Raw genomic sequence first — 72,089 nt, 5'->3', positions numbered from 1 at the left:
GATGAAATGGGAATCATATCCCCACTTTGAATTAATTTGAAGAAATCATCAGTTCACAACTTTTGTAATAATTTGTTTTTTGAAGATTGTCATAGATTTCTCCAGCATCTTTTTTATTATTGATTGGAGTCTTAACAGGTTAGTTAAGCTTAACTAATTCTTTCATCATATCTTGGGCTAAACAGGATACATATTTTGCAATAAGCTCCAGTGTTTAGAATAGAGTATGATAGCCATAACCATCTAGTAAAATAGATGTTTTGAAATTTTAACTTTCTATTAGTATATAAAGTTTGTGGATATATAGCGTTGCAGGGGCCATTAGGAACTTCGAATCTAAATATTCCTGCAATTGTGAGAGCAGCAATGATAGTATAATTCATTGTCTTTAACCCTTGAACATTTTTAATCTTTTTATTTATTTGTGAATATCCATATAACCACCTCATTGATATTGAAAACCCGCTCTCATCGATATATATTTTTCTTTCATAAAGGCTACTTCTACAAACCAATCGCGTATTCTTTGCAAATCTCGATATTTGATTTGATATTTTCTCTAACTGAACGTAGTGATACTCTTTTAAATCTAAATAATCCTGAGCGTAACCTTGAAACCGTATTTTTTGATATTTCCACATCATATCTTTCTTTAATCATTTCATATAACCTTTTTAAAGATAAAGTGCAATCCAAATTTATACAAATTACTATATATTCTTTATGTTCTTGATTTAATTTCTTGCATGCACGTGAACCTTCTTTGGGCAAACTATATTTAATTCTATTTTTGAGATTAGTATATAATATTTGTCACTGTCTTATAGCTTACTTTAAAACATGATGCCATATTTTTGATACTATCCTTTTTTAATGCGTCAATTATTAGAGCTTTTGTTTCACTATTAATGTGTTTTCCCCTTATTTTTACCATATATCCATAATTTTATTTTTTAAAACAAAAATAATTTCTTTTTAAAATAAATATTCAACAAATGGAAGGAATGACAAAAAAGACTAAAATCTTTTAGATTATAACATTTACCTCATTTTACGTTTAATTATTTATAATTCAAAGAATATAGTTTTATTAAAAAAAAAATTATTTACTTGCTCGAAAATATTGAATTCTTTTTGCATAAATATTAAAATTTAAAAAAAAAGAATTTATAAATGATTATGTTTTATTAATTTACATCTCGTTAGGTATTACAGTTCAAACTTATTTAATTTTATAAAAGTACATTATAATCAAACAATTAATTTAATTTAGCAATTTTAATTATATAATTTGATATGCAAAAAATTCTAATAAAAAAAATTGTCTGCTAAAATTTAGTGAAAATTAAATATAATTCCTAAGGCCACTTCCAAACACGACGTTTTTTCAAAGCGATAAATAACAAATTAAGCTTAATAGTGCGTACAAATTGTGCGTTGCAACGCTGTGTTTCAAAACGCAAGCAATGCATTTTAAATGTATTCGTTCAAATTGAACACATTTCCGTTTTTCATTTAAATTATTTTTTTCAAAACGTAAACCTGCTTGCGTTTTTAAATTTTTTTGAAGTGGAGAAATGAATTCACCAGCAAAAATGTAAGTATAATTATCTTTAAATCATCATATATTAATTATGTTAGATCATGGAATGACCAAATCACAATGAGGTTTGCAGAAATGTTGGAACCAGAAGAGATTATATGGAATCAGGCGCATCCTGATCACAAGAAGACATTCGTTGTGATGGAACATCTTTCCATCATAGGAATTAAGTTAAATAATATATTATATTATTAATAATTTTATTTTTAGATTATCAGAAGAATATCCTGATTATGACTGTAGTGTTAACTACTTAAAAAAGCGTTTAAGAAATTTCAAGTATCAACTGAGCAAAGAAAAATTAGACAGTCTATCCGGATCTAGAGGAGGGGTGCATGAATACAAGTATAAGAAATATATTAATTTCATGCAATCCACTGTTGCTGACATTACTGTCAGTAACTTCCAGGAATCCCCTCCTCCAACAAGGAAACCTGCCAAAAAATGATTTGCAAATTCTGATGAATGTATTGGGAAAAAAGTCATCTAGCATCCAGTAATTCTTATTTTTATCTATAATTTATTTATCTTTTATATAGACTTTTTTGGATAGCCTAGTTGATACAATGGAAGGCTACAATTCAGATGAAGATTTTTTTTTAAAACAGGTTTTAAAACTAATGCAAATAATCAAGATCAATAGAACACAACCAACAGAAACTTTTAATACTATTATATAATTTTTATATTTATATTTGTTATATTGTTAATTTTTGATATATTGTTATTAATAAAATTTTTATATAATTAGTAGTTTATGTGTTAATTTTTGATATATTGTTATTAATAAAATTTTTATATAATTAGTAGTGGATAATTATGTGTTAACTTCTTCCTAAAATGTAATTTTAAAAATATAAATAAGATTGCATAAATATATAGCAAAACATGATTAATATTTGTAATTATTTATACTGGCTAAAGTTTTTCACTCTTATGATTGAGGGCAATTTAAAATATTTGCATTGTTAAGTTTAATATATATATAAATCTAGTCTACAACCTTCATCCCCATTATTAATCCTCAACTTTGGATCCCACTTCATTTAATCTATTACAATTAACACTAAGCTTACAAATATATAACTAAACTTAAAATTATTTCATGATCAATACTTTATTCAAATTTTATTTAATATTAATAAATTTATTATAATAGTAATATAAATAAATTGATTATAATAGTAATATAAATAAAATTATTATAATAGTAATATAAATAAATTTATTATAATATAAATATAAATAAATTTATTATAATAGTAATATAAATAAATTTATTATAATAGTAATATAAATAAATTTATTATAATATAAAAATTTAAGAATTTATAAAATTTTTAAATTTATCCCTAATGATTTTAGATTCCTGTGAGCTTTAGTTGTTTTCCCTGCTTGCCAAAAATGGCCTTGTTGTAAGGTTAGCCAATGTAGGATCTGTATTGATGATAATATAATTTTAAAAATATATATAAATATGATTTTTATATATTTATTTAAATTTAAATATTAGTATTACCTATATCATCAATGGAAGCTGATCCTTCTTTGTATGATGTTATGTAGGATGCAAATAGCCTTTATCACTATCTCTATGCTAGGTAGTCCTATTTCTATTGGCTTACTTAGAATGTCAAATTTTTTGACTATTCCACCTGTCCTCGTATATGAGCTCCAGTATATAAGAAAATGTTGATCTTCTCATTCTTGTATAGTTATAAAATTGCGAATGTGTTAAATCGCCTTTAATATTAATATATTCTGAAAAAAGATTTCTTTTAACAAATATGTTGGATGTCTTGCTCTTCTTCCTTCCTTTATTTCTTTGTAGTAAATAGAAAGCAAGTAATTTTTTTTGTTTTAAATTTAAATGTTTCATATTGAAAAAATAAAAGTTAACGCATCAATTTATACATAGCTGCGTTTACGTTTTTTTATAAGCGTTTTAAAACGCTGCGTTGCAACGCACAATTTGTACGCACTATAATAGATGTGTTCTTCCAAACCAAACGATTTTTTCATGCTTACGATTTTGCGATTATTTTAATAACAAACTAGCTTGATTTTTTTTAACGATTAAATGGCGTCTGATACAATTGAAATGAATAAGTATTATTTTTTTAACGTTAATATTCAATAAATGAAATGATTTTAGAGGAAATTTTGTATCTGAATTGATAAATTTTGTAGAAGATCATGACGATTTATGGAACCAATCTAATGATAATTATTTTAATAGATTATTAGTAGATGAACTATGGACTTTATGTGCTAAAAAGTAGAACAAGACTTTATATTAAAAATATTGACTATTTTATAATAATACTTTTTAATTAACAGACTTTTTAATTAGATACTATTTATTAGTAAGCATGGAATATGAATTTTAAAAATTTATATCTTTATTTAAATAAAATTATTTTTTATCCTTTATTATTTACCAGGCTTGATTCATCGCCAAATGTCTGTAAATTAAAATGGAAGAATTTGAGGGATTCTTATTTAAAGGAAAAGAGAAAGAGAGAAGAAGTGCATTCAGGGGATGCTGCAAAAGCTAGCACTCAATGGAAATGGTATGATTCACTATCATTTCTTACTACTTCCACCACACCAAGAAAGACACTAAATAATATCACAGATAATATAGAGAATGTAAGACCTGTAAAAAGGGCTAGAGTAACAAAAGACCTAATGGAAAGATATTTTGACAAAATGTTAGAAATTGATAATGACCCAGATAGATTATGGTGCCTGTCTTTGGTTGATAATGTAATGAAGGTGCCAAATGAAGTTAAGGACACCATGAAAATTAATGTGCAAACTCTTATTTATAATTATATAAATAATATTATAGGAAAATGTTGATGTTTAAATAGTTATGTATTATATACACATACAAAAGTAATTTATTAATTTATATACACATACAAAAGTAATTTATTAATTTGTATACACATACAAAAGTAATTTATTTATTTAATATATAATGATAAAATGTTAAATTAAACATATATTTAAGAATTAAAATAGTCTTTAAATAATTCTCTAATTTCTCTTGAATTAGAACTTGAAGCATTTAAAGATCTACTGATCCCTAAATTTTCAGTAATAGGTAAAATATTAGGTGTATATTCTATTTTATCATAATCAATAATAATATTATGTAAAAGAGTAATTGTAGATATAATTTTATCAGCATTTTCAACTGAACACTATAGCTTTAGAAAGTAGGGCAAATTTAGCAGTAGCTATGCCAAATGTGCATTCAATGCACATTCTAGCACTACTTAATTTATAATTATAATATTTTTCTTCTGGGCTGGTATTCTTCGTAGGATAAGGTTTCATTAGATAATTTTTTAGTGGGAAGGCTAGATCAGCAATAATTACATGTGGAGCAATGATATTATTTGGCATAGGTTTAGGAGGAGGAATATAAAGTGTTTGACTTTCTAATTCTAAAATAATTAAAAATTATTTATTAACATTAAAAATTTACTTTGATATAAACTACTATTTCTGAAAGTGCCACCATCACTTTGTTTTCCATAAGATCCTACATCTATATATATAAATTTGCAATTACTATCTGCTAAACCAATTAACACTATAGATTTGAAAGATTTATAATTATAAAAAAGGGTTCCAGATTTTGCAGGACTTTTTATTCTTATGTGCTTACCATCCAATGAGCCAAGGCAGTTTGGAAATCCATGTTTTTCAAAATATTCTTGGGCAATCTAAATTTATAATACCTTCTCCCAATGTTCTCTATTTGGAATTGGCATATGAATATCTTTTAAAGTTTTCCATATAACATCACATACCTCTGGAATGATAGTAGCAATGCAACTTTTGCTTATTCTGCTACTATAAGATAGTTGTGAATAATTAAGGCCCGTTCTTAAGTATCTTAAATGGTTTGTATATATATTAATAACTAAATATATTACCTTAAAGTAACAAATAATCTCTTTTCAGGAGATATTGTTGTTTTTGCATTTGTTTGTTTATGTATAATTTTAGTTTCAATTTTGTTAAGTATATAATAGAAAACATTCCTAGATAATCCAAGATAGTGAAAGAATTGCGAATCATTTAAATTCTCATTTAAATTGATATAGATCATATACAGATCTCTTTCTTTATAAATTATACTTACTTTTCGTTTTTTTTTATAATGTCTCATATTAAAATATCTAGTTATAAGAATCATTTTTAAAAAATCAGCTGTAAAATATAAATCGTTGCTGTTTGGAAGTAAAAAATATTGCGAAAACGTGCCTCGGATTGAAAAAACGTCGTGTTTGGAAGTGGCCTTATATATTGAGTTGTAAATTAAGCCAATTTAAATATGGCTAATCAAGCAATAAATCATTCATTTTATATAATTGTATAATAGAAAATAAAAATATAGTTTTGACCTTTTCTTAATGCCTTTTAGCATAGACTCTATCAGTGGTTGGCAAAATTTTCTTGCATCGAAACAGATATCTAGTAGTAATTTTTTCTTCAAGATTAAAGTATTTTTTGAATTTTGGTAAAGGATAATCTATATTTTTCTCATTTTCCAGAGAAATTTCACTATCTTCAACAATCTCACACATTTTTAATAACTAGATTTATAATGCTAACTAGATTTATAATGTATATTTTTAAATATAAATTTAAATTTCATAATTAAATAAAATAAAATAAAAGGATTATAATTTTTGATTTAATAAAAAATATATTTTAATAATTTTTAGATGTATTTATTGTGTTAAATTGAAAGTAGCGAAGTAGCGCAAATTAGTAGCGAGTTACTGCTATCGCTATTTTCTAAAAAAAGTAGCCAGCTAAAGCTACCGCTACTGAAAAAAGTAGCGCGCTATAGTAGCGCGCTATTTTAACAACACTGATTACTTCCACAAAAGCCTTACCAACCTTTTTCAGAAGGTGATAGAAAAAAAAATATTTGTTAGATTTTTATCATGAAGATGTTAAAGTATCTTATGATGCTTTATTAGCTGAATAATTATGTTTATAAAATTAACTGTGGGTGATATAGTCCCAAAAAATGCTTTTGCATTTTAAACACATTTTAGATTATATTCCCAATGCCAATGTATTAAAAGGGTTTATATATATTAGCAACTCTTCCCATTAGTAAACTAATGAGAGAGCATTTTCTTTACAAAGCTGCAGAGGTACCATTTGCAGAGCACGGCTTGGATTTTCTTTTAGAATTTTTTACGGCCCGGTTCGGATTTTTTTAAAAAAAAATTAGGCCAGCCCCAGCTTTTTTAAAATAAAATTTAAGGCCCGGCCCGTATTTTTTAAAAATAAATTATATTTCTTTTTGATTTTTATAGCTAATAATAACTATTTCAAATATAGGCTATTTTAAAATATACAACCCGGCCCGGATATTTTTTTTAAATTTTCAGGCCTCGCCTGGGTGTTTTTGTAAAAAATTCAGGCCCGGCCCGGGTATATCTAAAAAATTAAAATACGGTCCGGCCCCCAGGTCTCTGAAAAACATACCAAGAAGTATAACTTCTGAAAGTAGATTGAAAGGTTTGGATCTTTTGAATATTCATAGGCATTTGACGACGAGCAAGGATGAGATAATTGAAAAATTAGCTCAATCCTAACGAAGATTGGATTTTACATGTAAATATATAACATAAAAAATACAATTATTCCTAAGAAACATTTTGTGTATTAATTTATATTTCGAACATTTAAATTTTTGATATATATAAATTTTAAAGGCTCAAAAAATTCATATTTCTATTTTGGGTCATTTAAGTGATTCATATAGTAATTATATTCATTTTATATTTTATAATTTACATTTATTTTTTATAATTCACATTTATTTTATAGTTTTTCTATACCGCCAGTTATATCCGTTTAATTTAATTCACATTTATTTTATAGTTTTTTATATAACGGTTTATACATATAATCTTTATAATTTACATTAATTTAAAATTGAGTATTAGAAATAGTTATTAGTTCTAATAAATTTATGCTTAATATTTAAAAAAAACAATAATATTTCTTTAAAAAATTTATTGTCCCCCCCCCTCCCCCCCCAGACCAAATTCCTGCATACGCGCCTGAGTTTTATGATTTGGATTGTATACTCTCTTCTTCAAGAATTGTTGATTTGGTTTAGGCCTATAAATTTTTCCTTATTAATCCATTCTATAAAACATTGTATAAAATGGTAACAGAGAGTTAATATTAGTTTGATAATCTTTGTCATTGTAAGTCGCTAAGATTTATATTATTGCATTATGTGGTTTTTAAAAACTATTGTCAATTGAGGCATATGTATGAATAAATAAATCTTTTTTATCACTTGTAATTATTTAGACGCAAAATTTTTTTATATATGCAATCGAAAATATTTTATAATGTAATAAATAGATTTTGTATTAAAAAAATATTATTTTTAGAAATGTCTTGTATTGTTTTAAATATTTATATGCCAGTTTATTTTGTGTGCATAATATAATAAATGACAAAATATGAAAATCAGAATAATTGTTCAGAGTTAACAAATTTTATAAAGTACAATATATTTATATAAAACCCGACCGAAGGCCGGGCAAAAGCGGGTTGAGGGACATGAGGGGCGAAGCCCCCCCCCATAAAATTTTTTTTAGTTGAGCCCCCTGAGATGTAAAGGCTAGCGACGCCCCTGTCTTCACCTAATATTAAATTAATCATAAAGATATATAATCATAATAAAACATATCTAATTAACGAATATACTAATTCATAATATACAAATAATATAATAAATCCTTACATATATTTCCATAATATCAATAATAACCATATATGTGTACTTTCCACATTACTACAATTTTATCTCCCGAAAATTTAGATTATTTTCTTACATTTAAAATCTTAAACACTATTGGATATAAGAAAATTTTATCAATTAAAAAAAACCTATTCAATTTATCTCTACTATATAATAACTATGATTGAAAAATTTCTAGATTGTATGAAATGTTCAGAAACAAATAAGACACATAACTTGCTGAATATAATTATTTCCTAGATTTCTTTTACTACAGGAAAATGGAAACTGCAAAATGCCTGAACAGAATGGGGTTTTCGACACTTGGATCTAGAACAGCCTAATTTGTATGCCCTTCATTTTATCTGAAACAGAAACATTAGTATATTTAATTTTACTGCCAATTTTTTCATTGGAATGTATTTATAAATTATTATTAAATAATTTTATTCAATATTTTTTAAAAAAAGGGATTTGGCTGAAATTATGCCCTAAATAGATTTATTCAGGAAATTTAACTTTAAAATATTTTTGAGGAAATGTAATAATTGTTTTTTAAAATAAAGGACATTCTAAAAAAAATAAGAATTATTTATATTATATCTTAGATGTGAAAAATATTATTATAACTTATATGTAGAAAATAATATTTGACATTGAATAAACTGTGAGAAAAAATGATTACTTAAACTACCACCATGTTTTATCAGTTTTCTATTTACTTGATACGTGATATATAGCGCATATGCCCTCTGACTTTGAATTAACAACAGAGCTATGCTAGGTTTTCCTCATTTCGATCTAATTGGAACATAAGTTAATTGGGGTGTAAAGTTAAAAAAATATGAAGAGCCCTCTACACGTTTGTGGGCAAGCAGCACGTACTTGTACGCGCAACATTTCGAAAAATGTTACAGACGTCCATAGGGTTTATTTAAGAAAAAGGGTGGGGCAGAAAAAAGGGCCTATGCCCAAGAACTGCAGTATAAGTTAATTACTGTAAAGGTGAGTTGTGGCTGATTTTAAATTTAAGTTTTTTAGTTAAAGCCGTGAATTTTTACTATGAAAAATTAAAATTTAAAGAACATACCAAGTGAATTACGGGTTGTCCTTAGTTATAGCAGCACATACTATGGTTTAGAAAATACTAGTTGAGATTAACGTTATAAATTTTAATCAAGCCCAGAGATTTTTCATTTAAAATATCTATCCTTAATCCTGAAAAGCTTTTTTATATAATTTTTACAGTTGTTTAATTTGATAAATTGTTTCATATTTAAGTTTAGTTCCATTACATCTTTTATAGTTTTATAATTAATACCATAAAGATTTATATTTTGTGTATTCTTTCTTATTATAAGTGTAGAGCCATGTAATGGCATCGTGAACTAGATTATGGTCCGAGTTCCTAATGATGTGAGATAGGAATTGGATACGACGTTTCTTTAAGATGATATGAATTCGGATATGTTATGATATTCTCCATAGATTATTATTTGATATCACTTTTGGGTAAAAGATTTCATTTATAGTTCGGAGTCAGTTATTTATGAATGATTGCAGTCTTCTATTCTCTGTTTTATTGATTTCCATAAGTCCCCTCCAAATAATAATATAGGAATTATAATAGAGTTGAAAATTCGGAGTCTGGTGTACACAGAAATCTCTTTGGTTTTACAATTTTCATATATTTATAAAATGTCCCTTTCGCTTTTTGTATTCTTATTTTCAACTCTTCTTTACAGCATCCCCTATTGTCGAACATAACGCCTAAATATTTTATTTTGTCTACTATCTTTATCACATTTCCTCCAATTGTAAAATTTAAATTTTGGGCTGCATTTGGAGAAGGAAGAATGAAAGTTTTATTAAAGTTAATTTTTAGACCCAATCTCAGACTTAAGGTTTCTAATAAGTATAGCAAATTTTTCGTTTCTTCAACACTCGTAGATACTATGGCGATATCATCAGCATATGATATTATCCGATTTTCCACACATATCGCAACATTGGAACCCATATTCATTAGATTTGCAGCTCCCAGGGCTTCTTTTATGATTTTATACATTATGATATTGAACAAGAAAGATGAAAGTGTGCATAGAGGGGGATACCTTATTGTTAATTTTAAAACAAGCGGATAAATTAGAATAGTGATTCTTTAGGATGTAGATAATATTAGGTTCAATCCCACATTTTGAAGGGCGTCATGATTTACGCTATCGAACCGACTAAAATGAAAGAGAAGAAAGCTGGAATTTTATATTTCCAACATTTTTGTATCATTATTACTATTTCTTAATTTTTCTAAGCACTATTTCATACATATTATCTTCAATTCATAAACAGCTGAAATATTTATATGTTTATGCTCTTGAATAATAAAGTAAGAGTTTATAATAAAAATGTATAATTATAGTCCCCCCCCCCTACCTGAAATTCAATTACACAATTGCATCAGTCCCCCTTCCAGTTCTAGATGAGGACCTGAATATATTTATTTTATAAAGAATGAGTAATCTCTGGTCATATGCATTCTTTTATTATTAATTTATATTGCTTTTTATATTTTGATTAATAAATAAAACAAAAATTTAATAAGCTTTTTCAATATTTTGATTTATATATTATATTATTAACATATCTTATTTAGGCATTATCCCTCAATTATTTAAATGTGTATATATATACAAACAACCTTAACACATTTGCAATATTCTATAATGCAGTAAAGGACAAGTTTATTGATAATTTAATTCCAAAAATTAATAAAAAATTAAAAATCAAAAGTGACGTTAAGTCATATACAGATATAAATTCTGATAACAATATAATTAATTTATCACTTAGTAAATTGACTAAAAATGAGAAGAAAATAGATGGTAAAATAATTGATCAAGAATTAAATGTAGATATAAATGATAAAGTGATATTTAACATAGATAATATTGTGTGTGAGCATAAAATTTATGATATAAAATTTAAAACTGAACCTAAAAATTATGAAATCAGTTCAGACATATCATGTAAAACATCTTTTCGTAGTAATGGCATATCACAAAATATTGATGATAAAAAGTTGATTAAGCTTGATTGCATTTCAAAATATTCAAATGCTGATCATATAACTAAATTAATTGATTCTATAAAGAAATTTCCTTTATACTATAAAAAATTAGAAAATAGAGATCTCTATGAACAAAATAATGATAATATTGATCAATTCAACCTATTTAATGATGTTGATAAGCTTCCTAGTGTTAAAACAATTTTAAGAGAAACTGCTAGTAAAGAGTCCTTAATGAAATTATTTATTTGGCGTAAAAAAATGATCAAACAAATGGGAACTAAACCTTTTGTTGAATATAATAGAAGTAAAACTTTTAAAGACATTGATTAAGTTCAATATATTTTTAAGGCTTAATAAAATATGGAAGCAATTTGCACTCCCTTTTGGAGAAGAGGTATAAAGGTCAGACTATCAATGAAAATTTAATACCTGATCAAAATAAAGGACATTGGAAAAGTTTACAAAACGTATTTGACATGATTCCCACACTAGATATACATGAAAAATCTGTCACCCATCCCTATCTAGGTTACACTGGGATTGTAGATGCTTTAGGGACATATGAGTAATTTTTAAAACATTCTTTATTATATTAATATCATATTTTTTGTTAATATCATTTTTAAAAATCTCATTATTATTTTATCTAAGAAACAGTATTTGTGCTATAGAATGGAAAACGTCAGTTAATTCAAAACCAAATTTAATAAAAACAATGGATACCCCATTACAAGTTGCTGCTTACATTGGTGCTTTAAATTTTGAACCTAACCTCCTTTATAATGTATATTTTTTACAATTTACAAAAATTTCTTACACTTTATTATATATTTTTATTTCTCACATTAATAAATTTCACAACTTTCTTTTTAAATAATAGTCTAAAATTAAACTTAAAAATATTTTAAATTTATTTATAAATTATAATTAAGCGTCCTATTAAAAATGCCGTGATTGTAATCGCTTACCAAAGTGGCGATCCTGCAGATTTATTCTATCTTCCTCACGAAATTACCGATTACTATTGGCAAGAATGGCTCTTTAGATTATCAACATTTTGGAGCCAGAAGTTAAATGCTCAATTTGGCAATACGTTATTATAATTTAAAAAAATATCCTTCCCTTCTTTATTATCCAAACTAACTATCAAAATATTACTTTATAGACTATAATGATATTCTCATATATAATTATAAAATTTCATTTATAGTGTTATAAAATGCGTGTTATATTAAAATTGCTAATGGTATTCATCAGAAGTCTGCAAAGCCTGCCCAAAAGAGTACAGACTGGCTTGGAAAAATTATTGATCCCATATCATTTACCTATTATAGGCCGAGCTGTGAGAATTTTGGACAGGTTTTGCAGTATCAAACTCATTCATATATATAAATAAGGTTGCCATAATTAAATTTGACTTATCAATATCTATTTGAATAAAGATCATGATTTAAATAATCTCTTTTAGTTTTGGTTTTAATAATTTATTAGTTTTTTTTCTATTTTCATGAAAAACCTTTTTTAATACCTTCTTTTACTATAATTTATTTTTCATGTGAGTTTTAATTGCAATATTTTATTATTGTAATGATTTTATATGTTGCGTTAATCCTTAAATGATTTTTATGTATAATATAATTCTATAAAAATGATTGTAATAATATTGTTAAAATTAAAGGAGACATTATAAATCTCTACTTATTCCTACTGCCTTGTTTAATAGTGATTTATTGTTAGATTTATTCAGTTGCCAGGCTCGTAACTAGAATTTTTGTTTAGAAAGACCTCACTTTTTTGTTTCATATTTTAATATGTTCTTTCTGTTATTTTTTTCTCATGCGCTAATAAAACTAGGTTGTCATTACTAAAATAGGATACGTGAATAAGTAGCTTAGAATATAAATTGCGTGCAGCATTATGCAATATATTATAGAAAAATAAAGGATTTGTAATAAATGACTGGATTAGGTTATAAGCCTAATTTATATTATATTTATTAAAAAATATTAAATACAAATCTTAAAAGACAATATATCAAAATTTGTCCCGTAGTTACGCTGATCTTTAAAATATGAATTATAGTTTGTCATTTTATTAAAATAATCTAAAAATTTTACATCAAAATTTAAATTTATTTATAAATAAAATCTGTGGGTCAGATACGATTATCATAAATAGGCAAATATTTAATATTGAAAACATGGAAATTAAAATAATTTTTGCTGAATCAATTAAACATTTCTAATTTAACAATGGATGTTTTCATAAATTTCACAGGAAAACAGATATAATGCAATAAAATTAATGCATGTTCATTTAACAACTTTGCCTCAGGAGATATTGTCGTCCAGGGCATATTTAAATATAAAAAAACATTAGCCATTAATCAAATAAATCGATAAAATCAGCTAATTCGGATCATCTACAGGCACATGCCGATGTAAATATGCCAGGCACTGAAGTGCTTTTACCTACAAAAATATGAATCGAATAATTTATTATTCGTATTCGTATGAATAATAAAATGATTATTCGATTCGATTCGAAAATTTTATTTACCATGAATTAAAAAAGATCTATTATAAAATTTATTTTATAAAATTTAACTAAGGATAAAGACAAACAAATTTTATTAGTGAGACAAAATAGAAGCATACATATATAATATATTTATATACAATGTGGAAAAATCAATATAATATTCATATCTATAATGTAGAAGATAAATCTGACAACAGCCAATTTTTCAAACATAAAGTTTTTCGGATTGTTTCCTCCTTTAACGACATTCTGTATTTTGTAACCATATGAGCTCCAACAGAAAAGAGTCGCTCACATGGGGTTGAAGATCCCTGTATCGACAATATGTCCCTCGCCATTTTAGATAACACGGCATTAGCAATATTTTACAAATAAAGTGGTAAAAACTAGGCAAAAAGTCAAATTTATGATTTTTCCATCATCAAATGAAAGAGAAATATCAGGTTTGCCCGTCATTCTTGATGTGATGGGATTAACAGTTTATTATAATTGTATATGTTATGTGTTATATAAATTACCTTCTTCGTCCACCTCTAACATAAAAGAAATTTCTAAAGTAATGGTCTATTATGAGATAAATTAAAATGGAGTTTCAAAATTTGGCGCAATTTTCATTATTTTACTAGGAGATTTTATTAAATTGAAATAATTTCAAATAATTCCTAATAATAATATATGATTTATATATGATTATTTTCCAATATATATTAATACTATAAATTATTTTAGTCGAATAATCTCGAATAATTTGATCGAATAATAGATAAAAAATTATTCGAGATAAAAAATTATTCGAGATAAAAAATTACTCGACGAATAATATATTTTTCTTATTCGAATTCGATTCGAATTTTCGAATCGAATAATTGTGTTATTCGTATTCGTAAAATACGAATCGAATATCGAATAGCAAATAATTCGTTTTAGGTATAGAAGTGCTGAGCTATATTTCCTAAAAAACGCCACAATAGTTCTAAAAATGGGTGCCGGTTATAATGGCTACAGAGCAAGTTTTCAACTATACTCACACATAATATTAAATTAAAATGTAGTTAATTATTACTAAGTTAATAAAAAGATCATAATTAATAGAAACATAGTTAAATACAACTAATTCACGGTAAAATTTGGCTTGCTTATAAATAAATTTGCATATTAAAACATGTATAAAATATAAATTTATTTAGCAGCCTCGTTTATTTATATAAGCGGAGTAGTATAATATTAAAATTATTATTAAAATATATTTAATCATAGGGTTAGGTCTAGCTATCTAGTTAATTAGATTTTTTTTGGTAAATAATTGGATATTTTTGAACTGCTCAAATATAAAGATTTGCAAACAGGATTTTTGGAAGGCCCAAACCACCATTCGTCAAATCTATCATAAATGGTTTCTATGAAACGGCTTGATTTTTCATTAAGTTTTGAGCATAATTCGCAAAACGGATCAGGTCTGAGTATATCGTAAGTATTTTTCCATCTAAAATAAGATAGATATTCCGACGGGGAATCATCTAACATTAACAAATAGTTTGCGAGACTTGACATCGAGTCGAAATCATACACATTGATGTAAGAGTGAGGCGGTAATACTTTAGAATAATCCACCGCCCCATAAACTATCGGTACTACATTCAATGACAATGTGTCAAACGCCTTTTCTGTAACGTAATCCTTACACAGTTGATTTTCAAAAGCTAAGTAGAATTTACAATTTCTTTCTACCATTCTTTGACACCTTTTTTTGGTTCTGCTTGAACAAATCTTGTTTCCGCAAGTTCCATATATGTCTAAAGGTATATATTTGCCGAGCTCGCGAGCTATGCGCTCTCTTAAACTCTTAGTCCAACAATGGCTCACGAACCAGCAAGTTCTAGCATTCGTTTTTATTTTGGATTTTTTGATCAGAAGGCTCAAACGGTAGGCTTCATTAAAATCTATATTTTGATGTTCTAAATTAGTTAAAGATGATTTTTTGGTGGTTAATCCCCACGGAATATGAATATCGGAATCCTTTCTATATGACATGGTCCAGTTGAAGACTCCGTTAAATAAATTCTGGTTAATGTTCATATCATTTGGTGGTTCCGTATCGTAAAATATCCATTTTTGATGAGTTTTTCGGAAATTGACTGGAAAATATATTTTGTTTTGTTTCTTCTTTAGAATAAATAAAATTGCATCGGCAAATTGGAAAAAATAAGGGTTGTTAGGGACTATGATACAATTTTTAACTTTGCATTTCTCGAATGAATGATTTATAAACGATAATTCTTGCTTTTCTGACCAAAAAACGATAATTTGCGGTTTTTCTAATCGTTTTACCTCTTGTGTAAACGACGTAAAATCAATGTAGTTTAATTTATTAAAGCAGGTTTGTAGAATAAAACGTTGCCGTCTTACCAATATTGCACAATATTGTTTGATAAAATTTAGCCCTATATCTGAATAAAACTTTTCGACTTTATTTTCCTTTAGTTTGAAAGATCGATTAACAAATTTAGATACTAATTTTTCTTTATTATGTTCATATTCTTTGTAAATTCTTCTTGGATCTTGATTGAAGGATTTATATTTTTTATTATATTGTCTATTTATTTGATTTTCATAATCGCCACCATACTCTTCCATATAATAATTAGTTTGATTGTAATTTATGTTCGGGGTCAATATATACATATTGTACAAACAAAAAATGAAGTATACGGCGATCACATAAACTATAGCTCTGACTTTATTCGTTGAGACCATTTTAAAATTGATTTTATTACTAAAAATGCCGATTGTTAGCCTTGGCAGTTTAAACGGGAATTAAATAAAAGAGATAATCACTAAAGTACAATCTTATATTTTATTATTTTTTCAAAAATAAGATTTAAAAATATGTTATAAAATTTAACATTAAACGAACACTTATAAAATTTAATATTAAACGAAACACTTATCATGTAAAATATGATAATATAGTATGTTAGCTATATCGCTTACAATCTACATTTTTGTATAACACATTATGGTGGGCTAAGAAAAAAATACTTTCTTTATCCTTAACAACCTTCGTCTCTTCTTAACTCACTCTAGGAGTTTACCTACTCCATGATAATAACATACTAGTAAAGCCCTGTCTCGGACCTATTATTTTTTTTACCCAATCCGAGAAATTTTTTAAAAAAGTGTTAGTCGATTGACTCAATCCGAATGTTTTTTTCAAAGATCCAGGTTTGACCCGATTTTCTTTATTGGACTGTTCAAAAAATGCGATATTTTACAAAAAGTAAAAAAATTCTAAATGCTGAAATAAATTTTTTTTGCTGGGAATTTTTTTTAATGTTAAATGTAAGCCGGTCCTGGGCCTAAAAATTCTTTCTACTGCTGGGCAGGGTTCGATCGAAAAATTAAGGCCCATCCACGTTTCTGGTCCTGTTTCGACTTATTACTTAGCTGGCTATATAGCTTCGACTAAGCAGCCTAAAAACAAATAAATACGAAAAATAATGCCACCAAACACTTAATACAAGCCAAAATAGAGTGCCCTAGTTTAAAAGCTGTTTAGCCTATCTAACCAGGACACAGCCTTAATGGTTTTTATTTTATTTAAATTAAAAAAATGCGGTAAATTTTCGATTAAAAAATTCAGGCTAGGTTCAAATAAAAAATTCTGATAGGAACCCAATCCTAAAAATTTTGAGTTGGACTTTGGGCTTAATTTTTTTAATAAACCAAGCCGGCCTTTGAAAAAATCAGAGAACTACAGAGGTACCATTTGCACGGCCAGCCCTAGATTTTTTGAAAAACATTTTTGACTCGGCCCGGATTTTTTTTAAAAATTTATTTCGTTTTATCAGACCCGGCCCGGATTAAAAAAAAATATATTACATTTATTCTTAATTTTTATAGTTAATAATGACGATTTAAAATATACGGCCCGACCCGAGTACCCGGACCAAGCCTACAAGTCTCTGAAAAAATATATAAAATTTGCTTCTTTTATTTAAAATAAATGATAATATTCTCTGGGATTAGGATAAAACAATTTGTTATTTTTATCTAACTTTATAAAAAAAAAATTTAATTAAAAATTTTAGACCTGGCTTGAGTTTTTTCTTTTTTTAACTTGATTGAATATCACGATTATAAATAAATTTGGAAATAAGAAAAGTTTTTAAAAATATCAAAAGTTGCGAAATATTTAGGGGAGACCGAGGAAAGTGTTATCCCGGGGCGTAATTTTTTCTCAAATAATTTGAAAAACTATTAAACTTTGAAATTTAAGCCAAATATGTATTTTAATTAAGTGCTTGAGTAGGATTAAAAAGGTTTCGGACAAAATTGCTCATGAGAAATTTCAAATGCAAATTTTAATTTTAATCTACCAAAAGTAATTTTTTAAAATTTTACATTTCATTAATAACTTTATATATAATATTGTTCAGACTTAATATTAATTAAAAATTATAAAAAAAATCTCCATTTTATCATATATAAAAATATTGAATATAATTTAATATCCAAAAATTAATTTTTAAATGATCTTTAGGACCTAAGAAAGGTTTTAAGATGATGATATTTAAATTAAATATTAAGAGGTATCAGATTTATTTAAAAAAAATAAAAATTTTCAAGAAAGATATATATATATATAGACCTATATTTAATCCAATACAGGAATCAATAGTAACTGATTATTTGATAAAAGATTTAAAACTATTATCAGGATTATACCTTAAACTATATAAATTAAATGAATTTTTTAATAACAATTGTGCAGATTTTTATGAGACTTCATTATAAATTAATATTAAATTCTTTTATTTTTATTGGATTGTAATAGAAATAGATTTACAAGAATTGGATAAAATTTAATTATATTTATGTATTAATGTTAAATTATTAGGCATTAGAATCAAGTTTTAATGTACCAGAATCATATTTAATTAAGTATAATTTAAATAATTTTATAATGTTGTTGAAATATATTAATTTCAAAATGATGTACATTGATTTATAAATTATTATTTATTTAATGTTAGAATATTGCAGAGTTGTACTTGTAGCGCGCTACTTAGCGCGCTATCTTTTCTGGAAGCTATAGCTAATAGCCGCTACTTTTTTTTTAATTATTTAATTTTTAAAAAATATAATGAATGTAAGTATAAAAATGAAAATTTAAATAAAATATCATAAATAATTATAATTTTTATAATTTATTATTTAATTTTGAAATTTAAATATATTTTCAATTTTTAATTTATATTTTCAATCTGTGTTAATAATCTAAAATGGCATCGCCCATGGATATCCAAATCCTTGAAAGTGATTCAGACATGGAAGATTCAATGGAAGAAAATGTACTTAATAGCTCTAATAACGATTTCCCATTCCCTAGATTTGAAAAAAATTTTTAAAATAAATATTAAAACAAAATCTGGATTCAAATTCCTGTGCTTAAAATGTAAAAAAAATATATCATCAAATCAATCGAGTAGCTATAACCTGAAGAAACACCTAAAGGTAAATTGTTATTTTTACATTATAATATTTATTTTATTAGACTTGCTATAAGGAAATAGAGAAACATATAAAAAAATTTGGTATAGGAGAATCTTCATTCAAAAAGACAAATACTATCTAAACCAAATTAACTGATAATAAACATGCCAATATTTCACAAAAATTGGCTGATAAAGTAATTGTTGATTTTATTATTGACACAGTTCAGCCATTGTCCTTGGTTGCGATAGGCTAATTGCGAAGCTGAATAATCTTACTCCAACAAACATAGATTGCCGAGTATCTACCACGAAGACATCCTCAAATAATTTTTTTGAAATTAAAGATGATTTAATAGAAAATCCAATTGATCTTTTTTTTCAATCAAAAAATATTGAAATGAATATTTTTGATCATATATTAAAAATTTATATATAAAATTAAATACCCCCTTGCCCTCAAGTGCTAGTGTCGAGAGATTATTTAGTAAACAAAGCTTATACTTTCTGATCGTCGCTCTAGACTTGGGGATGATAATATTGAAATGATATTATTATTAAAATGCAACAAATTAAAATAAATATTTATTTATATTGCTTATTTTTTTATAATCTAAACTAAATATATTTTTATATTTATAAATGTTGATTTTTATATATTATTTATTATACATTTACATTAAAAGCAAAAAAAAAATAAAAAAAATTTGTTTCATTTTTTTCTAAATTTTTTTTTATAAAAAGTAGCTAATAGCGCGCTACTTTTTTGACAAATAGCGAAGCGGTAGCGCGCTACTTTTTTTGACAAATAGCTATAGCGGTAGCGCGCTACTTTTAAAAATAGCGTTTAACAACTCTGGAATATTGAAACCTATTCAAAATGGAATTTTTGAGAATTAGATTTTTATGAGATTAACATAATAGGGGAGACCGGGGTAAAAAGATAGGCATTTAATTTAATACATTATTTATATTTACGTTAGTTAGCATTTCAAATGGCTAAGAAGCATAAATTAAAAATGCCTAAATCTTGAGAGATAACTGAAACAGCTAGTGATGGTTTGGTGCATTTATTAAACGTAATCCAACAATATCAAGTTTAGTTAGAGCCACCAATTTCAATTTTAAAATGGTTAACTTTATTTTAAAAATTATTTCTACCAGGTGATATTTATAACATGGTTGAAACTGGTAAATTTTAATTTGACAACAAATTTATAATATTTTATATTAACAATTACTATATTTTTTATATTTTCTATAAAAAAAATGTATGGAAAACGACAGGCTAAAACATACCTCACAAAAGGATAAATCGTCCCCCGTGTATTTTTCATAACCTAATAATATTTATTTTTTAAAAATTTAGATTAAAAAAATATAAGAATTTTTTTCTTAGATATTAATTTCTACCATAGTTAAATATATAAAGAATAAAACAACATTTAAACTATTTTGATATAAGTTACTTCTTCCTTTTATAAAAACCACTCAATTTATTATGAACAATATAAGTATACCCTGGTTTTCCCTATTCATTTTCTTTTAATATTTTGTAATTAATAGAATAAAATAGATAAACATCATTTAAATTGTAAAAGTTATTACTGCACATTTAAATGTAATACATAACATTAAGATAAAATAGATATCTTAAGTTTGCGATTTTAAAAAATCAGGCCGCAATAAGCCAGGCCTAGATCTGGTTTTAAAAACATGTTTATTATCTGGACGGGAGGGTTTGGGCCAAAAATGATTTTCCAGGGGTACTCGGTGGTGTATTTAGTGAGCCATAATTATAGGGTATTATTTATCAAAATATTCTTGGTTAATATAATTATTAAACCTTTTTGAAAAGTTAGGCAAGTAAGATTTTTATAGTAGAGTTCACTTTTTCTTTAAAAATAGATTCCCAGAGGAAAATTAAACTACTGAACTCATATTTTAAAAGAAAGTGCCAATAAAAATGGCTACCTTCAATATGTAAATATTGTAACCATATGATCCTAAATCCTATCAAAGTGACAGCGCATGTCTAAGTATTTATTATTCAAAAATATAGATCTAAAATATAATTTCATCAATTAACCTTAAAATAAATAAATTCGTAAAAAATATTTAAAAAATATTAATGAATATAAAGTATTACCCATTTTTGTAAGGATGAATATGTTTGTATTATTGGGAAGATTATTATATAAAAATGTATTGTATAATGGTTAATTTTGATATATACTATATATATATTTATTAGTAAGTATGATTATATGAATTAAATTACTTGTAATACTTTATTATTTATACCTGCCAATGACCTTTTAAATATACAAAATAAATAAAATTCAAATAATTATTTGCATAATTTTGAATATTTGGGGTGTAGACGTTTAATAATTCTATAAAAGCGAACATAAGGATTAGATATACCAATAAAGATAATTTGAAAATTGTTCAAAGCGTTCATTTATTTATAGTATCGCTATACAATATATACGATGTGAAATACAGTTCTCTGATATTATTTGGTGAATCGGTATAAGAAAACAGATTCCTCTTCTGCCTCAGGATCAATTATTTCTTAACTTTACAAAAGGCTGCTGACAGGATCGACTTGAAACCAGCCCTACATGTGCCTTTAATATATTTTTTCTATTGATTTCGTTATGGCTTATGAAACTCATATTATGGCAACTTTCAAATGAATATAGATGTTTCCAGTTAATGACAATGGGAAATTTAATCGATAATTTTTTTTAAACAAAAAGCTTTGAAGTCGAGATCTACTCGGTTTTAATTTTGAATTCTATCCAGAATGGCAGTCGGGGCACTATTTTTTCCTAATTGGAAATTTGGCATATAAAGTGATGATATCTTTAAAATTATTTTTAAGTTTAAAATGATGTACATTGATTTAATATTAAATTATTATATATAATATATATTTAAATAATCAGGAGATTGTATTTAATTTTAAAAATAAACATAAATTCAGAATGAAATTTTTGATAATTAGATTTATTTAATATTTAAATAATTTAATATATTATGAGATTAATTTAATATTGAAATAATTTAAAATAATGTTTATATTTTTAGGTTAGAATTTTCGCATTTTAAGTTGCTAAACATAATTTAAAAATGTCTAAATCTTGAAGAATAACTGAAGCTATTGGTGATGGTTTGGTGTATTTATTAAAAGGAATCCAACATTATTATTTAAAACACCAGAGGTTACAAGTTTAGCTAGCTACCAATTTCAATATAAAAATGGTTGATTTATTTTAAAATTATTTGACAGTTTTAAGTGATAACAAGTTTTTAGCAGGTTATATTTATGACATATTGAAACGATTTAATATCTATTTGACAACAAATTTACAATATTTTCTATAGGATTAATAACAGTGATATTATTATTATATTTGCTATATTTTTTTATGAAAAAATGAATAAAATCTATAGATGATAGGGCTAAAACATGCCCCACAAAAGGATATTCCCCTGTGTAAAGACATTTGGCGGTCCCTTAAAAAACCAATTTACTTAAACTTTTTTTTTCGAAATAAGAACTAAAAGAATATATACCTTATTTAATTTTAATCATAACATTATAAAAATGAATATTATCATAAACTAAAATATTGCAATTTTATATATCCTCTTCGCCTTTTTGTATGCAAAAGAGGATATTATGTCAGTATAATCTAACGATAAGGTGATATAATTTTCTATTGGAAATAAGGAGAGATTAACAAGTTGAACCTGTGCCATACAGGATCGTAGGTAAGTTTTGATTAATTTGAGCGAGAAACTGCGTTCTGCGGATGCCACGGCAGTTGAAATGGTTAAAGTAATCCTTAATACAATGGATATATTTGGTAAGGCCTTTAACCATTGTTAATATAGCGTAAAATTTCCAATGGAGTTTTTATGGGATGCGCTTAACATATCCACTAAAATTTTTTAATTCATTTAGTAGATCTTGCGGATTAAATCGCTTTCTAACATATCATTTGAAAAAATATTTAAATGACAACATTTTGCCTTTAGCTCTCTTTCAGGCGCATTTATCAATTCTGGTGTTTTGAATAAGAATCCAAAATGATTTTTAAAAAGCTTTAGGTGCTGGAAACGTTCCTCCAACAAATTTCTCACTTGATCGAGTAATGCATTGAAAAATTCAATCTCATTTTCTTTTTGTGATCATGTATTGGTGTGTCATCTCCGTAAGAAAATTTTTATTGCTCTTATAAACTCATTTTTAATTCCTGCGCAAGCTCTTTCGCTGAGTCAAGGGAATTCTAAAAGACGTTTTTCTTAAAGCGATTTAAAAAATCCTGCCTACTTTCTATAAGTGTTATGGCCAGGGTTGCCAGATGTCACCATTTAGCTGTGATTCACATGATTTCATACCTAATTTTTTACTTACCCACGTTTTCTCACACTTCACGCTTTTCCCAAATATTTTGAGTAAATTAAATTAATCACACTTTTTCTCACGTTTTTTTAAATATTAAATTTTAAATTAATTTTATTTTAAAATATTTAAAGTATTTGTTAATAGTCCAACTAACCAATCATATTCATTGATCAATTACCTACAACACAAATTCAATTTTTAGAAAGTTTATTAAGTATAATTATAATTTGAATTTAAATATTTTTATGGATTTTATAAATCCTATATTAAAACTCGTAAAATTTTAAATGAAATAAATGAATTGTACATACACTCACAAATTATAATTAGTTTATTTTAACTTAGATATTGCTAAATTAACAATCAAATTAAGAAATATCTAAAAACATTAATTGCTAGATATGATTAATTAGATTCACGATCATTTTTATAAAATGATTAAGTAAATTAATTTATAATAAAGGTAATATAAATTCAGTAGATCAGATTATTACTTTTAAACTAATTTATAATTTGATTTATTCTGTATCTTCTTAAAAATCATAGTATCTAAAAATTTATTATAATATCTATTTCTTGAACTTGTTACAGAATGGATTTGCAAATTTAGAATATTTCAGGAAGCTCATCCTCAAGTAATAATTCTCAAGATAAAAAATTGAAATATAAACAAACAAAAAAGAGGAAAATATATAAGGTAAGTTATAATAAAAGTTGGGAACAAAAATATAAATGGTTTAAGCAGCATTCAGGGTCGATTGTAAAATGTGGTATATGTGCATCACGCTTTTCAATAAGCCATAGTGGAGAGTGTGTTATAATCAAACATATCAAATCTAACAAGCATAAGCTGGCAAATGAACAATCTAGAACCAATACTTCTATATCATTATATGTAACCAAATATTTTAAGAATGAAACCTTGTCTGTTATTGCTGAAACATTCCCATAGCTATATGTCGGCTGATTGTTCAAGCAAGCTATTTTACACACTTTTTCCTGACTAAAATTGCATAAATATTTTTATGTGGCAGAACAAAAGGCTCTAAAATAATACAAAATATTTTGGCACCAGAAACAAAGGCAAATATTATAAAAGATCTAAAAAACAATCATCCGTTTTCAATACTAACGGATGCATCGAATAAAGGTAATATAAAAATATCTCCCTTATTACTTAGATACTTCAACAAAAAGAATGGAATAAATGTTAAATTACTTAAATTTTTTTCGTCTGACAGTGAAACCTCTAAAGAAATATCTAGATGCTTGCTAGAAAATTTAAAAATCGTTGGATTTGATATGATATTGCTAGTAAAGGCCTATTGTGCAAATAACGCATCTGTTAACTTTATGAAAAATCAAAGTATTTGGACAGAATTGAAAAGACATAATAATAATATTATAACAATAGGTTGTATATGCCACATTCTTCACAATTCGTTTAAAAAGGCCATAATTTTTCTAAAGTAATTAAATGCTATTATGAATTTAGCAACTCGACAAAAAGAGTTACAATTTTAAAAGAATTGGTGGAATGGTGCAATTTAGAATGGTCAGAATTACTTTGCCATGTTCCAACACGCTGGCCTACATTAATCCAAGCGATTGAGCGGATGCTTTAGTATTTTCAACCTTGAAGAACATTTTTTTTTATCATTATCAGCAAGCCCACCAATTTTGAAGATGATTTTGCAGAGGCATATTTAGGTGTTGTCCTTAACGTTGACACTTTAGTCAATAACATAAATTTACAATTGCAATCTGAAGATGTATTAGCAATATATTACATGATCTTATCCTAAAACTAAAGAATTCATTAAATTTAAAAATTCAACTAAATTTTTATGGGAGCATTTCTAAAAATATTTTACAACATAATAATGATGTAGAAAAGGCAATAAATTTTAAAAATGAATCAAAGATATTTATAAAAAATATTATAGAATATGTATAAAAACGTTATGATATTATAGATAATATAAGGAAATATTTTAGCCCTATGACATTAGTAAAATGTCCAGAATTTGAACAATTACAAAAAATTATTATTAATTATAAAATACCAAACATAGATACAGATATTCTCTTTGAGGAATATTCACAATTTTATTCCTATTATGAAGAAAAATTATCAAAAAACAATCACATGAATACCTAAGAAAAATGGATAGATTTATTTCTAATAAAAACTCACCATTGATAGATATGCAATTTTATATTTTCTATTCCGCATTCAAATGCTTCATCAGAGAGAATATTCAGTCTAAGACTACTGCTTGCGGAAAAGAACGTAATTTACAGTTATAATCATTGGAAGCTGAACTTATGGTTAAACAAATTTTTAACTATTCATGCAAAGAGTTTTCAGCCTATCTCCACAGTGCTGATGAGAAATCTTTATTACCTCTTTTAAAATCATCCATAAAATATAATAATTAATATTATGCTGTATTTATAAACATGGGAAAATTATATATCATAATTGTTATTAGTAAATCAATAAATAATTTTTATTGTCTTAGAAATCTTGTTATATTAAATATAACATATTAACTTAGATGAGTATGCTATATCGATTACCCCGGGCAAATTGGGGGGGGGGGTATGGGGGCGAAGCCCCCATTAATTATTATAAAAGAAAAACTCACGTTTTCAAGTAAAGAATATCTGGCAACCCTGGTTATGGCTCTTTCCAATTTAATATTGTCACTTTGCATGACATTACATATTAAATTCACATGGATTAATATATAAAACAGATAACAAGAGTTACTAAAAATGAAATTTTTTAAGATACTTTAGCTAATAAAATGGCTTTTGTGCCTCATTTGGGGTCATAGTTTTTTCAGATAAGGTTATTATTGCATCGTAAATATCATCAACCTGATTTCTAATGGACTTTTTACTCTCCACCTTACACTCCATCGCGTTTTAGGTAACAGGTTTAACGTAAAATTATTTATGATTCTTCAAAATTTGTCATCGCTTGAGTCAAAAGAGAAAAGAGATATATATTCCTATTACAAAGCCAAAAAGGATTTTGGAACTAATGATGTGCCATGTCACCAAGTAGCAGATTTAAGCCAACCACAAAGCAAAAACTCCCTCAGATTTATTTGTAACATTCGAGCTTGAATCCATTATAACATCCTCTCATAATTGATTCATTATCATATGTCCACAACAATTTTTTATCTCTAATCCCAAATTTTTAAATAATGATAAAAATGATTCAACCAAAACCTGGCCAGTACTGGAATCGTTTTTTAGAAGGCTAATAAATTGCTCATTTATTTTTAAAGGAGTTTTTGTTAAGTACTTATCGTATAACTTAGGTTAATTGTTCCAGGTGGCTCATGTCTGGTGTAACATGGCGGGAAAATATATTGAATTTTTAATTGAATTAATAATTTTTCTACGATTCTATTTCCTATCAAGTTAATAATTTCATTTTGAATTTGATTCCCATTGTAATGATTATGAATTTCACTATTCTAATTCTGTGAATGTGGTAGAATAAAATTATATTAAATTTCGATAAAAAAACTAAATTTATTAACCAAAAAATAAAAATGTTTTTTTGCTAAAATATAAATATTTTTTGTTATAATACATATGAGACATGCCAAACCATTTTTCACAAAAAAATCTTTTTTTTTAAGAGGCCAAATAATTAAATAAAATTGTAAAATTTGGCTGCCCCTAAAATATTTCGGCGGCCCCGCTTGTCTCCCCCCTCCTCGTTTGCAAGGCTATGCCTCAGTGTATTTTTCATAATTTCTTTCTTACTGCCACCCGATTTATTATGGACAATATAACCCTAGTCTCTATACACTCCAAAAAAAGAACGTTTTATTAGTGTTATTAAACATCTGATTAAGATTTTCGACAAATTAATATTATGTTTGCCTAAAGATTTTGCTCATAAATGGCAGTAAGGTTTGGATGTCTGTTTACCAAATATCAAGGCTTATATAATATTATTTTGACAAATCTTAATGGGGTCATTTTTAAAAATCTGCCGGGCTGTTTACATTATGTTTTAGAAAAATGTATTTTAAATATAAATACTTACAAGTATTTAAATATCTTTTTGCCAAAATACATTGAAGAATACTTTTTGCAAGTCTAATATTATAGTAGCAAGGTTAGTTTTATTTTGTAAATGAATATCTGCAGTAATACAAACATTATAAATAATAAATTTATTTTATAATAGCATATCACATAAATTATTTAACAATTGTAAATATAATTAATATCACCATTTTACAAATCATAAATTGGATTTTAGTTTAAATAAATTTGAGCAGATATCACATTTAGTTTCGGTCTATTGATTTTTGATGATATATTAAAAAATTTCCATCCAAAATTGTAAAATTACATTTAGAGGATGTTGAAGTTCACAGAATCCCGGTAAAATATCTTATAAATAACTTGATAAAACTTTTTTTTTCAATTACTATATCATACTAAGATCGAATATGTTAATTTTTTCCCTCGGGTCACAAATTTAAATAAATAAATATGGATATAATTCAATTTATAATAAAATGGTATTTATCTATGAATTGTGAAATCGTAATAATTAAAAAAATACTTTTTATTTGTTAGTTTTAAAAATATAAATACTTTCTAAAATATTGAAATAAGTATTAAAGGGTATGTATTTAGTATTTTAAATACAAGTATTCGTGTTACTGCCTAACCTTGATGCTACCAATTCATTGATAAAAGTAACATAGTTACTAAAGGCGTTTTTTTAGGAAAAGGAACGTCATTTAGTACTTGTTTTAAAAGGCAACGAGTAACGAGTTTATTTTTTAAATTTTTTCTTAAAAAATATATTTTTTAAATTTTATAAATAATTTAAGCCCAGTTTTTAATTCAGATCAACCATCAAAGTTCTTCATATAATAATACCATTCTTTTCGCTTTTGTAATCTATAGCGCCTCTTTCTATTTTTAAAGCCTTATCATTTTTATTATTACATTTTTGTTGAATTTTATACAATCGAGATTGTTAATCTATATTCTCTATTACTATAATTTATTCTATAAAGAATATATGTTAATATTACTTATTTCTTCAGATTATTTAACTTTGCCCTAACTCCAATATGAAACATTTATTACACCAATAAAGAAAATTTAGGTCATTAAGTCTACACTTTTTAACTATGTGCCCAAATTCAAATATTTCAACCTTAATGTCCAGCAACTCAAATCTAAAAATAAACAAAAGAAAGTAAAAATATGAATTCAGATTAAATCCTGATAAAGATATAAAAAAAATTTGATATTGATCTGTGGGAAGATTTTTGTGAAGATGATCTAAAAAGTGTTTTTGATATGTTGCATATATTACGTAGTATGTTTTAATTAACAACAAAAAAAGTTAATATACCAATTTAAAGATATATATTAGCTTTGTGATATAAATGTTTATTTTACTGTTCTATGGCTATATACGATATACGTGATTATTTTTCTTGTTATATAAGCAAATGTAAAATTATATTTATAATGATGTATTATATTCACTCGTTTTACTTATAATTTAACCAAAATAAAACAGTACTGATATTCTTAATTCTGATCTAAATTCCCTACATAGTGGATGATAGAGGCACCAGCTTATAGCAAGTTGATGGGGAAGGAGCCCCGTATAATTCCTGTGTTCGCATAATAGTTAAGACGTCGCATGACTTGTTACTGAAGACTAAGGGCAGCTTATTTAAAAAAAATTGATTAGTCACATGAAAACAATTGCCATATATAATTTCGCTCGCTTGGTGCATTACTAAAAGCTAAGAGCTGCTTTTTTTAATTATATTGTAAATTTAACCCTTCAATACTCCGATGAAAAAAAAACATTAGTACTCTGGTGGGGTCTAATAAATGACATATATAATACCTAGACTGACGATTCATTCATTAAAATTGTACATCAATGCAAATCAGCTGGAGACGCTATCTTGGTTACACTAATCATTATTAAAATTCTAAACGAGAGCCTAATTTACTTCTATATCTGTTGCAAACTTTATTAAAGAAAATCATCGAGATAATAAAGAAGCAAGTTATCAATATAGTAGTTTATAACATGAGAATAATTACTATATGTGTTACCAAAATGGCCGGTCCAGCTGATTTGCTTTTAACGACGCTTAAAATGCATTTTAATGAATGAATCGTGAGTCTAGGTATTATATATGTCATTGGGTTTAATAGACCCCGATTTCAAATGTATATATATCTCCTTTTGTATTTAATATTTTGGTTTAATATTTGGATATAAGATAGAACAAACTTAAACTTGATAAAATATTTATTTATTTTAATTTATTATGCTTAGAATAAAAATAATGAGGATAATTATAATTTGTGCCAAAATTTTCTAAAAAAAGTTTAATTTTATTAAATTTTAAATATTAAATTGAAAAAATAATTTATCTATCATATCATCATTATAATTCATTATGTTGATATTTTCTTCAATATAAAACAAGATTTACACTAATTCATACAAAAATAAAAAAAATATAGGTTGAAATATGTTAATTTTAGTATCACATAAAGCATTAATATGCTCCAAACATAATTTTTTCCCCATATTTGACAAAAATATTTAGTTTTCTCATATTTAGTGCTAAAACACATACTGCACCTTCCTCTTGAGTGGATAAGATTTATATTATGAACTTTGTCTAATATATTGCATATAGATTCCTTCATAGGCGTTTCCAGGATTTCCCTGGTAGGTGAAGAAGGGGGGGTGGTAAAAAATTCTGGGACTTCGCCCCAGACCCCATTTTAGCCGGGCCTTTAGCCCGCTTTTGCCCGGCCTTCGGCCGGATTACTTTAGTCTATTAGTCATAAAATATTTTTACAAGATATAAGGTTAATTATAATAAAAAAAATAAGCCTGGAACAAATATGAAATATATTTAGAAGCATGGTAATAATTTATTCCAAACAAGTATAAGAAATTATTTATAAAAAGTAAGTAGACATATAGTTGATATTCCTCTATTATATAGAATTAGTGAATCTAGGAAAATAATTCCCCGGTTAAAAGATCCCGAAAATAAATTCCCTGGAAAAAAAATCCCCGGGAAATAATTCCCAGGTAAATAATTCTTCGGAAAAAAAATCCCCGGAAAAAAATTCCCTTTGAAAAAAATTCCCTTTGAAAAAAATTCCCATAGAAAATAATTCCCCGGAAAAAATTTCCTCGGAAAAAAATTCCCCATTTTTTAAATCCTATAAAATATTAAATTATTTTTAAAAAATTAACAATATAGGGAAAAATATCCCAGGGAAAAAAATCCCTAAAATATTTTTTCAGAAAATCATCAAAAATTCCTGTAAAATTTTTCCATATAAAAATTTTCAAAATAAAATAGTATTTGTGATTAATATTAAACCTAACAGAAACTTAAATTCTTATTTAATACTAATAAATATAATGTATAATGTTATGGACTTATCCCAGGCTTAGTGAAAATTAAACAAAGCAATATTTATAAAATAAACGAATTGGATACCTAGTCTCTCTGATATTATGCAAAATATTATGGCCAGCTCAGATTTTTTATTTTGGCCCGGATTTATAAATTTTAAAATTACCTAGTCTCTGTAATATTAAGCTAAATATTGTTATAAGTTAAGTAATGATAATGGCCAGCTCTGATAATTATTTTGCTTATGAATTTTTTTTAAATTTACAGAAAAGAAATAATTATGATTTTATTAAATGATATATGGAATAATAAATTATATTATTCAAATGAAACAATTCTAGAACGTATATGTTCTCCAATTGAAGAGAGAAAATTAGGCAAGTCCCTTCTCTCTTCTAAAAAATCAATACATAAATTTTTTTAAATATTTTGTTTCGTTGCACTACGATTTTTTTGGGGAGTGTATGTCCCAATACTCCATTGACCGATTTTGACCATGTCGACGTTTCCATCCTCATTTTTTCGATTAGTTCCCCTATCTTAGGTTTTTTGTGGCCTATAATATGCTGAAATCGATTATTCCATCCTTCACATACATTGTTTTTTCGATTTTCCCCAGCAATAGTAACGTTGAACACATTCCATGTTTCAGGTGGGAAGAATAGCTCTACTTGCCTTTGAGAGTTTCTCCCATATCTCAATTCTCCATTCACATAATTTTTATCAAAATAAATCAATAATTCTTTGTTTTCATCCGATACAATGGTTTTAAAATACTCTATACCTCGTTTGACATCGTGTATAGGTAAGAATGCTAATCCATCGCTTATAGCTGAAAATAAACATAACGTTGGATCATTCCAATATGATGATTCTAATCCCAATTCTTGAATCTTCCTATGAGTGGATTGAGTTAGATGATAAAAACATCCTTGGATGATATCTCTACCTAAAAGTTGAAAAAATATAGATTAAAATTATTGTATAGGTTTTATTTAATATTTATGTCTTTATCAATTTTCATTAATTACTAGAGGTGGGTGGGTTCATCCTACACTCATAAAAAACCGTTTAAAATATTCATAAAAACAACAGAAAAAGGAATATAGAATTAAAAAAAATTTCAAGGTCCACGGTCCAAAATACATATTAAAATCAAGGTCCTAACATATCTCGATAGTATATAGATGTATTTAAATCGTAAAAAGAAACCTAGAGTATCTTCGACGGCATTGATTGCGGTCTTTTCAAAATCCATATAAATTGTTATCTCGGATCTATGACTAAATTCCGTTCTTGGGCTTTTTCGAGTAAAATCTTAAAAATTTCTTCATACGTTGTATACGTTTTTCTTTGTAACAAAAAATATGCCGCTGTAATAAACAGTGTTTTAAAGGGTATTCTAATTACATATAGCTGCAAAAATAAATGAGGAGTCAATTTAAAATTCCCGTCTATATACCAAGTTTTCGTTTCGGCTAACATTTTAAGCATATAATTGGTGGCAGATATAATTATTCGTTCATTAGAATCTCCGCCATTATCATGCAAAAGAAATCTCTAATTCGTGGGAGATCCGGTTGTAGCCCAATCCTCTAATATTAAAAGATATTTTCAATTAAAAAGTTATTTATAGACATAAATATGATTTAACCTGAAATGCTTAATTCTTCCAATGTGGCCGGAATAGAAGGAAACCTTTTTATTTTGTGATTTCTAAGTGTCCTCTTGATACTATCTTCATTCGGAAGTCTTTTCTGGATTCGGGAGACAATTTAGACATTTCTTCTGTGTATATTTGGCAAGTATTTTGATTTGTTTCAGAGGCTTTTCTTTTCATCGTGCTTATAGCATTTTCAATTTCATATTCATGTGGGTTTATAGGATGAATATGAGGCTTATTTTCCAATGTATAGTCATTTTCATTGTAATATTTCAAAATAACTGGGCATTTATGTACATTTGTATCTTTTAAAATTTTTCGTAGTTTTATGATAATTGTAGGAATAGCCCTCATGAAAAATTTTAGCATGCTTATTTAACGGAAGAATAAACATAAAAAATTTATTAAAATTATCAAAAATGTTTAAAATGTTTAAAATAGTAAAAGAAAATTTTATAAAAAGTAATAAAAAAACTGAATGAAAATCGTTTGTTTCAAAATTACAAAGAATATACCACCCAAATATATAAATTTATTTATTCTTGAGCATAACTTTCCTTTCAACGTTATAAATAATAATAATATCAGGGAACTAACTGGGATTATGTAATAAAATTTCCGGAGTTGGAAACTTTCAAATAAAAAAGTTTCTATTTTAAGGATTATAGTCCCTCTGTGTTTTCTTTGATGAATTAAATATATTAAAAATTATAATATTTATAAAAATAAACAAATATTATTTAGAATAAATAGTATATTTTTGGGTAGCGTTTAATTAATTGAGATAGTCTTTGAATTAAATAAGCTTTTGTAATCAGTGATTAGGATCGATACTTTTTTTGAAAATTTATAATCAGATACAATTTTTAAAATTAATAGTATTAAACATAAAAAATTTCCATTATGTTATTTTTCTCCTGGATTCACACTGATATAAACGAACGGAACAGAGTAGTGTCATAATATTCATTTTAATGTTATATATATTTTAACCTTAGTGGCATGTTAGAAATACCCCCCCCCCCTCTTCATGGTAAATATAATGTGGTTTAATTACCTGTTTTCATAATATCTATTCAAGTCTAGATGAAAAGTGGATTATGGAAATAACCTTTATCTTTCTAGGGAAAAATTTGCTTTCACATTTTTCTTTTCAATTTTAAATTGTAAAACCTCTTTCATAATTTTCATATATTTCTATAAAATTCTATCGTCACAAATCTATACTTTTTATCAGGGGTTCGAACCGAACCGCAAAACCGGAATGAACCGTTATGATTTTCTGAACCGTAACCTTAACCGAACCGTTATGAAAAAATATTAAAAGAGTGAACCGAACCGTTATAAATATTTTGAACCGGTTTAAACTGGTTCAAAACGGTTTTAAAAATAATTAATTTTAAATTATTAACCTAAATTTAAAATTTTAATTCTCCTTGGGGGCATTTTTTAAATTGGTGATTTCTTTTCAAATTAAATATTTCTATATTATCAACATTATATATCAAATTAAATATTTTTATATTATCAACATTATATATCAAATAATACCAGGTTTGTTGTTTTTTCTTTAAATACTTAATTTATAAGAGATTAGACAATTTATCTGTTAATTAGATAAGATATCTTAAAATCAGACATAATTATTCTTGGCTAAATTAACAAATTTATATATAAGATATTAATAAACTCTTAGAATAATACCATAATTAGGAAAAAATTATATAATTCTATTATTAATAAATAACATCTAATAGAAATCAAGTACCTTTTACATTCATTTTTATATTATATGGTTTATTTTTTATCTCATTATAAAAACTTGGATCATAGAATTTAAATGACAATAAATAAAATAGTCAGAAATATTTTAATGATATAATAATTTTTTATTTATAATCATTGTTTTTTTAAATTCAGAATTCTAATATTATAAATTATTTATTATTATAATATGTTAGTTAGCATTTACCATTATCATATATGCAAAATAAAAAAATATGATTAAAGAATGTCATTTGTAATGAATATTTTTCTAAATCTGTATTTTTAAATAATAAAAATCTTACTATAAATCTTCTGTTTAAATAAGTTAATTAACATTGCATTAAATTATTTTTATACTTTTATTTATTTATTAATGTGTTTTATATTTAAATAAACTTACAGTGAATTAAAAATAGGAATTACATTTTGATGTTAAACTAAATATAAATACTATAGTTTAACTTAAATTACCTATTCTATCATATTATATTAACATCTAATAGAAATAAAGTACTGACCAATTTTTATATAATATTGTTTTACAATAATTTCTTATTAATTGATATATTCAAAAAAAGTTTATCTTAGTTTATATAGAATATATCAGAGTGGGTAATTTGAATTAAACTATACTAGTTATATTTAGTTTAACATCAAAATGTAATTCCTATTTTTAAATGTAAGTCTATTTAATATAAAACACAAATAAATAAAAGTATAAAATAATTTAATGCAATGTTAGTTAACTTATTTAAACTGAAGATTTATAGTAAGATTTTTATTATTTAAAAATACAGATTTAGAAAAATATTCATTACAAATGCCATTCTTTAATCATATTTTTTTTTATTTTGCATATATGATAATGGTAAATGCTAACTAACATTATTTTAATAATAAATATTAGAATTCTGAATTTTTAAAAAAAAATGATTTTTATAAATAAAAAATTATTATATCATTAAAATATTTATTGCTGACCATTTTATTTATTGTCATTTAAATTCTATAATCCAAGTTATTTAAAAAAATAAAAATGAAGGTAAAATTGTTTCTATTAAACTTTTTTATTTATTCTATTTATATAATAAAAGACTTTCATCTATCATCATATAGCTTTTTAGTTATCTATTAAATGGTTCGGGAAAAATCAAATCCTGTGCGTTCCTATTTTAGATATCATAAAAAATCAATCTATTTGTAAAATAGAAGATTGTGGTAAGGTCTTAACTGGGGACCATGCTGCAAATCTTGAACGACATATAGAAAGATTCCACAACAGGGAATTCAAATTATTAAGAAAAAAGAAAGAAAATTTGACTATTAAAAAAATTCAAATAACGAAAACTGCAAACCAGTATAATACAATCCAAGATGCTTTTAAGTCCAACATTACTACAATACAAATCAATATAAATAAAGAAACTTTAATCCGCTCCTGCACCGAGCTAATAACAGTTCACGGTAGGCCAATAAAATCAATTGACTACAAAGCATTTCGAAATATTATAGATCCAATAATTATAGGATTGGGTGGAAATTTAACTATCAATTCGGAAAATATACGCAATAATATTTAAAAAATGACGTTAGATTTTTCGGAAAATATAAAAAAGGAAGTATATCAAAAACTTATTTCGTTAAAATTAGATATAGCAACTAGATATGATAGGTCCATATTGGGGATCAATATTCAATTTATAAATAACGGAAAAATAAAATTAAGGACTCTATGCATGAAAGTGATCAAAGAACGACACACATCAGAATATCTTAAAAAAATTATTCTAGATGTTCTAAAAGAATATGAAATAAAAATTGAGCAGATTTACACAATAACCACCGATAATGCAGCAAATATGATTAAGTTAATTAAGCTATTAATACTACACGAAGATGAAGATGATGACCTTAACGATTATTTAATTAATGATGATTTAAATAATAATGATATAGATAATGATGATTTAAATAATAATATAATTCATGATGAAAAAAAGAACCTTTTAATATTGAAAATATTAATCTTGCGTCAAATGCCAGATCCAATTAATAGGTATTAGATGTGCTTCACATACATTTCAATTAGCAATTAATGATTGCATTAAAAATTCAAATGAAATTGTCATTATAAATAAAACAAGAAACATCTGCAAAAAAATAAGAAATCAGACATCAATGGCTATTCTCTCAAAATTAAATTTGAAAAAACCACTAATAGATTGTTGCACAAGATGGAACTCTATCTATTTAATGTTGGAGAGATTACTAGAGTTAAAAAGCTTTTGCCAAGAAATATCGCTCCAAAGCGATCGCGAAAAATGTTTATCAGAAAATGAATGGAAAATAATTAGTGACATATTAAAAGCTTTATATCCAGCTTATGTTTTGACAAAATATTTACAAAGTGAACAATTGACAATGGGCGATTTTTATGCTGCGTGGATCAAATGTCTCATGCAAACGAGTAAAGTAGACACTCCATTTGCCAGACTTTTAGTTTGTACGATGAAAGCACGAGAAATAAATTTCAAAAATGAAGTTTTTTGCTCTGCTATTTATCTCGACCCTAGATATAATATATTTTTAACTTTTGAAGAAAGAGAGATCGCCAGAAAACATCTTTGTAAAACTTGGAACTTAATACAAAATCTAAATAATCAGAATATTGAAATTGTAAATACTATGCCTACGTGTTCGTATTCGAAGGATAATTTAGATGATGATTTTGAAGATTTATTAAAGTCGCATGAAAGTCTTAATAAGAATAATTCTCAGGGCATCGAAAATTATAATAATTGTATAGAAATAGAATATATAATTCGGTCATTTAATAATATAGAGAGATTGGAAAAAGATAATAATCTTTTGAATTATTGGGAAAATGTAAAGAATAGTATGCCAGAACTTTATAAGTTAGCTATAACTGTGCTAGCAGTTCCAGCTACGCAGGTCTCCGTAGAAAGAACATTTTCAAGCCTTAAGTTTATATTCTCTGCGCAGAGAACTAAATTAAATCCTGAAATATTAGAAAATATTTTAGTTATCCGTTCGAATTCTCTTTTTAAACCTAAATAGTATAGTATACATATTATTTTATTCATTATTGTATTTACGCATGTTTGTTTTTATCTTATTTATTTATTTATGAAATAAAAAAAAACTAATTTGTCTAATTTATATTTCCTAAATTTAATAAAAATATCTATTAAATTATCATGGATAAATTAAATAAGAAATTATAAACTAAAAAGATTTTTCTCTAAAATTAATATATACATGGTTAATGATTAAGTTTTTTTAAAATTAAATTTATAAAAACATGAACAAACCGAAAAGAACTGTTATAAATTATAAACCGAACCGATATGATTTTTTTTTAAAAACCGAAATGGAACAAAACCTTTATAAAATTTTAAACTAAAAACCGGAACGAACCGAACCGTTATACTAAACGGTTCGAAACCCTGCTTTTTATGCTATCTACTAAATTATAAAATATAAAAGCTACCAACCGATTCATCAATTCCCATTTAAAGATTGCCCTTTTGGGAATTAAAAAAGAAATACTCTCAACATTCAGAAAATACTAATATAATTTTTTAGAAATATTTTCGTTTTTTAACGGCGGGATTATTTTTTGATAATTAAAAAAAAATTATTCGGGGAATTTTTTCCGGTTGTTTTCTTCCGGGGATTAATTTTCCCCCATATTTAATTTAAAATCTAAAAAAGGGGAATTTATTTCCGAGGAAATAGGGAATTATTTTCTATGGGAATTTTTTTCCAGGGGAATATTTTTCCGGGTAATTATTTTCCAAGGATTTTTTTCCGGGGAATTATCTTCCAGGGGATATTTTTTCCTGGGGAATTATTTTCCAGGGGATTTTTTTCCTGGGGAATTTTCTTCCGGGGAATTTTTTTCCTGAGGAATTCTTTTCCGCTTACCAGAATTGGTTACAAAATACTAGGTAAAATTCCACTTTTACAGACATATTTGACAGTTAGAGAATATATTACAGTTAATATTTTAACAAATTTCACTAATCAATGCTTTTGATTATAAATATAGCAACAATTTGCATTCAATTATAACGCCATCTATTTATTTTAAATTAAAAATGATATTAAAAATTAATCATATTATTCATCACACAATGTCTTTAAAAGATATTTTCTGATGTACTTATCAATATTTTATAGTTTTCTGTAAAATATATAATTCGTTATATTGGACAAAAATTAATTGATTGTCATATGGTAATAAAATTAGATATACTGTAAATCTACGACATATAATATTCCACTGTTTGTATTGTGTTTTAATTTTTTTATTTAATTTATGATTTAATTTTATCACTAGTTTTATAATTATATTTTACTTTTATTAAGATAAATAAATTAAAATTACTCACTTTATAAAAAATTATATTTGATATATTATATTATTTAGTAATTTTATGGATCTATTATTAATAATTATAATACATTTCACTTTTGTCTTAAGACTTATCTTTGGCTTATAATCCATTTCTTAAAAAACATTTTTGGTTCACTTTTTTTACATATAAATGCTTTTCCACAAATGCATAAATATGATGAATATTTTTATAAAAAAATATCAACTTTTACATTCTTTCTTTCAAATTTATTTAGGATATATGCATACATTTTTAGGGATCAGGGAGTGGGGGGGGGGACTAAGGGGGATATTTTTTATTATCTTAAAATGATATTCCCCAAAAGTGATAAATTTCTGAAGGGGGGGGATTTCCCCTTGCCTTCCCTCCCTGCTACGCCTATGGATTCCTTCAAAAATTAGGACAATCTGATAATTTTTGTTGTACGGCTTAATAAGTTCCATTGATATTTTATATATGAAATTACTTCTTGTAAGTGGATATTTTTGTGTTTGCTATATGATGTGAATTAAGTGATATTATGTTTAGAAGTGGGTAAGACCTGCTTAAAATTGTATCATTTTTTGTCATTCAATATACCATATCTAACCAGTCATGTTATAAAATATTATAATTTAAGGATTTCTTGTAACATCTGTATCATCAATTTTATTATTGCGGAAAGTTGATAGCATTATGACATCCTTTTCTTTCTTTGGATATGATAATAATGTTATTTTTTCATATCCAACTCAAATATAAAAAAAGATATTACATTTTAAATAAATTTTATTATACTTACTTTTAGAATATGTGAAAATCATAATAAATGATAAAAATAATTTGAAAAATTTTTTAAAAAAATTACGTATCTACTCCAGTGGGGTCTCACAAACCCCAATCAGTCACAAAATCTTTATATCTTAAAAACTATTCAGCCAAAATATATGAAATTTGGAATATAGATTCTAAGATATATATGATGAAGCTACTGAAGATTTCAGATCATAATAAAAAAAACCGTTTTTATGTAATATCAATTCTAGCAAGCCTGGTGTCTCATATACCCCACCGGAGTATTGAAGGGTTAAAATGATATAATTTTATCCATAATAGGAAATTATATGATTAATTACATTAAATTAGTTTATTAAGACCTTTTGTAACATAATATTTAAAGTTAAACCATTATTGAGAAATATTATTTTATTACAATTTTAAGCCCATATAGTGTAATTTATAGTTTATGTTAAAATTATAATTACGAAAAACTATTATGAATACTATATTGACCTCTCCCCACACCTTTTCTATGATTTGTTTTTGTACTAATTATTGTTTTTGCACCCCTTACCCAATATAATGTAATAATTTATTACAATATTCTCACTCCTTTCACATGTAATGTATATAATGGATGCTAGTCATTTTTTATAACCGATGCATGTTGTCTATATTTTGATATTGTATGTTTATTTAATTAATAACAAAAAAGGTAATATTCCAATTTAAAAAAATGTTATATATCTGCGGCTATATAATGATACACATAATTATTTTTCGTGTTAAATAAGCAACCATAAAATTATATTTTTATAATTATATATTATTCGCTCGTTTTACTTATAATTTAAATAAAAAAACACTACTGATATTCTTAATTCTGAGTTAACTTAATAAATTCACTCAATTAAAATTTTTATTTATTAAACAACAGTCACATCCTCTACGCCAGATGAAGGTGTGTTTAGCACAACAAAAGCTGTATTTAGCCCTAAGCGTTTTTTATCTAATCAAAATTTTGAAAATCATATTATTTATGGGGGAAAAATAAAAATAAATTTTTTTTATTTTATGATATATACTATTTCTAAGTAACGAGTAACCCGTGAGTTTTTTTGAATAGCCATTAACGCATTCCTTTTTAACAGAGTAATGAGTAACGATAACGCATTTCCTTTTTCAAACGTAACGAGTAACGCGTTTTATTAAAGTAATTTTAGAGCACTAATTATTACACATAATAATTATTCTTTAAAAGTATTATCAATATTTGTGAGATGGCTTTAGTATAAATATGAGTGTCGAAATTTATAACAAAACAGTTAAAATTATTTTAAAATCCTATTCACATATTCGAATACAACGTCTACATGACAGAATATTCACTGGGTGCAAACCCCCCTCATCTATGACTACCCCGCCCTAACCCAAAAAAAATACCCGCCACCTTCGGCGCCGATACACATTATTGATAACACCTTTTAATATGTCTGCTCATTCATAATTAAAAAAAACTTAAATGATTACTGTTATACTGCCAACTATCAAAATAAAAATGCAAAATAGTTATTTTTTATAACATGAATTCAATTAAAAACTTTTTCATTTGCAATGAATGCATTATTATACAGTGTTGTGCAGATTTTTTTTTAAAACATTTCCATATTTTTTAATTCGTTTGTAAATATAATTATTATCTTGTAAAAATTGATATATAAATATGATGTTTTAACAATTTTTTGCAAATCAAATAATTTTATTTTCAAATAAATTAAAAAATATGAAAATGTTTTCCATTAAATCTGGTCAACACTTATATTGTTTGGCACGAATATGAGCTTACTGACATAATTTTTAACCAATTTAAATTACATTTAAAAGGATAGCAAAAAATGATTCAGAAAGAGTTTTATTTGGAAAATAATGTCTATGATTGTGTGCCATATATAGATTAAATTAATGTTTCGCATCGTTGTATTATAATAATCTATAATAAAAGTATTAATTTTTACAGCAATACATTTTGCCTTATTTCATCTAAATCCTACCCCTACTACCACTCTTAAATACTATCCCCTATCCCCCTCAAAAAAATTTGGACGTAGAGTGTTCCTACCCCTCCCGCTCATGTAAACGCTAATCGAATAGATATAAATTTTGGTAAAAATAAAAAAACTTAACTGACTCCTATCCTATATTTAAAAAAAAAATTATAGCATTGTTTGTAATGTGAAGCAAACTGAAAAAAAATATATTAGGAAATCATTTTATATTAATGTTTTCAGGAACTTTCCCTGTATACCATAATTTTCCCCAAGTTCCCTTTCATGTCCTTGCGTTAACCCCCTTTTTTATGGGTAAAATATGGTCTCCATAATAAAACGAGATCTCAAATGTAAAGTGAGATGTTTAAATACGTTTCACTACTTTTATATAGATTTATTTAATCATTAAACTTAATTACCGAAGAGCAATGGTAAACATACAATTTTTTTGATAATAAATATAATGTCCGTGTTTCTAATATATTAAGTGTAATTTTTTTCATCACATAATTATGAAATACATATTTAAATCAAATATATATTTTTTAAGTGTGTAATCGTGCTTATAGAAATATATATATTTTATCGGTTCTTGCATAAAATTAATGTGAATACGGCACGATGGGAATGATATATATAATTTAGATTGGCTAATAAATGTATTGCTTCAGGGCTGAGGTTCAACTAGTGAGTCCAAAGTGTTTTCGATATGTTGGACTAACGACTATAAATATAAAATAATTATATTATACGGTCCGGAATAAACATAATTATAATATATAAATCAATACTAAAATAAATTAGATAAGGAGTGAGTGTATATATTAATAAATGTAATGGTACGATCTGTAGTCCAGACTGAAACATCGGGTATCTGTTTTGGTCAGAACTATAGGACCGGACCTTGATGGTGGCAATAAGCAATGTTTTTTACTTTTGAATGTTTGATTTGTAATTCGGCTAATTCGATCAAATTTTTACGAAATCCTGTGATGCGTCTTTCTTTAAAATCTTTTAATTCTAAAATATAATAATAAAAATGTACGCTTAATGATAATTAATAAATTTATTTACCAATTTTAGCTAATTCGGACAGTTTTTGGAATTTTTCCTTAGCTGAGATTTGGTCATTTTCGGCCTATATACGATTTAATTCCGTTATACAAGAGGGGTTTTTCATTTATATTATATTTGTCTAACTTTTAAGAATAAAATATTAAATGTTTTATACTTGAACTACATCTTTGCCTTTTATCCTAGATTTTTCTAAGGCCCTGTTAGATGATTCAAAATCGGATAAACTTCTGAGTCTTCGAAATAACAGATTCTAAAAAAATTGTTTTTGTATAATGACGATAAATTTTATTTCTTATAAATTCGATTTTTCTTTATAACTTAATTAGGATTAACGTTAAAAATTAACTGACTAAGGCGGGTACAAGCAAATTAATAATAATTATTAATTTGGTTTTAAAAAAGTTTAATAAAATTGAGCCATGAATTTTTTTTTGTCCCAGCCCCAGACCGAATTATTATATAAGATCAAAGTCTGTAATTTTTAATTTAAAATATAAATTAAACGTATTTTTATGAAATAAAAATCACGAATTACGTTGCTCTTATCACCGATAAATTCTCGCTTATCATTTTATTTTGATAAAACAAGAGAAAACACTTTTTTCTTGATATTTTTTCAAAATTATTTTAATACCCAAGATATTAAAAAAAATCTACCCGAACCCGGCCCGGAATTTTAAAATATGGTCGACTTGTAGGGCTCTAAAAAAGGTATACGTAAAAATTACTAATTTTAAAACCATATTTCCTTTAAGAAGAACATGTTATTTGGAAAAATATATAATTTAAACCTTAGCTTCAGTTGAATCACGATAAAAATAATGCAATACATCACACAATTTTAAATCAGCGTCGGCCGTTATTCTATTCTCTAGTTTCTTGTTTAATATGCATATTTTTTTTAAAATAAATTTGAAATACATTATCTTAACTTTAAAATAAAATAATGTTTTATTAAAATATTAAAAAGGTTAAGAAAACAAATTATTCCTAATCATGCTATCAAAGTTAAAAATAATAAAAAAATGAGTAATATATTTCAAAAATAACCATGGAAATAGATAAAATGATATTATTAATAAAATAAACTATAATATTATAAGCATGACATAATTATATCATTTTTTTAAATTCAAAGAGCTGCAGACTTTAATTATCGGCCAAGATTTAATAAATAAATATCTTTTGTATGGGATGTTATTTGGGCATTATAAAATTTAAAGCTAAAATAATATAAACTTAAATTATGCTAAATAAACTAGATATGTATGAAGTCATATGTAGTAAAAGGGTAATATGTGGTAGGTAACTTATAAAAATTCTTTGATTTTTGATAAAAACAGTTAAAGTAGAAAAAGGAATATATTCATAAATAACATAAATGAAATTATACCTTTAATCCCAAAAACCCTTGAGCAAATTTTTGCAAAAATCTGCAATAATAAAAAATATATAATTGTAAGTAAACTAGAACTGTGTCCACAAATTTTTTATCGATCGATTAATTCCGATATTACTAAAGAACCGATCAGATTCTATATTTATATTGATTTTTATTTACCATCTACTATAATTTTCTATTTTTTTTATTCCGATTTTTAAAAAGGGCTAAATCGAGATTTTGGCCAAAATATTATTACCTCAGCCTCAAAATTTCGTCCCTAGAAGTTCAAACTTTCAGCCAACTGTGGGCAAAATCAAGATTGAGTAATTTACTTTTGGATCTTGAGTTAAACATTGTTGATTGGCCAAATCGAGGGGTTTAAAACACTAGCTGAATGTTCACGTTAGATATTTTAAAAAAAATTTTTATTGCAGATAATTTATCAAAAAATAGTGTAAAATTTTTATCTATTTAAACATGACAACAAATAAATTATATTTTAATTCCTTTCATTAATTTTTTATGAAATTATAAAAAAATTATATGAGTTTTAAATATAGGTGCCGAACGGATATTTAATATCGGCACAACCTTAAAATAAATAATATTAATATATACTTATTAATAAAAAAAGGTTAATCTAAAAAAAACCTTACGTAGATATATATAAAATTTCAAGGTAAGATTATGATTGATTGAAGTGCTTAGGAATCTAAGGTTTCGGCTTAAATAACAATATTTTGCACAACCTTGGATGTAGTGTTGTTAATTTGCTTCAGCTGCTCTGAGCACGAACCCTGAGCACAGGACCGGGGTTCAGACAAATACATAAATATTCCGTAAGATATGCCTAGCATTAATTATTATTTATTTATTTGATGTTTTTTAATAAAGAAAATGATATGCTGCTATTGTAATATAATTTTTTTGTTACACTTTATTAGTAATTTACGCCCAAAATTTTAAGCAAAAAATATTTTTTTAAGTTTAAAAAGATTTTTGAACGTGAACATATTTTGATTTGATAAGAATTTTAAATCTTCTTTGTAAATAAATCTTTTTTGAAGAATTCTTTTTATAATTTTTTTTATCATTTATGTAAAATTATCTATTTTGTTAAGTATTGAGGTGATTTTTTCTAAATAGTATTTTTTAAAATATTTATATTAAACTTTTTTATCTTTTTAAGGATAATATTTTAATATGACAATTGTCATATTCGTTATCTTTTAACATTTCTGAAATTTTTTGACACAAAAGGGTAAAAATAATATAAAGATGAATAATAAATTCAATGAAGATGTTCCTAGGAAAAATAACAATTATCATAATCGGTATTTTTAAACATATTAAATTTTTTTGACGCTAATGGGCAAAAATATGTATTTTTAACATGTTAAATTTAAATTTCAAATAAAGGAGTACCATATAAGACAATTGTCGCAATCGTTATTTAAGTTTTTTGAATTTATTTGAAACAATTGGGCAAAAATAAGTATTGCTAACATGTTAAATTAAAAAATTTTAATGAGATGTATGTACCATAGATAAGTGACAATGGTCATAATCGTTATTTTTAAAGTTTTTTGAATTTACTTGACGAATTGATGAAAATATAGATAGTAAACATTTATAAATTAAAATTTTATGAAGATCTACCATAGAAAAGTGACTATTGTGATAATCGTTATTTTTTAAAGTTTTTTGAAGCAAATGGGCAAAAATAAGAATTGCTAAAATGTTAAATTAAAAATTTAGTGAAGATGTACCATAAATATATGACAAATATCATAATCGTCATTTTTAAAATTTTTTGAAGTGGGCTAGTATTGTTAACATGTTTAAATAAAACTTCAGTGAAGATGCACCCTAGATAAGTGATAATTGTCATAATCGTTATTTTTAAAGTTTTCTGAATTTACTTGACGCAAATGGGTTAAAATATAGATTGTAAACATGTTAAATTAAAATTTGATGAAGATCTACAATAAAAAAGTTAAAATTGATAATCGTTAGTTTTAAAGTTTTTTTGAAACAAATGGGCAAAAATAAGAATTGCTAAAATGTTAAATTAAAAATTTTGTGAAGATGTACCATAAATATATAACAAATATCATAATCGTTTTTTGGAAAACTTTTTGAAGTAAGTGGGCTAGTATTGCTAACATGTTTAAATAAAACTTCAGTGAAGATGCACCATAGATAAGTGACAATTGTCATAATCGTTATTTTTAAGTTTTTTTAATTTACTTGACGCAAATAGGTGAAAATATTGTAAACATGTTAAATTAAAATTTCTTGAAGGTCTACCATAGAAAAGTGACAATTTTTATTTTTGAATTTTTTTAATGCAAATGGGTAAATATATATATATTGTAAACATGATAAATTAAAAACTCATGAAGTTAAAGTTATTTGAATTTTTTGACGTAAATTTGCCACTTATCTAGAATGCATCTTCACTGAGGTTTATTTTAACATGTTAGCAATACTTATTTTAGCCTATATTCGTCAAGTAACTATAAAAATAACGATTATGACAATTGTAACTTATCTAAGGTACACTTCATTGAAATTTTATTCTAACATATTAGCCATCTATATTTTTGCTTATTTGCGTCAAAATAAATCAAAAAACATTAAAAATAACGATTATGACAATTGTCATTCTTCTATGGTAGATCTTCATTTGAAAATTCAAAAAACTTTAATAATAACGATTATGACAATTGTCACTTTTCTATGATACTTCTTCGTGAGGTCTAAATTTAACATGTTTACAATCTATGTTTTATTTAACCCATTTCCGTCAAAAAACTTTAAAAATAATGATTAAGACAATTGTCCTTTCTATGGTACATCTACATGAAAATTTAATTTAACATGTTTGCAATCTATATTTTTACCCATTTGAGTCAAAAAAAATCAAAAAACTTTAAAAATAACGATTATGACAATTGTCACTAGGGTATATCTTCACTGAAATTTTATTTAAACATGTTAGTAATACTTATTTTCAGGGTTGGCATGCCGGTCAATTGACCAGAGGAGTATTTGACCGGTCAAATACTCTAAAATATTATTGGTGAATATATAATTAAATGTATTAAAAGCATGTTTATAAATTTTATTAGGTTACGACTTATTCTAAAATATATTTGTATCATGAAGGAATCGTTTCAATTATAATTTTATATTAAAATTTAAAAAAATTTTATAATATAAAAACAAAAGAATTTTTTTTTATTACTAAAATAAATAAATAAAATATTTAGCTAAGTCAAGGTTTATTTTTTAATAAATTTAAATTTTATTTAATATTTAGCCGAGTATAAATTATATTAATTCTCATTTATTTTACTTCCACTTGCATGAATTTATAAATTAATTTTCTTTTTAATTGTCCAGGTCAGATTTACAAAATAATTTATTCAATTCTGGTAAAAAGTTATATATTATATTATATATAATATTAAGCCAAATTATTGAAATAATTGGTCGATAATTACAAGAAAATTATGATTGATTGACTTTACAATAATCAAAATCTTTTATAGTTAAATTTTAATATAGGGATTATAGTCAAACCAAAACATCAAGTTTGGACATTTTCAAGAAGTACGCGAAGGTAAAACAGTTAAGGCGGTACGCAAGTTTTGCTGGTAAGCATTTATTAAGCAGTTGTACTATATACCCTGTCATAATTAAGAAAAAATTTTATTCAAATCCCAAAATATCAACCGCTACAAATGTAATTTGTAATACTTCTAGCTCTAATGAAGAAGTGTGTGAAATTAGTGAGAATGATTATCAAATTGACAATATTTTGCTTTGTGACTCAGTAGAATTTGATACCATTATCTCTAATCAATCTACAAGCAAGACGATTAAAAGTATTCAATCTTGTATAACCGGTTTCATAGATAATGAATTCCAAAGAAAAAAATGAGCTCGATCAATTGTTTGCAAAGGCTATATATGCGAGCAATTTATCTTTCCACATTACTGAAAATCCGTACATCCAAGAATTTTTTTTAAAAAAACGTCCTATTTACACTTTACCAAGACGAAGGCAGCTGGCTGCATATCTTTTAGACAAAGAGTCAGGAGATATGGAGGCGAGGTTGCAGATATAATAAAGCTCCTCACTTATCAATTGTGTAAGATGGATGGAACAACATCAGATACGAGAGTATTATTAATTTTATAGTGATGAGGCCTGTTCCAGCATTCTACAAATTTTTAAATATTCAGGAAAATTGCCATATGGCAGATTATATTGACCAGGAATTTAAAAATGCAATTAATTTAGTTACTAATAATGCCGCTAACATGAAAGCAGCCTGGAGAATTCTAAAATCTGAATATATATATAAACATATACAATGTTATGGTTGTGCAGCGCGTACATTGCAGTTTCACGATTTTGAACGACTTCAATTACCATATTTCAATAATTAAAAAAATTGTTAAATTTTTCAAGAATAAACCCCTACCAGTTACAGTATTTTCTCATAATAAGAATCAACATGTATATCATCTAAATTAAGTACAATTAGCCAAACAAGATGGGCATCGTCAATAAAATGTATGGAGCAAATACAAATATGTAAGAAAGCTCTGAAGGCATCAGTTGTTGAAGAAGTGTATGTTATATTTGTCCCATAGAAATTACCAATAATATATTAAATGAAGAAATATTTTGGACGAAAAATTAAAATTTTTTGGCTATACTCCAACCTTTAGATATCTCATTGTTAAAAGTGCAAGGCGAACGTAAAAACGAGATGCTTAATTTGGCAAAACACATAATATAATTGTTGTAATATGTAAATTTACTTTGAAATAAAATCGAAAAAAAAGAAGTAATATTCAAATCGACTGTTAAAAAGAAAAACGAAACGAATTATTAGATTATTTGAGTAAAGACGATATAAATGAATAGGATAGAAAAGTATATGTAATCGAGGATATTTTACTAGTTAAATTATTATTATGTAGCGAACTTAATTTTTAATTTATATTAATTTTATTTTTCTTTTATTTTGATTATGTTTTCACTTTATATTTAAGTATTTAATAAAGATTTAGTATATATTTTAGTTCTAACTTTTCTTTCATGATTCTATATTTTCTCCATCTGAAGAGAAAAAAAATTAAAGTTATATTTGAAAAGAGAAAAAATGATCTAAATATATGTGCTCACGCTTATTTATTGGACCCCCAATATCAAGGGGAGCATCTTATTAGTACTGAATTTGATGAAGCATGTAATATAATACAAGAAGTATGTATTTTACAAGGTGGTGATATTCAAAATATTTTAAGTGATATAATAAATTTCAGAAGTAAAAGCAGCATATTTAATGGCTAAAATATGTGGAAAATAGGGTTATGTCGATATTAAATATAGGATCGGAACAGATACTTAGCGTAAAATATCGGATCGGGCAGATACCTGTAGAAACAGATCCGATCTTTTTACTTTTTTTTGTTATTTTATGTACATTTATTTTCCATTAATAATATTTTCTAAATAATTTTTTTTAAACAATGCAAATGCACAACACCCCTTAAATTTTATTTATTTTTTAAATAGATTTATAGTATTTTATAAATTTTTTTATAAAAATAGAAAGGAACACCCTAAGTATTTATAGTTTAAATAAAAGAATTTTTTTAAATGTGGTATCTGAATTATGGAAATATTTTACAAAAGACAAAGATAATTTTGCAAAATGCGTTATCTGCGGAATTCTAATTTCACGGGGAGGAATAATTAAAAATATATTTAATACTACCAATATCCGTAATCTTTTTTTAATTATTGTAGAAATAAAAATTTAAATTAAATGCATAATTCAATTTTTTGCATAAAAAATATTGATTTCATAATTATATTTGATTCAAAGGGGGGGGGGGTGAAAAATCAATATAAATATCGGATAGGTATCGGATTGGGTTTGAACCAATATCGGAAAATTGGATCGGTGAAAAATATGTGGTTCGGCACACCCCTGGTGGAAAGTAGTAAATTTCATAAGAAACAATCAGATTTCGGCGTCAAGTTGGTGGAATGCACATTGCCCACCTTGCTCATTAAGAGAAGTAGCTAATATTTTACTAACATTTCCTAGTTCGACTTCTTCAGAAAGAAATTGGTCGGTTTGGGGCAATATTCATACGAACAGAAGTTGATTGAAGACTTCTACAATATGAAAATTGGTAAGATTATATCATAACTTAAGATTAATTAAAAATATCAAAGAAAATAATGATATTGAATATGAATCAGAACAAGACTCTGCCATGGAGGGCGAAACATTAACCATGAAAAAAATTATGAAATTTAATATCACATAGATTCATTATAATATTATATATATGTTAGCGTCAATGTCTACATTGCCTGAATTTTTTCGTCAATGTCTACATTGCCTGAATTTTTTCGGCAATGTGTTATAGTGGTGGCAGGGTGAATTTGTTATTTCGGCAAAGTGTACATTGCCTGGTTAAATCAGGCCATGTGTTATTTTTTTAATATCTTATTAATAATTTTTTTCTTATTATTAATAAATTTTTTAAGATCAATATTTTACTTGATTAATTTATAACATTTATTTTAGATAATTATATAATGCTTTTTAAATATGATATTTTTAAAATATAATATTTTTTTAGGATGATTTTTTATATAATTATTTTTTAAGTAATTTTTTTCTGATATATCTTTTGATCGCTAAAATTTTTTTATTTTTAGGGGATTTTTTGTGTTATATGATTTTCTTAATAAATTTTTTGAGATAATATATTTTAATTTATTATATTATTTTTTAAAGTATATTTTTTGAGATGATTTTTTATATTTATTTTTTAAGTAATTTTTTCTAATATATCTTTTGATCACTAATTTTTTAGGTAAAATGACAAATGTCATAATCGTTATTTTTGAACTATCTTGAGTTTTTTTAAAGTAAATAGGTAAAAATATGATTGTAAATGTGTGAAATTTATATTTCAGTGAAGATGTACTATAGAAAAGTGACAATTAATTGTTATTTTTTGAGTTTTTTTTAAGTAAATAGGCAAAAATATGTTTTGTAAACATGTGAAATTAATATTTCAGTGAAGATGTACTATAGAAAAGTCACAATTGCCATAATCGTTATTTTTGAACTTTTTTTAAAGCAAATAGGTGAAAATATGTTTTGTAAACATGTTAAATTAATATTTCAGTGAGGATGTACTATAGAAAAGTGACAACTAGAATTCTGTTAATAATATTTCGTAAAAATTTGTTTCAAATTTAGATGCAAAATGAATTAGTAATTTATCTTACAGCTAATAAATAGGGAAGGGATCCCCACCCCTTTTACCAAATGTTTCTGAAAAAATAGGAGTATAAACCCAAAAAATGTTTAAAATAAAACAGGCCTTCAAAAAGGGAGCCTAACTCAATAAAATAAAGTAAAAAATTACCCAAGGCCTATACAAAATAACCGATGCAGGATTCTTTATTTTTAGCAGTAAACATTTTAGAAAAGGTAAATTAATTTTAAAAATGCTTTAATTATATTATAAATTATGTTAAAAAAAACATTTCCGGCTGCAATGAAGATAATGTTTAATTATAATATTGGAATTTTTTTATTATTTTAAGTCATAGGAAAATAACTCATCATTATTTTTGAATATATAAATAAAAGCGAATTTAGGAATTTTGTTTTAATTTAACTTTACAGTATATATTTTTACCTATTTGATTTTAAAAAAACTTCAAAAATAACTATTATGACAATCGTAACTTTTCTATAGTACATCTTCCTGAAATATTAATTTAAAATGTTTAAAAAACATATTTTTACCTATTTACTTTAAAAAAAACTTAAAAAAGTTCAAAAATAACCATTATGACAATTATCACTTTTCTATAGTACATCTTCACTGAAAGTTTAATTTAACATGTTTACAAAGCATATTTTTACCTATTTACTTTAAAAAAACTCAAAAAAGTTCAAATATAACGATTATGACAATTGTCACTTTTTCTATAAAATACATGAAATAAATAAATCCATTTTCATGATAAAATATGACCAATTATATTCTTTAAAAATGGGTAGAGAATTTTCCAAGTATCGTTTGCTTATTTTTTCCCCATTTTTTTTCTATTTCAAAATTCAAATTTATCTTACAATTTACTTTAAAATTTATATTATGTCAATTTTCAAAAATCTAACAATCTACTCCTACAACATTCCTGGCCTACTTTCAAAAACAACTATACTTAGGAAACTCCTTGATCAATATGATATTAACATTATTTTAACACAAGAATCTCTTATTACCAATAATATATAAAAAAAAGAGAAAACAAAACAAAACAAAAAAAAATAAATTAATTAATTACAAATTATAAAACTAATTCTTCTTCCTCTTTACTCCTTAATCACCCCCCCCCTCCCCTTTTTTCTAATACATATTCCTATCTTATCTTTCATAATAAATAAACATTATTTACAATGTGGATTCTGGCTTATCCACGAGTGGTACCCGTCATCCCACTCAAATTAAACGGGACCCTGACAGTAGGGTAAATTACTGTCAACTTTGTGGATCCTGGCTTATCCACGAGTGGTACCTGTCATCCCACTCAAATTAAACAGGGCCCAGACAGTAGGGTAAATTTTCTGCCAAACAGTGAATGCAAATTCACTGCACTGGAGACGCCCTCTATGGGGTGATGGAGTGCCCACTTAATTGTGGGATGTCTCCCCAGTGTATAATATGATATGATATGACATGATAAAATATAATCATATTTCGTTTTATAATATAATATAAATATTAAACATATATGTTTTTTGTTAATAATAATTAAATATAAAAAATAAATTATTTTAATAAAAATAAGTAAATAATAATTAATGTTAGGCATATCTTACGGAATATTTATGTATTTTATTTTTAGGGGTCTGGACCCCAGAAATAGTACTTGGGTGTATGACTCTTTAAATATACTGGATTTTTGGTAGAATTAAGAAGATATGTACTAATGAATCAGCTTAACATATTTTTGCATTATATGCTGACAAATTAGTGTGTTAAAAACCTCCATTAAGCCGATTTATAAAACGGTTATACCGAGATTTTCAGCTAGATCGAGGTATCAATACCTGGCAATATGTAAAAAAAAAGTTGTACAATAAATCGTTTTATTCGCTGCCTATCACATTTTAACTATTTAGTAGGGTTCAAATCAAAAATAAATAATGATTTATATTTTTTTTTACCTCATTTTAAATTATTAAGATGTGCAACTTTGAAAAAGAAAATATTGAGGAATAACCCAATGATTATTGGTAATTCACTAATAAATATTGATGGTTATTTAAAAAATAGGTTCAAGCCTTGCTTTCCGATATGAGATTTAATATCAATTATAAAAAATAATAACTTACGTTTCTAGTTGTGAGGTTTCAACTGCTGCCAAGGCAATAAATGCTTGACCAATTTTGGAATAATCTTCAGAGACATCTATAAATTAAAATAAATAATTTATCAAGATATGAGATTTGTGATACATAATTAATAGACATGTGTGCCGACAACCCTTAAAGACCATTGCTTGGTGCTGCGCCAAGATGCAATGTGTGGTAGTAAGTCTATCTGATCGTGTATTCATCCATTAGGAAAAACATCGTTTTAGTCAATTTTTAAAAAACGGCTAAATCAAGATTTTAGTCAAACAAATATTATCAAAGTCTCTAGATTTCAACAACAACGAGAAACGGTTCAGTCATCTTTTGGGGAAATTGCAAAGCATAGGTAATATTCGTTTTATTAAAATTTTAATTTAGCTATTATTAAAAATCAGCTTAATCAAGTTTAGCAACATTATTGCACACCTAAATTTTGAAAAAAACACACAAACTGCCCAATTGTTTAAAAATGTTGGTACCATACACCTGTTCAATATTTAAAAATTATTTGATTGGTTGTTTAATTCTTTATTTAATTCTAATGTTTTTATCTAAGTTTTTGAAATATAATTAATTTTTAATAAATATAAGCCTCCCTACCCAAAATACCCTAAAAATATTTCAAAATAATACACCAGCTTGCCTTTTGTTTAAAAAAAATATTTTTTTAACCCACTACCCAATGTTAATTATTTTTAGCCAGACATTTACAGGCTTCAAGTGTATAGGTCTAATTATTAATAATATATATAACTTTTATTTGATTTGACAACTTTATCTCCTTTAAAAGTAGCATCTTTGATTTTTTGAGTGTATTCTACAAAAAATGACTTTTGTTGTTCAAAATAATCATCAACCTCCTTAACAATATACCATTATTAGGGATTAGAATTGACAAAAAAGAATGTGTAAATAAATTTTAAAAATAGATAGTAAAAATTACTTTATAATTAGCTAACATTGTTTCATCCATAGTCATAGAGACATTTCTAATGAGTTGATCCAATTTCTCTTTTTTGTTTTTCCCTCTAACATTTAACTAAAAACATAAATACATATTTACATATCTTATAAATATGTCTAATTAATAGGACTGTGCAAATAATAAATATTGGATTGGATCATAGCTGGCTTTTACAATTTTTAACTAAAATTGCAATATTTTCAAGCCAATTGAATCCTATATTATTTTTGATTTGAGTTATTTTATAATAGTATATATATTAGTGATCTATATCGGGCCTCAAGCCCTGCACGATCCAGAACATTTTTTTATATATATATAGAAAATCCCAACCCAAAATAATTATTTGTCTGCCCACAGCCTGGCCCAAATTTTTTTAAATTGAGAAAAATTTTATTTATTTTTTATTCTAAAAAAAAAATAAAAAAAATAATGCCTTGTTTCTTGCAAGAATTAAAAAATATATCAATTTATTTGAAAAAATATAATATTATATTTAAAAATTAAGACCCAACCTGGCCCAACCTGAAATTTTTTAAAAAATATTAGGTTCAACCCAGCATAAACCAAAATTAATTTTAAAAAATAGAGGCAGCCAGGTCCAAAACTTGTTTGGCCTGTGATTTGCAGATCTCTAATATATAATATTAAAATTATATATTATAAAATAATTTGCTAATAAGAAATAACAAAAGAAATCAAAATTTAATTTTGTAATGCTTAAAAAAAGAATTAAAAGTAAGATTTAAAATGTGCTTTATATTTAACAAGTTATTAAGCTATAAATATTGCCATAGTTTTAAATAAGAGGATTCTTTTGAGTAATAAAAAAAGAAATAGCTTACTAGTTATTTTTTATAAAGAAAACATTGACATTTTCATAACCTAGGTTGGCTCAAAGATAGATATAAATAAAAATAAATATTACATTAGTATAGGATAATTTTATAAGAATATCTGGAAATATTTCCATAAAAATTTGTGAATTGACACAGGCCTTATTTATATATATATTTATAAATAGCCTTACATCTTGATCATATTCTAAAAATACTCTAAAGTTATGAAAATTGCAAAGTATAGGATGAGAAGCTAATCTACATAAGAACAATTCATGGAGAGCAACAGTTTTTTTGAATGTGGCTAAATATTCCCTATTATTAAAATAAGTAAATTAAATTTAAAATTGTTTTTATATAATAATATATTTAATGGTATAAATTTCAATCAAACGCTTCTAATTCTTGTTTCATTTGAGCAAATTCTTCTTTAGTCATGCTGTTTTCTCCTTCACCTAATTTTTGCAATTTATCTCTAGATGTTTCAAAATTTGGTTTAGGTGGGGCGGCAGGAATCTGGTGAATATTTTATAATAATATTATTTTAAAAAATTACTATATGACCAGCAAATTCTTCATTGTCTTCATAACAATCGTGTAACCATACAAATTCTTCATGTTCTCTCACCACTGAGAATTCCGGTTCTCGAAAGAGGGGAAGAGTTGTCTATAAAATATTACATAATATTTTAACTATTATTTTATTTACTTTTGTATGAATAGTAAATTTGACTTTGTCTTTTTCACTTAAGGCATCAGATATATCAACAGCTAATGCATTATTAGTTGAATCAGCACTTTCTTCAGTCTAAAATATATTCAAAATAGACATGTAACATAGTATATTTTTAATACCATATAAAATTTTGATTATTTTAAAGCTCCTCTAAAATAGCTCGATGGATATATATAATTTCAATAACTGACGGGTATCAGTAAATACTTTCAGCTGATTATATAAACTTATAATATTTATATTTTCACTGTGTGTTATTTAATTCAGATCATAAGTTCCTTGTCTGCTAGATGGTGATCGATCCAAGTATTTGGTATAAGAGGAAAAGATTTATAGAAAAGACAAATACCAAAATGCCCAAATTGGATATTGAGGCCCTTAGTGACCAAAATACGAAGGATAAATTTATCAAACTGGTACGGGAAAGATATTTAGGTCAGAGAGATTCCTTCTCTATATTATCTATTGATTCGTTATGGGAAAATACTCGTGGTATTTTTACTGAGGCGGCGGCCATGTCCTTACCAAAAATAGATGATTATCCGGATTGGATTTCGACGGAATTGGAAAGGTTTCTTAGTTAGTTTAAATAGGAAAGGTCACTATAGGAGAAATAGGGTTAAATACATATTAGATGATATTAGCCACAAACTTAGGAGAGACAAAAGAAGGTACTTGGAACATTGTGCTGTTGAAATTAATAACTTGTTTGGCAAAAATGATATTTTCAAGGCTTTCAGACTACTAAATTATATTTCACATCTGGCCGGAAACAGCGTATATTTAAACTCTGGCATCAGAATACCCTGATAACGGATCCAAAGACCCAAATGGACATTTGGTACACTCATTATTCTAGTATGTTTGGAGACCATGAGAGCTTTGTAAATGTTAACCTAGCTCCAAACTTTATTGGTGATCATAGTCCTTCCACTTCTAAGCTTTGGCCTCCACAAATCTCATCTTCAATTGCCGATAATATCGAAAAATGTCCTTCTACTTCTAAGCTTTGCCTCCCTCCATTCTCATCTTCAACCGATGATAATGCCGAAACTACATTATCACATCGTTCTCATCTTCGTGATCAACCAAATAATAACTATGATGTTACTATAAAATCTTCACAACCTTTACATTATTCCCATCATTATTCCCATTTACCCCTTCAATCTAATAGCTATAATATCAAAAACAAATCTTCACATTGTTCCTATCTAATTGACCAACATCCTACCACTTCGAAAATTTGGCCTTGACCAACAAGCTTAAATAAAAAAGCCAATATTCTCCCTAATTATGACATAACTTATCTCGGCACAACTCCGCTTCCTCAAACAAGATCATGTAATGTACAACAAAGTTCACCTATGGCCCAAACCTCATCTGATGTAAGGATTATCTAACCAACGAAAGTTGAATTAGTTGGAATAATTAATAAATTGAAAAATAATATGGCAAGTGGTCAGGATTTACTACATAGTGAATACTTGAAGACCGATCCCATGTTATGCGCGGAGCTCCCAATTATATCCAGGGTATGGATTGAAAGGTTTTGTCCGAACGACTGGATCAACGCAATAATGGTCAATTTCCCCAAAACCAAAAATCCACAATTTCTTGAAGATTGGAGGAGAATATCACTAAATTCGGTGGTGTATAAGATTTTTGCAAATGTTATACTAAATAGAAAAAGACCGTTGGTGGAAAATCTCTTTGTGGATTAATTGGTTAAATTTGGGAAGGGCCGAAACGCATTAGAGGCGATCTTAGCATTAAAAATTCAACTAGAGAGAGCGTTAGTAAGGAAAAGACAATTGATAATTGATGTACTAGACTTTAAAAAATCTTTTGACTCGATAATACATTCCAAACTTTGGAGGACATTAGAAGAGTTGGGTACTCCTTTAGTTTTGATAAGTTTGCTGAAATTAATTTATAACGATTATTCTATGCAAATTATCTATGCGGGAAAAAAATCACCGAAAATTCCGATAATGATGGGATTGAAGCAAGGTTGTGTTTTATCGATTCTATTTAACATTGTTATCAACCATATTATTAACATAGTCAGAGATATGCACTTCACTCAGTGGTTTTCAGGAAAACTAAACATTATAGCTTTCGCCGATGATTTATGTTTAGTCGGTAAATCGGTTTGGTTATCCAATCAGCCATAAATTGTATCATCTTAGAGGCGGGACACTTTGGTCTAATATTAAATAAAAACAAGACAAAAATTAAGACGTCCTATTATTCTTCTCCACATATAATTTTAACTATAGATGGTAGTATGATTACTGAAGTAACTACCTTAAAATACTTGGGTGTATTATTGGGCAAGAACATCGTTGCCAGGTCAAAATTTTCAGATTGCGGGAGAAATTTGGTATTATGCGAGAGAAATATAAAAATTGCGGTAGAAATATAAAAACTGCTAAAAAAAAATTGGGCCGGGATTTTGAATTGACTTAATTATCCGCCTATTATTTTTTATTTAGTTTATATAAATACAAAGTCAGTAACTATTTTTCAAAATAAAATAACATCTTGATTTATTAAAATATATTAATTCATAAAAAAAACCAACGATCTTTTTTATATATAAAAGATTGTAAACAAGATAAAATTTTATAAAAAAAACGATTTTAATTTTACAATTAAAAAAATATTTTATGCGAATGTCCCGCAAAACGACCGCAATTGGAAATCTACTTGTGTGTGTATAACATTATAAGGATATGCGCTTAATTATCACGTATCACGTTTTAATACATAATAAGGTACCCCCAAAATAAGAAATAATACAGATGAAACTAGCGGCAATTGTAATCACTTATTTTAGTACAACATTCACAGAGATACTTATGATCGCAATGTTGATAGAATCTTTTTTCCATAATATTTATCGACTCTAATATAAATGAAACTATACTTGTAGAACAAAAATGAGCAAAGCTATCATCATCAATGTTTTAGGACCTAAATCCAAGAGGTCAATTCTTGACGATTTGAAAAATGGGCATACATATGCAATTCTAACAGATGCATCTAATAGGGAATATTTCCCTTGATCCTCCGTTATTTCATCAAAATTAAGGTCGTTTCAATAAAACTATTAAATTTTTTCCCCTCAAATAGTAAAAAATCCGAAGACATAGCTAACCATATAATGGTAAATATAGCAGATTCGAGATTATAAATAAATTGCAAGTCAGCTTTCTGATTTGATAATGCCTCAGTGAATTTGGTAAAAACAAAGTGTATTTACAGAATTGAGTCAGCACAATGTTGGTTGCGATATGTTCCTAATACCCGCCATCGATAGAATTTTAAAATTTTATAAACCTTTAAAAAAATATTTCTTAAATAAAGATTATAAAAGCTGTCCTAATATTTTGAAAATTTTTTTCAATATTGAATGACAGAGGTATATTTAGGAATGATTTCACATGTAGGAAATCTACTACATTCTGTTAATGTGTAGTTGCAATCAGAAGAATCTTAACAAAGATTCACAAAATTATGCTGCAGATGTGTTCATCTTTACAGTTAAAAATTGACAATAAATTTTATGGCGCCATTGCTAAAACTTAATTATATTTTATTTGAGATTAAATAATAGAACTAAATGTTTACCGTCGTTATTGAGATATTTATAAAATACCTGGCATGACATATTATATATTTGTTTAACCATTAGCTCGGCCTCTAATGTTGTTAAAGCAATTCGATTTCTCTCCTTTTTCCAGGCAGTCCTCATCAGGCTAAAAATGCGCTCTGATGAGGCATTAGAATGAGGTAAGGAGAAGACATACTCGCATAGTTTTTCCAAGCATGGGGATTTATCGTTATTACGAAAAAATTATACCCATTTCTCCTCTGCTTTTAGACCATCTAACTTTAAGTATTTTGGCGAATCATAAAAAATAGAGAGAATTACAATCTTCTCAAACAAGAAATCAATGTCTTTTGGTATTTTTAATATATTGATTAAATTATAAAAACCATCAATTGATGGTCTCTGTTCCAAGCACATAATATTTATACATTTGTAAATAGAGTTATTAAAATCAAATTTTGATTGTAAATATTCTAAAATTGTCTTAATAAAAATATCTGCTTCATTTAAAAATGTATTAATTAGAGTATTATTTGAACATTTTAATATAATATTTTTAGCAATAGCGCTATAAAATTTAATATCAATTTTTAATTGTAGAGATGAACAGAGGTGTAGCATGATTTTGTGATTCTTTTTTATTAAGAATATTCTGATTGCAACTGAATATTAACTGCATGAAGTAGATTTTTTACATGTGAAACGAATCCTAAATATGCTTCTGCCATTTCATACTCGAAAAAATTTTTCAATATTTTAGGACAGCTTTTAAAATCTTTATATAAGAAGTATTTTTTTAAGGGTTTGTAAAATTTTAAAAACTCTTTTCATTCATTAAATTTTTTAGTTGATGACTAAATTCGTTAAAACATTTCATCACAATTATTTCGATATCCACAGATAGTACATTTATTGCCTTCTTGCAAGAATTATGTAGTATATGGCATATAAAGCAAATTGGTATAAATTCATAATTATGCTGCCTCAATTCGGTAACTTTGGTTTTTGCCAAAATTTACAGGGGCATTATCAGCGCAGAAAGCTGACATGCAAATCATTGATAACTCTGAATCAGCTATATTTACCATTATGTGGCTAGCTACATAGTTGGATTTTTACTATCCGAGGAAAAAAATTTTAACAGTTTTATTAAAATGTTCTTATTCTTGTTGAAATAGCGAAGGATCGAGAGAAATGTTTTAATATTTCCCTTATTAGTTGCATCTGTTATAATTGCATATGGATGCCCATCTTTCAAATCTTCTAGAATTGACCTCTAGGATTCAGGTACTAAAACACTTGTGATAGCCTTGCTCATTTTTGTTTTGCCACAAGAAAGGTTTGCACTTATATTGGAGTCGTTAAATACCATGATAAAAAGATTCGACCCACATTGTGATGATATAGCTCTATGAATGTTGAACTACATGATAGATGTATACGATTTCCGCAAATGTAGTTGCATCTGTATTATTTATTATTTGAGAATATTTTTGTATTGCAATCGATGTTGAAATACTCCCCTGTACTGACTTATATAAATGAAATGATGTTGATTTATTATTGGATAAAAATAAAACAGGATTGAAAGAAATTAACAAACTAGACATGTTTTTCGATTAAATATTTTAAATATTTCAAAAATATAAAAATAATCAATTAATGTCTCTCAAAATTATTATTTATATATAAAAAATGTTAAAATACTTTAAAAAAAAATGCGAGAGAAATTAAAAAATTGTGGTAAATTTTTGCGGGAGATTTCCAATTGCGGTAGTTTTGCGGGAGAGAGTTGCTGCGTGTAAACTAAAAAATTGCGGGAGTCTCCCTTGTACGAAAAAAGATCAACAGTCTGAACTAAATAAAACCAGAGAAAAGTACAAGGCTTTGATGAAGATTTGGTCCTCACAACAAATATCGATTCCTTAGAAGATTAGACAATTTAAAGTCCTAATAATGGCTTACTTTACTACGGTGTAGAAACATGGAATGATACTAAGTCGGATAATAACAAGATGCAGATATTTTTAATAAATGTCTAAGATACATAACAAGGACCTTTTACCCTCGTAATACTACAAATTATAGTCTATAAGCAAGCTGTGATATTCTTCCTATTCATAGGATGATAGAATATAGGAAAATTGAGTTGATGGGTCACATAATAAGACATCCTTCGAACAATTTAATGCATCAAGCCCTTATAAACCAATCTCAGGAAGACATTGCTCTTAAGCCTTTTTTATCCTATAAAGGCAGCTGGTTTGAAAGAATTGTAAGGTCTTTGGTCGAACTTGATCTATCTTGGGAGTTTTTAAAGAGGGCTTCATCAGACAGGAAAATATTCAAATATATTTTGAGACTCATATATGAATGAGCATATGACAAATACCTGCTAAACGAGGTTAAAATTGATAAACTTTGTTCATAATATGTATTTTAAGTTATTATTATTAGACAGTGAGTTACTTTCGAGAAATGGGGTTTTTCTAATATTTATTAAGACAAAAGGCTTTTTTTAAGGAATTATTTATTAGGACAGTAACTAGTTAAGCGAAATAAATTAATAAATTATACTTATCAAGTATTTAAAATTATAAGTCTGGAGGTCCCTTAAAGGGATTTTATATAATTATACTTTACTGTTTGATATTTGATTCTTATTTAAAGATGATCAAGTTTCTTCTTTAATTTATTATAATTTAAATTTAATTAATTGTGATTTTAGTTTTTATTTTAATCAAATTCTAATTGTTTAAAGTAATAAAATTAAATTTAAGTAATCGTGATATGCTCTTAAAGATCAGAAGACTCTTTTTTGGTTATCGGTAAAATAATAATGGCTTTCCTTTCCTTATCTTTTTTATTGTAATAAATTATATCTTAAAGTAATAATTAGACGGTTGTATTTGCAAGACTTTGGACAGTTTCCTATATCTATTCTGTTCTCCTTATAATATAATTTCCATCCCCTGCTATATATGATTATTCACTTCATTGGAAGGGGTTAGTTCCACTCATAAATCAGTTTCCTGGGTACAAGGTTTGTGGGTATCGTAAGAAAAGAACCAGTATAATTATATGAAGGATAGGCCTTCATATAATTCACATTCGCTCATCTTGGGCAGGTCTATGACCAACGTGCAAGATAAGATAAGAGAATTTGTGTATTTTTCGAAATAAATAACAAAAAAAAATTTGATCTTTAAGAAAAACATTAGATAAAATAATCTAATGTTTCTTCAGATATTATTTAATTAAAATATTTAAAAAGACTTTAATTATTTTGAGAATTACACAGCTCAGATTCCAGCCAACCCACTCAATAGGTCCAGTTAAAGGTTTTTTCTAGAAAAAAGGAGGTTATAAACTCTAAGTATCCATACCCAAATTGTAAAAAGTTGAGACTCTGATAATTTTTCTGAGGGTGTAATGTTATTTAGTCTGTGTTCAGCAGAATTTTATGTGTTGGTTTTATGATGGAGTTCTAAGGCAACTGCCAAAATTGAGATTTATCCCTGACATTTTCTTTTACTCCACAGATTAAAAAATGTAATAGATTATTTAATTTTAATCTATTGCAGGGCTGCAAAATTAAACAATTTTAGGGGTCGCTAATTTTTTTAATTTTGCTCAATTATTATTAGCCTCTTAAAAAAATTAGATTTTTTTTTGAATAATCTACTCAGTGGCGTAGCTACGGGGGTGATTTTCGGGTTTGGACCCCTCCCAGAGCAAAAATATTTTTTAGATTATACGTTCAAAAGACTTAAAAGTGATTTTATATCAATTATATTTTTCTGGTTTTGATGTTTGTGGAATGGAAGGATATTATATTACTATTGAAATTATTCTGGATAGTATTATTATATTGGGAATAATCTACTAAATTATAATAACATATTATTGATGTATTTAAAAAATATATTTATTAATTATCGAAGATAAGGTTATGATTTGTAAGATAAACCCGGCCGAAGGCCTGGCAAAAGGGTCGAAGGCCCGTTAAAGGGGATCTGGGAGGCGAAGCCCCCCAGCTGCACCCCCTCTAAGGAAAATTCCTAGCTACGCCACTGAATCTACTACATACAAGACATTATATTTTTTTATTTTTGTAAAAAAATCCGAGTATGAATTTTGAAAAAAGGTTTTACAAGTCTATCCATATGTATTATAACAATTGTTTTAAAATATTTTAGTAAAATAAACTTCATTTATTTTTTAGTTAAGAAATTTATTAATTTCTGAATATATAATTTTTAAAAACAATTTAATTAAATTTTCTATTAGCAAAGAAACAAGATAATCGATAAGTATAAAAATTAATAAATTTATTTTTAAAAACCAATTTATATGCCTATTTCTCGTAAAGATCTTGATTTTGTATCTGTAATAGCTATAAGTCAATTCTGGATATTCTGATTAGTTTATTTTAAAATAAAGAAGTTTGCACTATTGTCCGTTTAACGCATAGGTGGGTACACTTTAAATTATCTTAATCTTAGTTGAGTTATTATTTTAATTAAGATTTAAATTCGACTATTAAATGTTTAATTTGATATATTTTTCTAATTCGTGGTCTAAGAGACTGAGCATAAATATAAATTTATTTTATCATTAAATAAAACTAATGTTACAAAATTTGAAAGTAAAATAAAACAATAATAATTATAAATAAAATTTCTTTCTTTATATAAACTTTTTATGAACCTTAACTAATTATTCAAATTTTATAACAATTCTTTTTTAACATCAAAATTCGTCTGGAAATATAAAAAAGTACAATCTCATTTGATTATAATATATTAAAAATATTTCGTTTGAATAACTTTACAAAATTATGAAAAAAAAAATTTATATTCTGATAAAAAACTATTTGAATATACAACACCCCCATACTTAAATATGTTCTCCATATCCTTCAGATCCCTTAGATGGATTCGACTTACTGTTTCCTTCTAACGACAACAACGAGTTATTGCTTGATACATAGGTAGCGGGACATGCCCTCATGACATAATTTCCTCCATAAGACCAATAGCTTTCTCTTCTTTCTTCCTTCTGATTCCCATTTTCTATCCGCTAAGGTTTGTATTAGAGGTTCTTGTTACATTTCATATATATGTTACGTTTCTTCTTGTGCCGCACTCAACCATTTTCTAGACTCCACTGACCCATCTACTTCCCTAATTTCTATTTTAATAATCATGTTTCCTACTCTAAAATAAGATGCCATCTAGAACAGAATTAAACTATACACATATATATATAATATACTCTCCTTAACTTTATACAGGGGCGTCGCTAGCCTTTACAGTCTCAGGGGGCTCAACTAAAAAAAAGACATTTCTAAAAATAAAATTTTTAAATACATAATCGATTTATTACATTAATAAATATTTTCGATTGCTGATATAAAAAAATTTTGCGTCTAAATAATTACAGTGATAAAAAAGATTTATTTATTCATACATTTGCAATTGATAATAGTTTTTAAAAACCACATAATGCAATAATATAATTCTTAACAACTTACATTGACAAAGGTTATCAAACTAATATAACTCTCTGTTACCATTTTAGACAATGTTTTATAGAATGGACTAATAAGGACAAAATTATAGGCCTACACCAAATCAACAATTCTTGAAGAAGAGCCAAATCATAAAACCATATGGTGGTTGGAGCTTCCTTTTAGATGACATGGAAGCTAGATAAGTAATCGAGAAAATTATTGTGAGATATTAAATTTCTAAAAGATTATCTTCCATTTTAAATGATATATAAACGACCAGGGTTGGGCAGTATCGCGGATATTTGTATCTTAGATACAAGATACTTTTGTATTTTGTATCTTTTTTAAAATTTTGGAAAGTATCTTGTATCCAGTATCTAAGATACATATTATTTAAAAGTATTTGTATCTTAACCAACTTTGTATTCAAAAAGATACAGATACTTTAAAAAAATTATATTGATTAATTTAAATAGTATTAAAATTTTAAATGATATTGTTTTAAGACTTAAATGAAAAATTTAATCAAAATTTAGATATTTTAAGATAATTTTTTATATATGACGTTGGTCGTCATATAGCAATTTGCTAACAATTAGAACTACCATATTTGAATCGTTTTATATCTGTCTATTTTAAAATTATGGAAGAAGAAAATAGAATAATATGTTTATCTTCGTCTTCAGATGATTCTTCAACCGAAAATTATAACAATAAATTTAAACTAAGCATACTTAATGGCAAATTTTTTGAAGTACTTCAAGATGATCATAATAAAGAAATTCATCGTGACTTTGGTATTGTCGAAAAAGTTATAGCAACTGTTACAGATAACGGCTCTAACTTTAAGAAAGCTTTCAAGGAGTTTGGATATTCTATGGAAGCTGTAGAGAATGACTTTGACATCAATGATGATGAATGTATAGAATTCAAAATCATTGAAAGTATTATTTAATACTTCTTTAAAATTTATTATGATATTGTAAATAGTAAAAATTTTTATTCAAATAAAATTATTTATTTGTTTATTTAAGGGTTTAAAGAAGCCTCAATAACATTGCCTCAACACATTCGTTGTTTGTGCCATACGATAAGTCTAATTGCCACAACAGATGTCGAGAGAGCTATTAAGGATTCTCCTAACATTTCTAAAATTCATCATCCTGCAATAGCTAAATGTACTAAGCTATGGAATGCAAATAATAGGCCTAAAATTGCAGAACTTATCAAAGCAGTTTTAGGAAAACAATTAGTTACACCTTGTTGCACTAGATGGAATAGTTTGTATGATAGTCTTCATAGTTTATTAAAATTTAAAGGCGAACTTCCTAAATTATGTCAAAAATTAGAATTTCCTAAATTAAGAGATATTGAAATTCAATATTTAGAAGAATATTGCAATATAATGGCCCCATTGGCTATAGCGATTGACAAAATACAGAGTGAAATCAACTGCTATTATGGAGAATCAGCTCCAATTTTAAATGTCGTTAAAAAAAATTACAAATTTAATTCAAACCAATCTACAATTTTGCAAACCATTAGCTATTGCCATAGAAAATTATTAAATAAAAGATTTAAAAATATATATGATTTTGATAACAATTTTAAAAGTGCATTTTTGGCAACTATTCTCATCCCTATTTTAAAAATCGTTGGATTGATGGTGAAAAAGAAAAAAAAATACCTTCAGGATTTGTTATTACATGAAGTTTTAATTGTTTTTAAAAATAATATTGAAATTAATACTTCAACAAAATCTTCAATTGATGAAGATGATGATTACTTTTGCCTTAAAAGTATCACATCCAATTCTAATAATTCAATAAATTATATTGAAATAGAGGTCCTAAATTATATGAAAGATGACAGGCGGAGTATGAATATGTTAAATAGTTATAAATATATAAAAGAAATATTTATTAAATATAACACAATATTACCCTCCTCAGCCCCCGTTGAAAGATTATTTAGCTTTGCTAATATGGTTAATAGACCAAATCGTAAAAGATTGAACGGTAAATCATTTGAAAAATTAATAATATTAAAAAATAATGCTGATTTATTATTATTTACTAATTATATAATTATTAAATGGAATATCGCATTATCTTTTATAATAAATTTGTTATTTTCTACAATTTATTTTAAATATTTTTTTATAAATTTATATAATAGATAAGAAAATAAAGCTTTATACATTTTGATTTTGACTATTTAAAGTTTTTTAAAAAAGTATCTTGTATCTTAGTTACTTTTTTTTAAAAAAAATACAAGTATCTTGTATCTTATATCTTATTGAAATTTTTTTTAAAGTATCTTGTATCTTAAATACAAAATTTTATAAAGTATCTGTATCCGAATACAATTTTTTGAAAATTTGCCCAACCCTGTAAACGACTATACATTGACCATTATTGTTTATCTAAAAATGCTATCATATGCTCTCAGCAGCTATAATAATAATCTTAAATTACATAGCAACGCAAATAATAGATGCTGGTTAATTTGCTGTAATAGCTATGATACTCACGATGCAAACTAATATCAGAATTTATTATGTTGGATAAATCCAGTGGCGTCGCTAGAAAAGGGCGCAGGGGCTCGAGCCCCCTAAAAAATTTGAATAGCCCCCTGAAGAAAATTTTTTTTTAATGACACCCCCTTGAACTAAAAATAATTTTTTTTAATTGTTCCCTGAACGATTTCTTTTATAATTCTATTGAGTAATATATCGATTTAATTTTATTATTTAAAAATTAATGACTATCTAAATTTTTATTAAATGAACACTATTTTAATTATTAGATTAGATTAATACATTTAAATTATATTTTCACTATGTCAGCTTGCAATCAAATTCTGTATTTAAAATATAATATCAATATCTTACTAAATATTAATTTAGCTTTTACAGTAGAAGTTTAATTGACTTTTATTATTTAAATTATTATATAACCTTAATTAAATATATATAATCATATATTATTTGAAAATTAACAAATTTAATATTGTAATTAGCCGAGTTCAAAATGACTAATTAATATTTGTTTATAAATTTTATTAACATACCTATTTCTAAAAATGTTTTCAAAATCCAAATAAGTATAAGAGATTTCTTTATAAAAAGTTAGTAGACATATAGTTTATAATCCTCTATTATATACAGTTGTTCATAAAATATTAGATAAAATGCCACTTTATGTAATGACAGTTATATAATATATTACAGTTAATATTTTAATAAATTTTACTAATAAATGGTTTTGATAATAAATATAGTAACAATTTGCATTCAAGTATTTAATGCCATCTATTTAGTTATAAATAATTTTATAAATTAAACATTTTATTATTCATCCTGCAATAGATGTAATAAATTTGATATCTTTTCTTCTCTTTTTTACGTGATTTTAGAAAAGCTATTTTTTTCTTTTTCGAAATACAGTTTTAAATTTTTAATACAAGTATATTTTTGATATTATTACAAACTACTATTATTTTAAGATATAATATACCAAGGTGGTGCGCCAATTTATAAAATATTAATTGTTTCATCATATCATTCTGGTCCTTATTTTATAGTTAATATTTCATTTCTATATAGCATTGCCGTGTAAATAACTCCAGGCTTCAATATATTTGCATAATTATTTCTTCCAAAGATTTTTAGTTTTTTTATTTTATCAATATATCAAACATAATAAATTCTGATATTAGTTTACATTGTGTGTGTCATGGCTATTACTGCAAATTTACCACCATCTATTATTTGTGTTGCTATGTAATTTAAGATTATTACTATAACGGCTGAGAGCATATGGTTGCAAATTTTAGAAAAACAATAATGGTCAACTGTGAAGTCGTTTATCATTAAAAATGGAAGAAATCTTTTAGAAATTTAATATCTCACAATAATTTTCTCGATTACTTATTTAGCTTCCATCATGTCATCTAAGAGGAAGCTCTAACCACCATATAGTTTTATAATTTGGATTGGTCATTTATACTCTCTTTTTCAAAAATTGTTGATTTAGTTTATGCCTATAAATTTTTCCTTATTAGTCCATTCTATAAAACATTGACTAAAATAGTAACAGAGAGTTATATTAGTTTGATAACCTTTTGTCAATGTAAGTTGCTAAGAATTATATTATTGCATTATGTTGTTTTTAAAACCATTATCAATTGTTTTTTATATGCCAGTTTATTTTGTATGCATAATATAATAAATGTTAAAATATGAAATTCAGAAAAATTATTCAGATTTAACAAATTTTAAAAAAGTATAATATATTAATATAAAACCCGACCGAAGGCCGGGCAAAAGCGGGCCGAAGTACCACAAAATGAAGGGAATGGGGGGCGACACCCCATAAATTTTCTTTTAGTTGAGCCCCCTGAGATTGTAAAGGCTAGAGACGCCCCTGGTAAATTGATAAAAATATTATATCTTAAAATAATAGTAGTTTGTAAAAATATCAAAAATATACTTGTATTAAAAATTTAAACTCAAAACTGTTTTTTGAAAAAGAAAAAAATAGCCTTCCTAAAGTAAAAAAGAAAAGAGATATCAAATTTATTACATCTATTGTAGGATGAATAATAAAATGTTTAATTTTTAAAATTATTTATAACTAAATAGATAGCGTTAAATACTTAAATGCAAACAAATTATTACTATATTTATTATCAAAAGCATTTATTAGTAAAATTCATTATAATATTAACTGTAATATATTATATAACTGACAAATACGTCTATAAAAGTGGCATTTTATCTAATATTTTGTAAACAATTGTATATAATAGAGGATTATAAACTATATATCTAATTACTTACTTTTTAAAGAAATCTCTTATACTTATTTGGACCTTGGAAATATTTTTAGGAATAGGTATTATAATAAAATTTAAAAATAAATATACAGTTAATTAGTCATTTTGATATCGGCTAATTATAATATTAAATTTTTTAGTTTTCAATTAATAAATGATTATATTTATATAATTAAGGTTATATAATAATTTAAATAATAATGGTCAATTAAGCTTCAACTGTTAATTCTAAATTAATATTTAGTGAGTGATATTGATATTCTATTTTTAACACAAATTTTGATTGCAAGCTGACATAGTGAAAATATAATTTATATATATTAATCTAATCTAATATGTAAAATAGTATTCATTTAATAAATATTTAGACAGTCTTATTAATTTTTAAATAATAAAATTAAATCTATATATTACTTAATAGAATTATAAAAGAAATCATTCAGGGGCAAAATTTTATTTTTAGTTCAAGGGGCTATGGTTCCATTAAAAAAATATTTTTTTCGTAATTTTAACACTACTTGATTCTCTTAATTTATGATTCTCATAATTCTATCATACGTTGAAAAACAAATCCATTATGTTTATCATTAAATTTCAACATCTAATTATGATTCTCATAATTCAATCAGACCTGTTAAAAAACAAATCAATTATGTCTATCATCAATTTTTAAACATCCACAATGATGATTCTCATAATTCTATCTGACTTGTTAAAAAACAAATCAATTATGTCTATTATCAACATCTAAAATTATGATTCTCATAATTATCACTTGTTACAACAACAAATCAATTATGTTTATCATCAATTTTAAAACCCTTTGTTATTTATGATATACATATCTAGGTCTTAACTGATTAATATGTCTTGAACATATCCCAGCTTGTCCTTCAATTTCTACCTCGACTTTTTTTCTACCTATATTCTTCCTTACTACACCCTTTCCCCATTTAACTAGACCATTAAACAGAAGTATTCAAACTAAGCTTCCAATTTTTAATTTTTCACAATATATATTATCTTTTTGCTTTACTTTTTCTTTCAAGAAATCTAATTCAATTCTTATTTTTGCGAATTTCCTTTTATCGTCTTAGTAATGTTGTATGTTTACAACAATAACCACGATTTTCCTTCTCCATATTTTTCTTTTTTTAACCAACTTGTAACTATAGCTACCATTCTTTCAGGTCCATTACTTTTTGAGTAATGTGGTGGCAATAATAAATGTTCAATCTTCCATCTATCACAAAATGTGTCAAATGCTTTGCCTTTGAACGCTGACCACCATCTGATATTAAAGTTTTCATTAATCCATATTTACCTACAAAATCTTTTACCTTATATAAAGCTACTTTTATTGATAGGACTGACACTTGTTGGCAATCTATCCATTTTGAACCAGCATCTATCATAATAAAATATTTTTTTTTTATTCTAAAAAATCTACGAGTATTCTTTTACGTGGAACGTTTGTCTCTGGTTATTCATCTTCCTTGTTTTATGCTGGTACATTCGTACACAGATTACATGTTTCACAACTCTTATCTAATTATTCTATTTCATTATTCATTCT

General features: G+C 25.7%; 5 protein-coding genes across 6 annotated transcripts; 3 read left to right on the top strand and 2 right to left on the bottom strand.

Annotated features, from left to right (window-relative positions):
* The first annotated feature begins 1,421 nt into the window (after nt 1–1,421).
* LOC135928426 (uncharacterized) lies at nt 1,422–2,287 on the top strand. The gene is made up of 4 exons (XM_065464886.1): nt 1,422–1,597; nt 1,642–1,773; nt 1,814–2,099; nt 2,143–2,287. The coding sequence occupies exons 1-3, from the start codon at nt 1,578–1,580 to the stop codon at nt 2,049–2,051; spliced, it is 390 nt and encodes a 129-aa protein (XP_065320958.1). The 5' UTR covers nt 1,422–1,577; the 3' UTR covers nt 2,052–2,099; nt 2,143–2,287.
* Nucleotides 2,288–3,699: 1,412 nt separating this feature from the next.
* LOC135928510 (uncharacterized) lies at nt 3,700–4,515 on the top strand. Its single transcript, XM_065464974.1, has 3 exons — nt 3,700–3,712; nt 3,759–3,881; nt 4,048–4,515. Exons 1-3 carry the CDS (start codon nt 3,705–3,707, stop codon nt 4,466–4,468), a joined length of 552 nt encoding a protein of 183 aa, XP_065321046.1. The 5' UTR covers nt 3,700–3,704; the 3' UTR covers nt 4,469–4,515.
* A 6,253-nt stretch (nt 4,516–10,768) lies between these two features.
* LOC135928195 (uncharacterized) lies at nt 10,769–12,966 on the top strand. 2 transcript variants are annotated; one of them, XM_065464581.1, is made up of 5 exons: nt 10,769–10,791; nt 11,059–11,779; nt 11,824–12,040; nt 12,133–12,259; nt 12,408–12,966. In XM_065464581.1, exons 1-5 carry the CDS (start codon nt 10,774–10,776, stop codon nt 12,576–12,578), a joined length of 1,254 nt encoding a protein of 417 aa, XP_065320653.1. In that variant the 5' UTR covers nt 10,769–10,773; the 3' UTR covers nt 12,579–12,966. The 2 variants fall into 2 exon arrangements, with proteins under 2 accessions (XP_065320653.1, XP_065320652.1); XM_065464580.1 differs by having other exon boundaries at nt 12,127–12,259; nt 12,408–12,935.
* A 2,331-nt stretch (nt 12,967–15,297) lies between these two features.
* Nucleotides 15,298–16,698, bottom strand: LOC135928640 (alpha-(1,3)-fucosyltransferase C-like). Its single transcript, XM_065465095.1, has one exon. The coding sequence runs from the start codon at nt 16,696–16,698 to the stop codon at nt 15,298–15,300; it is 1,401 nt and encodes a 466-aa protein (XP_065321167.1).
* A 25,795-nt stretch (nt 16,699–42,493) lies between these two features.
* Nucleotides 42,494–56,714, bottom strand: LOC135928961 (sorting nexin-6-like). Its single transcript, XM_065465421.1, has 14 exons — nt 56,660–56,714; nt 56,514–56,612; nt 56,361–56,471; nt 56,199–56,320; nt 55,996–56,119; nt 54,945–55,040; nt 54,756–54,861; nt 53,981–54,056; nt 44,529–44,568; nt 43,927–44,013; nt 43,290–43,385; nt 43,133–43,196; nt 42,993–43,078; nt 42,494–42,782 (listed from the first exon to the last, which is right to left on the bottom strand). The coding sequence occupies exons 1-14, from the start codon at nt 56,660–56,662 to the stop codon at nt 42,726–42,728; spliced, it is 1,167 nt and encodes a 388-aa protein (XP_065321493.1). The 5' UTR covers nt 56,663–56,714; the 3' UTR covers nt 42,494–42,725.
* Between the last annotated feature and the right edge of the window lie 15,375 nt (nt 56,715–72,089).

This window comes from Gordionus sp. m RMFG-2023, chromosome 4, assembly GCF_954871325.1.
Source record: "Gordionus sp. m RMFG-2023 chromosome 4, tfGorSpeb1-WG-v2, whole genome shotgun sequence".
NCBI lineage: Eukaryota > Metazoa > Nematomorpha > Gordioida > Chordodea > Parachordodidae > Gordionus > Gordionus sp. m RMFG-2023.
Note: the sequence above shows the minus strand (reverse complement) of the source record. Positions and strands in the feature narration are given on the sequence as shown.

Coding starts and splice junctions, on each gene's coding strand:
- LOC135928426 (XM_065464886.1), top strand. CDS start 1,578: ATGAATTCACCAGCAAAAAT. Junction 1,598..1,641: donor ATGAATTCACCAGCAAAAAT/GTAAGTATAATT, acceptor TAATTATGTTAG/ATCATGGAATGACCAAATCA. Junction 1,774..1,813: donor CTTTCCATCATAGGAATTAA/GTTAAATAATAT, acceptor TTTTATTTTTAG/ATTATCAGAAGAATATCCTG.
- LOC135928510 (XM_065464974.1), top strand. Junction 3,882..4,047: donor TGGACTTTATGTGCTAAAAA/GTAGAACAAGAC, acceptor ATTATTTACCAG/GCTTGATTCATCGCCAAATG.
- LOC135928195 (XM_065464580.1), top strand. Junction 11,780..11,823: donor TTTTGTTGAATATAATAGAA/GTAAAACTTTTA, acceptor TATATTTTTAAG/GCTTAATAAAATATGGAAGC. Junction 12,260..12,407: donor AACCTAACCTCCTTTATAAT/GTATATTTTTTA, acceptor ATTATAATTAAG/CGTCCTATTAAAAATGCCGT.
- LOC135928640 (XM_065465095.1), bottom strand. CDS start 16,698: ATGTATATATTGACCCCGAACATAAATTACAATCAAACTAATTATTAT.
- LOC135928961 (XM_065465421.1), bottom strand. Junction 56,472..56,513: donor AATTTACTATTCATACAAAA/GTAAATAAAATA, acceptor AATATTTTATAG/ACAACTCTTCCCCTCTTTCG. Junction 43,197..43,289: donor AAGGCAAAGATGTAGTTCAA/GTATAAAACATT, acceptor AATCGTATATAG/GCCGAAAATGACCAAATCTC.